Source organism: Stomoxys calcitrans, chromosome 3 (genome assembly GCF_963082655.1).
Source record: "Stomoxys calcitrans chromosome 3, idStoCalc2.1, whole genome shotgun sequence".
NCBI lineage: Eukaryota > Metazoa > Arthropoda > Insecta > Diptera > Muscidae > Stomoxys > Stomoxys calcitrans.
This window is the reverse complement of record NC_081554.1, coordinates 190,930,357-191,001,614: the sequence shown is the minus strand read 5'-3', so window position 1 is coordinate 191,001,614 and position 71,258 is coordinate 190,930,357. Positions and strand designations below refer to the sequence as shown.

At 39.3% G+C, this 71,258-nt stretch overlaps 6 protein-coding genes across 6 annotated transcripts; 3 read left to right on the top strand and 3 right to left on the bottom strand.

The window, feature by feature from the left end:
- Positions 1–13,108: 13,108 nt before the first annotated feature.
- On the top strand, positions 13,109–15,696 carry LOC106080507 (long-chain-fatty-acid--CoA ligase heimdall). The gene is made up of 6 exons (XM_013241899.2): positions 13,109–13,804; positions 13,870–14,270; positions 14,338–14,632; positions 14,694–14,984; positions 15,205–15,502; positions 15,568–15,696. The coding sequence occupies exons 1-6, from the start codon at positions 13,133–13,135 to the stop codon at positions 15,642–15,644; spliced, it is 2,034 nt and encodes a 677-aa protein (XP_013097353.2). The 5' UTR covers positions 13,109–13,132; the 3' UTR covers positions 15,645–15,696.
- Positions 15,697–20,663: 4,967 nt separating this feature from the next.
- On the top strand, positions 20,664–53,720 carry LOC106080492 (long-chain-fatty-acid--CoA ligase heimdall). The gene is made up of 7 exons (XM_013241873.2): positions 20,664–20,848; positions 51,124–51,857; positions 51,916–52,316; positions 52,392–52,686; positions 52,741–53,031; positions 53,086–53,383; positions 53,463–53,720. The coding sequence occupies exons 2-7, from the start codon at positions 51,189–51,191 to the stop codon at positions 53,537–53,539; spliced, it is 2,031 nt and encodes a 676-aa protein (XP_013097327.2). The 5' UTR covers positions 20,664–20,848; positions 51,124–51,188; the 3' UTR covers positions 53,540–53,720.
- Positions 25,494–28,166, bottom strand: LOC106080494 (long-chain-fatty-acid--CoA ligase heimdall). The gene is made up of 5 exons (XM_059365225.1): positions 27,341–28,166; positions 26,495–26,783; positions 26,148–26,438; positions 25,644–25,941; positions 25,494–25,581 (listed from the first exon to the last, which is right to left on the bottom strand). Exons 1-5 carry the CDS (start codon positions 27,391–27,393, stop codon positions 25,505–25,507), a joined length of 1,008 nt encoding a protein of 335 aa, XP_059221208.1. The 5' UTR covers positions 27,394–28,166; the 3' UTR covers positions 25,494–25,504.
- On the bottom strand, positions 37,967–40,575 carry LOC131995916 (long-chain-fatty-acid--CoA ligase heimdall-like). The gene is made up of 3 exons (XM_059365226.1): positions 40,542–40,575; positions 38,133–38,430; positions 37,967–38,072 (listed from the first exon to the last, which is right to left on the bottom strand). Exons 2-3 carry the CDS (start codon positions 38,326–38,328, stop codon positions 37,987–37,989), a joined length of 282 nt encoding a protein of 93 aa, XP_059221209.1. The 5' UTR covers positions 38,329–38,430; positions 40,542–40,575; the 3' UTR covers positions 37,967–37,986.
- On the bottom strand, positions 41,319–45,038 carry LOC106080491 (long-chain-fatty-acid--CoA ligase heimdall). Its single transcript, XM_059365752.1, has 6 exons — positions 44,972–45,038; positions 42,630–43,324; positions 42,176–42,576; positions 41,826–42,120; positions 41,477–41,767; positions 41,319–41,327 (listed from the first exon to the last, which is right to left on the bottom strand). The coding sequence occupies exons 2-6, from the start codon at positions 43,296–43,298 to the stop codon at positions 41,319–41,321; spliced, it is 1,665 nt and encodes a 554-aa protein (XP_059221735.1). The 5' UTR covers positions 43,299–43,324; positions 44,972–45,038.
- A 7,046-nt stretch (positions 53,721–60,766) lies between the features above and the next one.
- On the top strand, positions 60,767–68,780 carry LOC106080443 (long-chain-fatty-acid--CoA ligase heimdall). The gene is made up of 5 exons (XM_013241836.2): positions 60,767–61,466; positions 61,525–61,925; positions 67,695–67,989; positions 68,055–68,345; positions 68,406–68,780. The coding sequence occupies exons 1-5, from the start codon at positions 60,786–60,788 to the stop codon at positions 68,778–68,780; spliced, it is 2,043 nt and encodes a 680-aa protein (XP_013097290.2). The 5' UTR covers positions 60,767–60,785.
- The last annotated feature ends 2,478 nt before the right edge of the window (positions 68,781–71,258 follow it).

Here is a 71,258-nt window from a genome sequence, read left to right as displayed (position 1 = left end):
ATTATGTCTTTCAAAGTGATTAAGCCCAATGTTCTATAAACCATGATATTCTTAATTCTTTAACTGAAGTTTGGACCCAGTAAAGTGAACCACTTTGAAAATCTGTGCAATATATATGGCGACATTATTTAGAATTATTCATCGCCAAAGGAAGTCGCTTTGAAAGCCATAACCGTTCTAATGTGACATGGGCGATAAAGAGGTAATTAAGGGGTTTTCTACCAATAAAGCTATAAGATATCGCTACGGAAACAAAAACTTTTAAAAGTCATTAAAGTTTAATAAATAAAAAAAACTAGAATTCTAATTAGCATGTAGTTTAATTGAAAACAAAGTTACAAATGAAAAGATTGCAATCAAGAAAAAGAGGTACGACAAAAATTCAAAGTCTACAATTTTATCAAGAAATAAAAATATAAAAATTCAAATTAAATAAAATATAAAAAATTCAAATAAGATTAGATGTACTAAAAATATATAAAAAATAATACTAAAAACAGATTAAAAGCGTTAAGTTCGGCCGGGCCGAACTTTGTGTACCCACCACCTCGGGTATATATGTGAACCACCTTTCGTCATAACCATGTAAAAAATGCATAATTTATGCCCCCATAGCATCTAAATAAATCGAAATGGACCGAATTCGGCATGGACATCGAGTGGTAACATAAATCACTGTGTCAAATTTTATCGAATTTGGATTATAAATGCGCCTTTTATAGGGCCAAGACTTTAAATCAAGGGATCGGTCTATATGCCAGCTATATCCAAATCAGAACCGATCTGGGCCAAATTGAAAAGGAATGTCGAAGGGCTTAACATAACTCACTGTCCCAAATTTCGGCGACATCGGACAATAAATGCGCCTTTTATGGGCCCAAAACCTAAAATCGAGAGATCGTTCTAGATGGCAGCTATATTCAAATCAGAACCGATCTGGGCCAAATTGAAGTGGGATGTCAAAGGGCCCTACATAACTCACTGTCTCAAATTTTGGCAAAATCGGACAATAAATGCACCTTTTATGGGCGCAAGACCTTAAATCGAGAGATCGGTCTATATAATAGCTGTATCCAATTCTAAACCGATGTGGAAGTCGAAGTGCCTAACACAACTCACTGTCCCAAGGTTGCGTAAAATCTCTTCATTTATTTTAAAGAACTATCTGTAGCACTGAATGAGTACCCAAAACTACTCAAATGCTTGAAGACACATTGGGAAATCATGAATCTCCAATCAACATTGCTCGTAGCAGCCAATGTTATGCAAGACTTATAAAGGGTGATGTTTCAGTGGAAACACTGATTTAAACAGCTCATGCACGTTTCGTGTTTTGTTTCACTGTCAAACATCTTCAGTTTGGTCTATAATTTAACCATGATTCGTCTTTCATACGAACAATACTTGCAAATTATTGAATTTTATTATCAAAATGCGTGCTTCATCGCGCGCTTCTTGTGTTTAGTGACGAAGCTCATTTTTGGCTCAATGGGTACGTAACGAGGCAGAATTGTCGATCTTGGAGTGAAGATCAGCCAAAAGCAAGAGCTATCAATGCATCCAAAAAAAAGTCACAGTTTGGTGCGGTTTATGGGCTGGTGGCATCATTGGACCGTAATTCTTCAAAGAAAATGCGAATCGTAAAGTAACTGTGAATGGTGAAAGCTAATGTGAGGTGATATCCAAATTTTTATACCCACCACCTAAGGAAGGGGGGTATATTAATTTTGTCATTCCGTCGAAATTTTCCGACCCTATAAAGTATATATATTCTTGATCAGCGTAAAAATCTAAGGCGATCTAGCCACGTCCGTCCGTCTGTACATCTGTGTGTTGAAATCACGCTACAGTCTTTAAAAATAGAGATATTGAGTTGAAATTTTACACAGATTCTTTTTTTTGTCCATAAGCAGATTAAGTTCGAAGATGGGCTATATCGGACTATATCTTGATATAGCCCCTATATATACCGATCCGCCGATTTATGGTCTTAGGTTCATAAAAGCCACATTTATTATCTGATTTTGCAGAAATTTGTGTCAGTGAGTTGTGCTTGGCCCTACGACATCCTTCTTCAACTTGGCTCAGATCGGTGCAGATTTGGATAAAGCTGCCATATAGACCGTTCCGACGATTTAGGGTCATTGGCCCATAAAAGCTACATTTATTATCCGATTTTGCTGAAATTTGGGACAGTGAGTTGTGTTGGGCCCTAGGTCAGCCCTCTTCAATTTTGACAAATGCCATTCATGGTGGAGGGTATATGATTCGGCCCGGCTGAATTTAGCACGCTTTCACTTGTTTGTTATACCCTCCACCATAGGATGGGGGTATATTAATTTCGTCATTCTGTTTGTAACTACTCGAAATATTCGTCTGAGACCCCATAAAGTATATATATTCTTGATCGTCGCGACATTTTATGTCGATCTAGTCATGTCCGTCCGTTCGTCCGTCCGTCCGTCTGTCTGTCGAAAGCACGCTGACTTCCGAAGGAGTAAAGCTAGCCGCTTGAAATTTTGCAAAAATACTTCTTATTAGTGTAGGTCGGTTTGTATTGTAAATGGGCCATATCGGTCCATGTTTTGATATAGCTGCCATATAAACCGATCTTGGGTCTAGACTTCTTGAGCCTCTAGAGTGCGCAATTCTTATCCGATTGGAATGAAATTTTGCACGACGTGTTTTGTTATGATATTCAACAACTGTGCCAAGTGTGGTTCAAATCGGTCCATAATCTGATATAGCTGTCATATAAACCGTACTTGGGTCTTGACTTCTTGAGTCTCTAGAGGGCGCAATTCTTATCTGATTTGAACGCATTTTTGCACGAAGTGTTTTGTTATGATATCCAGCTGTGTCAAGTATGATTCACATCGGGTTATAACCTGATATAGCTTCCATATAAACCGATCTGGGATCTTGTCTTCTTGAGCCTCTAGAGGACGCATTTATTTTCCGATTTGCCTGAAATGTTGTACGACGGATTCTCTCATGACCATCAACATACATATTTATTATGGTCTGAATCGGTCTATAGCCCGATACAGCTCCCATATAAATCGATCTCTCTGTTTTATTCTTATTCGAATTGGCTGACATTTTACACAGGTCTCCAACATATAATTTAATTGTGGTCCAAATCGGACCATATCTTGATATCGCTCTAATAGCAGATCAAATCTTTCCTTACATCCTTTTTTTTACCTAAGAAGATATGCCGGGAAAAGGACTCGACAAATGCGATCCATGGTGGAGGGTATATAAGATTCGGCCCGGCCAAACTTAGCACGATTTTACTTGTTTTTTATCACATCTGCGCGAAAAAAAGTTCCAAATATGGCCACAATTAGATGTAGCCATAACTTGTTCTCAAATTTGGTGAAGTTTGAGATAAGTACAACTCAATTCATTCTTAACCATTTACATTCGCAGTGTAATATTGACTTTCATATGAACTTTTTGATGGGAAAGATATAACTTAAGGTTGATTTATACCTTGGCTGAAGTTGTCGATAAAACGTCACATTAATAGAATTCTGATTTGTTTGCAGAGTTGAATTTTTCAACGCCAGGCTCGAAACCAAAGATCATTCTGGTTTGATCATTACTTTATCACGTTTGTACGACACTGGTGGTGCCGGATTGAAAAGACTTTCAATTAAAAACCATTTGTTGTCACCAATGACAATGAACATGGAAATTGCCAAAGAAATATGCGTTACAATTCATTCGTTTTTTTCCTACTACCATATCTGGAATAGAATTGGCTTAGAGTTTTTTTGCTCTCTACCTAAGGATGGTTGAGATGCAACAAAAAACCTTTAATGGCCTTACAAGTCCAAAGTCTTCTAAAAGTATAGGGATCGCCCAGTAAGTATAGGGATAGCCCATTAATTTCATTTGTGAGTTAATGTACCTCTTACACATATTTCACATTATTTTAATACCTTTTTTAACATGAACTATCTGTCATTATCTAATTATCAACCTTTTATGGCAATAAAAGCAATGAACGGGTTTTGTATAAATAGACTTTATAGCTTACGCATTGATTTAGTATCGCGTTTAATCCGACAGCGTGAAACGTCAACGTAGCTCAGAATTTTATACTCAAATTGGAACTTCAGAAACGGAACTAATCTTCAAAAGGAAATATTTAAGACAAGTACGTTTTGTGGTTTTTAAAAACATAGAACTGGAATCCCAGTAGAGTTTGAGAACTTACAACGAGTTGTAAAAAAATCCAAAAAAAAAAGATTTTATGATTTGAAAAAAAAAAAATCAAAAACAAAAATTAAATGCAGTGGTATAATCCTAGATTTACTGATTGAAAATGTTGGACCTTAAAAGGCGAATTTATTGCTCGAATTCGACAAAATTTTAAGCAGTTGGTAGTCTTGGATCTTTCGATGACATTGCTCATAATGGATGCTGAGAGTGTAAATACCGATCTTCCTGATTTGGAAAAAAAAAACTAAAAACTAAGTGCAGTGCTATTAAATTGTAGCCGTTAAGTGGAGTGCATGTGTTTTTAATTCGCTCCTCAAAGAAAAAAATATACGATTCTCGGAATTGGAACCACCTATGACGAAAAAATGTTAAAACCTTTCTGGAGTAGGTTAGAATGAACTCCATAGTCCCAACAGCTGCAGTGGTGGCGTCAGAACGTAACATGTTGTTCTCCCCCCCAATAGGTGTAGGTGCCTTGGCACTTGCAGTCGAGGGTGATGCTTCAACCACACAACTAGTCGTCCGACTTCTTAATGAGGAAGAAACTGCTAAACCAGATATATGCACAGTTCGTCCCCAGCCTTTAAGTAAAGGTGGTGTTTCCGATTCGGCATCAGACAGCGACGGTGTCAATGAAACAGTCATCGCAGCCGAATCGAAAGATGAGCCCAGCGGCATGACGGTAGAAGTGAGCGATGGCTTTGCACAATTCGTCCCCAGCCTCTAAGTAAAGGTGGTGTTTCCGACTCGGATCAGACAGCGACGGTGTCAATAAAACAGTCATATCAGCCGAATCGAGAGATGACGGCAGCGGGATGGCGGCAGAAGTGAGCGATGGTTTTGCTAAGCTCACAAGAAGACCGAGAAAGCAATCCGGGGCAAGACGAAGGAGACAGAGGAGTATGTACCGGCAAAGCAATCGGGCGAAAGTGCAGTATGCTTAAAAGGGATAGAACTGACTTTCCAAGCACTTCTACGGAAGCTGGAAAGAGATTCAGATATCCCGAAGAACTTAACATTGCTAAAATGCTGAAGAATAAAAAGAGCTCCCCGTTTTCAAGTACTCTGGGATAACCAAGCCAGCCATCCCGCAATGGAAACTCCGGACAGTGTCCTTCAGAGGTAGACAAAGTTGAAACAGCATCAAAGAAAGCGCGCACGGCCCCTGAGTCTTCATGGAGGACTGTGACTTCCAAAAGGAGGCCACAGCTATCAAGCTGTGGGGGTACATGGTTGCTGAGAATGGTACGGAGCTGTCCTCTTACGCCAGAGTGGCAAGGAAGCTCAACAAAGATGAGCTGACTTATGCAGTCATCAGTATCGGCAGTGCATTCGGTAGGGTTCCACTAGATCATCGGTCCCAAGTGGAGAATCTGGTTAATGATGGGATTTTCCAACATGTGTGGAACTCTGTAGAGACAAATAATGAGCTGCGAGTATAGAGCGGACATCTTTAGGCTGCGTTTTGCTTCGGCGGAATGTATTGATACCATCGAACAGCTCGTAAGAGGTATCCACGCTCCCAGGGAGGGCGCAAAGTTCGACCTGGTGAGAAATATGAACATCCCCCAGCTCACAAAGGCGACGGTCTGCATCAAGGGATGGGGTAGTAAATTTGCGACGGAACGCATGTTGGGATTCTTGGGCAAGCAAAACGAAGGTCTGGTCGCAGAGAAGTGGGAGTTCTTTCACAGGGAGGAGAAGGAGGAAGGAACTCTCCTTGTGACTGGCATTGATAAAGTCTCCGTGACAAGTTTGGCTTGGACTAAAGTCATGACGCACTACGGGAGCAAAGCTGTTTTTTTTTCAAGATTGATAAGACTAGGATAGGCAGAAATTTTCATTCTGCGACATCAGGCAGATGATTCAACACCACCCAACGACAACGAGACAATCACGGCATCTCTCAATATTGGAAAGACTAGGAGAAACAATGATCCTAATACTAAACTATCAGGCAGTACCGTGGCTAGAGACCCAAGACAGATTCGGAATACTGGGATAGGTAAAGTTCCTAATATTGAAACATTAGGCAGCGCAGCGGCAGGAGACTCAATGCAAGCCCAAATTTGCGACGGAACGCATGTTGGATTCTTGGGCAAGCAAAACGAAGGTTCGGTCGCAGAGAAGTGGGAGGTCTTGCACAGGGAGGAGAAGGAGGAAGGAACTCTCCTTGTGGCTGGCATTGATGAAGTCTCCGTGACAAGTTTGGCTAAGACTAAAGGCATGCCGCACTACGGGAGCAAAGCTGTCTTTTTCAAGATTTGGAAGACTAGAATAGGCAGAAATCCTACTATTGAGACATTAAGCCATGCAGTGGCAGGTGACTTTAAACCGCCCAACGAACAGGGGACTGGTGATGAGACAATCACCGCCTCTTTCAATATTGGAAAAACTAGGATGAGCAAAACCAAGCGTTGGTCGCAGAGAAGTAGGAGGTCTTCCACAGGGAGGAGAAAGAGGAAGGAACTCTCCTTGTGGCTGGCATTGATGAAGTCTTCATGACGAGCTTGGCTTAGACTAAAGCCATGGCGCACTACGGGAGCAAGGCTGTCTTTTTCAAGATTTGGAAGACTAGAATAGGCAGAAATCCTCATATTGAGACATCAAACAATGCAGTGGCATGTGAGTTAAAACCGCCCAACGAACGGGGGACGGGTGATGAGACAATCACCGCATCTTTCAATATTGGAAAGAAAACCAAGGTTTGGCCGTAGAGCATTGGGTGGTCTTCCACAGGGAGGAAAAGGAGGAAGGAACTCTCCTTGTCGCTGGCATTGATGAAGTCTCCATGACGAGTTTGGCAAAGACTAAAGCCATTGCGAAAGGCAGTCTTTTCCAAAATTGGGAAGACTAGGATAGGCAGTAATCCTCATATTGACAAATCAAGCTACTCAGTGGCAGGTGACTTTAAACCGCCCAACAAACAGGGGACTGGTGATGAGACAATCACCGCCTCTTTCAATATTGGAAAAACTAGGATAAGCAAACCAAGCTTTGGTTGCAGAGATGTGGGAGGTCTTCCACAGGTAGGAGAAGGACGAAGGAACTCTCCTTGTGACTGGCATTGATGAAGTTTCCATGACGAGTTTGGCTAAGACTAAAGGCGTGGCTCACTTCGGGAGCAAGGCTGTCTTTTTCAAGATTGGGAAGTCTAGGATAAGCAGAAATGCTCATATTGAGACATCAAGCCATACAGTGGCAGGTGATTTAATACCGCCCTACAAGCAGAGGACTGGCGATGAGACAATAACCGCCTTTCTCAATATTGGAAAGACTAGGACAAGCTAAGATCCTAATACTAAAATATCATACAGTGCAGTGGCAAGAGACCCAACACAACCCAACAAACAGGGATCCGACGATGGACCCATTCCAACTTTATTAAGATTCGGAAGACTAGGATAGGCAAAGTACCTAATACGATGACATCAGGCAGTGCTGGGACAGGAAAGGAAAGCAATGCGGAACACAAACCATGCCATCCTCAAAGAAGGCATTAATCTCCTTCTTACACTGTAAGACTGTTCTTGACCTGGTTGTTACAGCACTTATTTTCGTAAAGATGTTCACAGTCGACGTTCTCGTTTATACCACACCACCACCACCTTGATCGCACGGATCTCTGCCTGCAGGACCGTTTCATGGTCAGGCAGTTTAAAACAGATCTACCGGTATAAAATCTTTGACCTTTAAAAGACGAATTTATTGCTCAAATTCCACCAAATTTGAAGCAGTTGGTAGTCTTGAATCTTTCGATGCCCTGGTCCATAATGAATGTAGCGAGTATAACTACCGATCTTTCTGATTCCATTTGCACTTCGATTCCATTCATCACTTTGAGATATGTTTTGGTTAGATTAGGTTGAAGAGAGGGTGCAGATGCCACTATGGACATACACCTAAGCCATTAATCGGCTTGTTGTGCGCTCTACATACAAAAAAAAGTAACCTCGAAGAAGAAAATCGATGTTAGGCATTCCGTGCTACTTATAAAATCTTTGAGATATGCTTCCCTATACATCTCAGGCTGTCCCTAGTTCAGCCTAGAAGCGTTTTTCCCTTGTGTTTGTTATTTTCTTCCTATTTTGGGTTTTTCCCTTTTTCCCATCACGTTTATCGGTATAACCTACTTTGAGCATACTGTTAGTCAGCTGGGAAAAATTTATTTTTCTTGAAATCACTCACGTGCTGCTGCTGCATGCAAATCTAACCTCGTAATTATATATGAGTGGCATTAAATCTATAATATTTGATACTAATTGTATTGAAACAATTCAAATTGGCGGTTTGGGAAAAACAGCTTTAGCCAATCGATTAATAAAACAGAACGTGACTATCAATAATAATTAACATGGTATAACCTTTCACAACATCTGTTTGTCACATTTTTTGTCTAATTCCATGTGATTACACTCATTTTACTCATATTCAGTCTACATAGGTTAGGTGGATATAAATGCATATTTTCTTTGGCATCTTTTTCGAGTGCAAAGTTTTTTTCACACAGCAAAAACGCATTTTATCACTTATAGATAGCTCGACAATGAAATTTGTCTATAAATTGTGCTAATAGCTGGTAGCTGGATTACAATAATTAATTATTTTTCTTAATATTATTTAAATTGGAGAGAGAAGGTCTGGAAGGCGGATATATAAGAATTGTTCGCAGTTTAGCAGATTTAGTTGCGCTTTAAAGGTGGCAGTGTAAAAAGTCAATGTGCAGCTCAAACTTTAATACTCTGTTGCAACTGCACTGAAATAAACGAAAGACTTAAGACACAAGCGTCTTATGTGATCATCATAATAAAACATCATAACAAATCTAAAATCTCTTGCCAACTAAATGGTTGATAAAGCAAAGTGCTTTTCGAATATAAAACATCATCAGACTTTAAAATTCTAACTTGCAACGAGGTCAGGTAAAAACAAGTAAAACGGCATAAAGTTCGGCCGGGCCGAACTTTGGATACCCACCACCTCCGGTATATATGTAAACCTCATTTCGCCACAATCCGGTGAAAATTGGATAACTTAAGCACCCAAATTCGGCACGGGCATTGTGTGGTCATATGTAAGACCACATCTTACATCTTACAATTTTGTGGAACAAACTATTGGTATTTTTGGCAGGTATAATATAAACGGATCTGATCCATATTAAGGTCGGATATCGGGAGGCTGAGAAAACTCACTGTTTAAAATTTCAGCAAAATCGGCTTATAAATAAAGTTTTTATCTGCTTCAGTCCCCTTATCGGCAGATCGGTCTATATAGTAGCTATATGCAAACATGGTACGATTTGGCCTGTTCAAGAACTTAACCAGCATGCATCAAAAAGACGTATCTGTGCCAAATTTCAGCTCAATATATCAATTTTTGAAGGTTCAAGAGTGATTACAACAGACGATAGGACAGACGGATAGACACACGGACATCGCTAAATCGTCTTAGAATTTTACGACGATCCGAAATAAATACACTTTTTAGTGTCAGAAATTGATATTTCGATGTGTTGCAAACGGAATGACTAAATGAATATACCCCCTATCCTTCGGTTATGGGTATAACAAGTAAGGATGGACTAAAATTGGACAAAGCCGACCTTTTGATAGCCTACACCACATTATAATTTTGGCCTTAAAAGTGAAAACTGAAAAATTTCTATGAAATTCATTATTCATCAGAAGATTTATAATAGAAACCTTCATGACAAATTTTGTGAAATTCCGTTAACAAATTACTTAATTATTGAGTATTATTCAAAATAGGACGAAAATAAATATGGGAACTATATCCAAATCAAAAGCGATTTCTATTAAATTCAATAGCAATACCGAGAGTCATAAGGGAATCCATTATGCCAATTTTCGAGCGAAACGTTTTACAAATGACCAAATTATTACAATACTAGTCTAAATCGGACAAACATATATATGAGGGTTATATCTAAATCTGAACCGATTTCTGTGAAATAACCCAATAATGTCGAGGCTTACAAGGTTTACAAATGACGATATAATTTGAATTTTACTTAAAATCGGACGAAAATAGGCACTCCCTTTTGAGCTATAAATAAATCTAAACGGATTTCTATGAAATTCATTAATAATGTCGAGACTTATAAGATAATCCCTCGTGCAAGATTTCGTGAGAATCAGTTTACAATTAACGATAAAATTACATTTTAGTCCAAATCGGACGAACACATATATGGGAGCTATATCGAAATCTGAACCGATTTTTTCCAATTTTAATAGGCTACGTCTCTAGGCCCAAGAAAATGCTTTCGCCAAACTGGAAGACGATCGGATGAAAATTGCGACCTGTACTTTGTATACAAATTGACATGGACAGACTGCCAGAAGGACAGACAGACGGACAGACAGACAGATGGACAGACAGACGGACAGACAGACTGATTGACAGACAGACGGACAGATAGACGGACAGACAGACTGATAGACAGACAGATAAGCGGACAGAGAGACAGACGGACAGACAGACTGATAGACAGACGGACAGACAGACGGACAGACAGACGGACAGACAGACGAACAGACAGACGGACAGACAGACGGACAGACAGACGGACAGACAGACGGACAGACAGACGGACAGACAGACGGACAGACAGACAGACAGACGGACAGACAGACGGACAGACAGACGGACAGACAGACGGACAGACAGACGGACAGACAGACGGACAGACAGACGGACAGACAGACGGACAGACAGACGGACAGACAGACGGACAGACAGACAGAAGGACAGACAGACAGAAGGACAGACAGACAGAAGGACAGACAGACGGACAGACAGATAAAACGACAGACAGACGGACGGACAGACAGACAGATGGATGGACAGACAAAAAAACGGACGGACAGACAGAGAGACAGAAAGACAGACTGACGGACAGATGGATGGACAGACAGACAGACGGGAAAACTGACGTACAGACGGACGGAAAAACAGACGGACAGACAGACGGACATACAGACGGACAGACAAAGAGACGGACAGACAGAGAGACGGACAGACAGACGGACACACAGACGGATACACAGACGTACAGACAGAGAGACGGACAGACAGACGGACAGACAGACAGATGGACAGACAGGCGGACAGACAGACGGACAGATAGACGGACAGACAGACCGACAGACAGACAGACAGACGGACAGACAGACGGACAGACAGACGGACAGACAGACGGACACACAGACGGACAGACAGACGGACAGACAGACGGACAGACAAACGGACAGACAGAGGGAAAGACAGACAGACGGAAAAACGGACGGACAGACAGACAGACGGACAGACAGATAAAACGACAGACAAACGGACGGACAGACAGACAGACAGACAGCGCTTAATTTTCACCACGGGGTCATTATGGACCATCTGTGAAAATTTCAAGAAAATCGGTTCAGCCGTTTCTGAGTCTATAAGGAACACACAAACATACAAACAGACACAAATTGATTTTTAGGTATAAGAAGAAAATGTGCGATAAAAATATTTCTCATGAAGCTTTCGATCTAAAATTTGCATTATAGTCTTCTAGGGGATAAAAAACACTATTTGAGGTATAGCTCCCATATAGCTGTACCGCCCGATTTCACCTATTTTGAAGGGTTTTACAGTATTTTCCAGCAAATGTCGCTGTAATTCAGCATTTTGAACATCTCAGAGACACAGCTCCCATATTGCGATACCGCCCAATTTCACCTATTTTTTACGTTTTGACCGTATTTTTTAAAGAAATGTTGCTTTAATTTGGCATTCTGGCTTTTTAGAAAGTAATGGTCTATGTTTTGATATTTCCAAAAGGTAAATATGTACATTAGCATGACCGGGTTCGAATCCTGGCGAGACCATCAGAAAAAAACATTTTTCAGCGGTAGTTTTCCCTCCTAATGCTGGCGACATTTGTGAGGTACTATGCCATGTAAAAACTTCACCCTAAAGAGGTGTCGCACTGCCGCATGCCGTTCGGACTCGGCTATAAAAAGGAGGCCCCTTATCATTCAGCACAAACTTGAATCGGGCAGCTCTCATTGATATGTGAGAAGTTTGCCACAGTTCATTAATGGAATTACATTAGCCATATATAAACCGTTCTTGGATATTGAATTCTTGAGCCATTAGAGGGCCCAATTCTCATCCGATTTGGCAGAAGTTTTGCATGAAGTGTTTTGTTATGACTTCCAATTACTGCGCTAAGTGAGGTTCAAATCGGTCCATAAACTGATATAGCTGCCATATAAACCGACCTTGGATCTTGATTTCTTCCGCCACTAGAGGGCGCAGCTCTCATCCGATTTGGCTGAAATTTTGTACAAAGTGTTATGTTACGACTTACTGTGCTAAGTATGGTTTAAATCGGTACATAACTTGATATAGCTGCCTGGTTCATATGGCAGGTTTATGATCTAGGTTTTTGACTTTTTTAACCTCTAGAGGGCGCAATTTTTATCCAATTTGGCTTTAATTTAGTACAAGGGCTTCTCCCATGACCTTCAATATATGTGTCTGATATAGCTCACATATAAACCGATATCCCGATTATGCTTTTTGAGTCTCTACAAGGCGCAATTCTTATCCGAATGGACTGGAATATTATCCAATGACTTCTGCTATGGTCTTTAACATTCAATTCATTTATGGTCCGAATCGGAATATAACTTGATATAGCTCCAGTAGCCTAAAAATTCTTATCCATTATACTTTGTTTGCCTACAAAGAGATACCGGGAAAAAAAACTCGACAAATGCAATCCATATAGGGTATATAAGATTCGGCCCAGCCAAACGTAGCACGCTCTTAATTGATTTTTTTTTTAATTTTTTATTTCCAGCCCTAACTTTACACTCTCTTACAAAAAATGGCTCCTTTGAAATCAGCCAATTCCACCACATCGTGTTCTCTACTAGAACCCGTGAAACTAATGGCCTCGCAGGAAAGTTTATGCGATATCAAGCCTCTAACTATACCGGAGTATTTTCGTGAATGCTGTCAAAAATTTCAAGACTATCCGGCGTTAAGTATTGAAACCAACGACCTTGAAGATGGAAAGAACTCATGGCGCACAGTAACCTATGGAGAGTATGAAAGACATGTAGAGAAAGCCGCATTGGCTTTGCTTTATCTGGGGGTGGGACAACGTACTTCGGTGTCTGTCTTGGCAAACAACTGCCCCGAATGGTTTTATATTCAATTGGGGGCCTTGCGCATAAATGCTGTTGTATCTGGAATTTATACCACCAATTCAGCGGAGGCTGTCTACCATGTACTCTCAACTTCAAAGACTTCTGTAGTGGTGGTGGACGATAGCCTGCAATTGGCCAAAGTGCGTGAGATCAGAGCACGTTTGCCAAATTTGCGAGCTGTGGTGCAATTGTTTGGACCCTTTGATTTCAAGGAAACAGAACAATGTGATGGCTATTATCGTTGGCACGATTTGCTGGAGCTAAATTTTAACAATGAACAAAAGGCAGAATTGCTGCTGCGTGAACGCAATGTGGCGCCCAACGAGTGTGCATTGCTGGTATACACGGTAAGTAAAGCATGCTGCCATTTGGTGTTTGACTTTAAGTTGTTTTTGTGTTTCTTCGTTTTTAGTCCGGCACAGTGGGCCTGCCCAAGGGTGTCATGGCTTCACATGATGCTATACTCTTCTGCCTGCAAGTTTTATTGAAGTCTCAGAGAAACCTACATCACTGTAAAGAATCGACGATATCCTATTTACCCCTCAGCCACATTGCTGCTCAATTCTTTGATGTGTTCATGAGCATGGGTCTGGGGGCCAATGTTTATTTTGGCGATAAGAATGCCTTAAAAGGTACCTTGGGCAAAACTTTGGTAAAGGCCAAGCCCTCATGGTTCTTTGGAGTTCCCCGAGTATTTGAGAAGCTTAACGAACAAATACTGCAAATGGAGGCCAATCTATCCAATATGGAGAAAAGTATAAGGACCACAGCTAGAACGGTAATGATGCAGTACCATTTGGATAAAATGGCAGGGTAAGAAAAACAGAAAATTGAAAAAAATAATGGAAAATGAATTTTGTTACTGTTTTGACCATTTCAGCAAACCCAGTTCCTATCTAAGATATTGGTGGGTCTCAAAGTTCACTGGTCGCATAAAAGAGTCCCTAGGCTTGGAGCGCATCAAATTGTGTATGACTGCCAGTGCTCCCTTGTCGCTGGAATTGAAGCATTTCTTCTTGGGCTTAGATTTGCCAATAACAGAGGTCTTTGGCCTATCCGAGACTTGCGGAGCGGTCTTATACAATTTTGATTTGACCAACCTAGAGACTTGCGGCAAACCCCTCAAAGGTATAGAAGTGAAACTTCTCAATGCCAATGAACAGGGAGATGGTGAGGTAAGAATCACCATTTCATAGATTACAACCACAGAAATTCCAATAATCGCTTCTTATATAGCTTTGCATCAGAGGTCGTTGCAATTTAATGGGCTATGTCAATGAACCGGAAAAAACTGAGAAGGCCATAAGCAGAGATGGTTGGTTTCTAACCGGCGACATGGCCTCCATAGACCACGATGGTAATGTCTACATTAATGGCCGGCTTAAGGAAATAATTATTACAGCTGGAGGAGAAAATATACCCCCAATTTATATTGAAAATATAATTAAAAAGGAGTTGCCATGTATTAGCAATGACCTGGTTGTGGGTGATCGGAGGAAATATTTAACAGTGCTATTAACATTTAAGGTGAGTAGGGGTAGGGGGTAACTTGAATTCAGAACAATAATGAGCACTAAAATGAGAACTTGGGAGTGAGTTTCAAAAAACTCCGGACTGGACAACAACTATACCAAAGACTTAAATCAATCCCATTATAAAATTTTGAGAGTCTGACCGGGCATTGTTACTTGTTTTCAAACGAAAACCCATTTCTGATCACAAATTATTTTTGTAATTTTTTCCCCAGACTGAAATCCATCCCACCACTGGCTACCCCTTGGACAATCTACTTCCCGAGACCAAAGAATGGTTGGAACAACTAGATTTGCATTATACCCAACTCTCCGATTTACTTGGCGTTAAACTGCCCGAAAATCTCAAAGAATTTGATGCCTGCAGCGTTGAAGTAAAATTGGAGGAGAAAGTTCAACAGGCTTTGAAGCAGGGCATAGCCAGATATAATCAACAGGCTATATCAAATGCTCAGAAAGTTCAATATTTTACAGTGTTGCCACATGATTTTACTTTTGCAACCGAAGAACTAGGTGAGATATTGCGGGAGAACAATAAAAAAATATTTAATAACAATTTTATTTTTCCTTCATTGCAGGACCCACTCTGAAGACGCGACGAAATGTTATCATTGAAAAATATGCCAAATTAATTGATAAAATGTATGTTTATTGATAAATGGTTGATGTCCGTTATTTAAGTTTTGTATATAAAATTTATAGGATTAATAAAATTAAGTAAAACAAACAAAAGTGTGCTAAGTTCGGCCGGGCCGAATCTTATATACCCTCCACCATACTATAACAGTTGTTTGAAGTCATACCAAAGCAACATATGCAAAATTTATTGCATTCTTACTACAAATCGGACAAAGATATATATGAGAGCTATATCTAAATCAAAATTTCTACAATTTCAATAGGCTTCTATAGGCCGAAAACATGTTCGTACCAAATTTGAAGACGATCGGATGAAAACTGCAACCTGTAGTTTGTATACAAATAAACAGGGACAGACGGACAGACAGATGGACATAGCTACATCAAATCAGAAACAGATTCTTAGTCGATCGGTATACACGCCAATGGTTCTATATCTCTTCCTTCTGCACTAAGTTTCAATACCCTGTACCACAGTAGTGGTGTAGGGTATAAAAATGCAAATTTTGCCCATGAACATTTCACTAAGGAACAGAGGCTAAATTCGCACATATCAATGAGTGCAGTCCAATCCAAATTTAAGCTCAAGGATAGGGGCGTCCTTTTTATAGCCGAGTCCGAACGGCATGCCGCAGTGCGACACCTCTTCGGAGAGAAATTTTTACATCACATTGTACCCCACAAATGTTGCCAGCATTAGGAGGAAAAACAACCACTGAAAAAGGTTTTTTTTTCTGATGGTCTCGCCAGGATTCGAACCCGGTCATTCGGCGTCATAGGCTGACATGCTTACGTACATATTTACCTTTTGGAAATATCAAAACATAGACCATTACTTTCTAAAAAGCCAGAATGCCATATTAAAGCGACATTTGTTAGAAAATATGGTCAAAACGTCAAAAATAGGTGAAATCGGGCGGTATCGCAATATGGCAGCTGTGTCTCTGAGATGTCCAAAATGGTGAATTACAGCGAGATTTGCTGGAAAATACTGTAAAACCCTTCAAAATAGGTGAAATCGGGCGGTACAGCTATATGGGAGCTATACCTCAAATAGTGTTTTTTATCCCCTAGAAGCCTATAATGCATATTGCAGATCGAAAGCTTCATGAGAAATATTTTTGTCGCACATCTTCCTCTTATATTTAAAAATCAATTTGTTTTTGTTTGTATGTTTGTGTGTTCCTTATAGACTCAGAAACGGCTGAACCGATTTTCTTGAAATTTTCGTTGTGAAAATAGGGTACTACATTTTTTGATATTTGAAGGGGGGGCGGACCCTCCCCTTACCCTAATTTTCAGAAACACCAGATCTCGGAGATGGGTGATGCGATTTATGCGAAATTTTGTGTGCTTACCCTAAAAATAAAAATTTGGTATCCAAATTTCGGATGGGGTACCTAGGGGGGCCGCCCCACCCTAAAACCTACCAAACGTATACTTACCCCAATCACGACAATATGGGATTCAAATGAAAGGTATTTAAGAGTAGAAAACGTATCTGATATCCAATTGTCGGACCAAGTGTTTGGGGGACCACCCCAACCCCCAAAACACCCCTAAATCGGCCATATTTATCGACCATGGCAATATGGGACTCAAATGAAAGGTATTTGCGAGTAGAATACGAATCTAATATCCCAATGTGGGACCACGTTTCTGGGGGTCCACCCCTTCCCCAAAACACCCCCCAAAGAGGACTTATTTACTGACCATGATAACATCGGTCTTAAATAAAAGTTATTTGAGTGTAGAATACGAATCTGGTATCCAACTCTTGGACCAAGTATTTGGGAGGCCGTTCCTCCGAAAAACCTCACCCCAAGAGGACAAATTTACGACCATAGCAATATGGGGCTCAAATGAAAGGAGTATAGCACGAATTTGATATCAATTTTAGGGAAAATGTCTATGTTGCCACTCCAGACTCATAACACCACCCATATAGGAAGTATTTGCTGACCATTGCAATATGGGGCTCAAATAAGGGGTGTTTTAAAGCCAAACACGAATCTGACGTATGCTTTCATGGCCAAGTCAAAGAGTGGCCGCTCCATCCCCCAAACCGGTCATGTTTGCCGACTATGAAAATATGGGGCTGAAATTAAAGTTATTTGGTAGTATACCACGAATCTGATATCAACTTTCGGGACCAACTGTCTAAGGGACGTCCCACCGATATAACAACCCCCAAATAGGACGTAATTGCTCACCAAGACAATTTGGGTCTTCAAGGCAGTGGAGCTCGATATTGATAGTTTTTGGGGCCCATACCTCAAACCGGACATATTTGCTGACTTTTGCAATAAGGGGTTTAAATGAAAGGTATTTCGAATTTTCAAATGAATGAATAGAGAACGATGCTGATATATTTTCAGGGCTTAGTGTTTGGGGGAACACCCCATTCCCCAAAACTTCCCTAAATCGGGCATATTTACCGACCATGTCAATATGGGGCTCATATGAAGGTATTGGGGGGTAGAGCAAGAATTGATACCCACTTTCGGGACCAATTTTCTGGGGGTCTACCCCTTTCCCAGAATACCTCACAAACAGCAATTTTTTACTGACCATCGCAATATGGGGCTCAAATAAAGATATTTGGGAGAAGAATACGAATTTGACATCCAAATGTAGGACCATATATTTACGACATCACCCCTTCCATAAAACAGCCCCCAAAGGGTAAAAATGTTTCGACCATGCCAATATGTGGCTCAAGTGAAAGGTTTTTTCGACCATGCCAATTTTGGGGCCACGCCTCATCGTGTAAACTCCCCTAAACCAATAGCAATATGGGGTCTAAATAAATGGTATTTGAAAGAAGACCACGATGCTGATATTTTTCAGGGCCAAGTGTCTGGGGGACCACCCCACCACCTAAAACACCCCTAAATCACATATCATGAGAATATCGGTCTGAAATAGTGAAACTTAGTGAAACTTAAATTCGTAGACCAAAAAGGATCATATGGGATTCAGACTGTAAGTCAAGCGATATACTATTTTCGTAGCATGGTATTTCACTAAAAGATCTTTAATTGTCGAAAATAAATATTCCAAGGAAACTTTTGTTCCATATGAAGTAAAAGAAGGCGCAGCGGAGCGGGCCCGGGTCAGCTAGTTCCCATATAAGCCAGACCACAGTGGGATGTGCCAACAAGACTCGGCGCCGTCACATAACGCACCTGTAAACTAAAAAAAGTGAAAGTAAAAAGGCTTTAAGTTTGTCCGAGCCAAACTATGGATATCCACCACCTCGGATATATATGGAAACCACCTATCGTCATAATCCGGTTAAAATTGCATAATTTATGCCCCCATAGCTGCTATATCGAAATATGATGCGATTTGGACCAAATTCGGTCCAATTTTGTAGATCAAAATATTGTTTTTTTGGTAGCTATATCCAAATATATACCGATCTAAAGCATATACGACACGGATGTTGAAAATCCTAACATAAGTCACTGTGTCAAATTTCAGCGAAATCGAATTATAAATGAGTCTTTTATGGGCCCTAGACCTTTAATCGAGAGATCGGTCTATATGGCTGCTATATCCAAATCTAAACCGATCTGATCCAAATTGAAGAGGGATGACAAAGGGCCAAATACAACTCACTGTACCAAAATTTCGGCGGAATCGGACAATAAATGCGTCTTTTATGGGCCCAAGACCTTGAGATTCGGCCTATATTGCAGCAATATTCAAATCTGGACCGATTTGGGCCAAATTGAAGACAAATGTCGTAGACCCTAACACAACTCACTGTCTCAAATTTTGCCGACATCGGACAATAAATGCGCCTTTAATGGGTCCAAAACCATAAATCGAGAGATCAGTCTATATGGCAGCTATATCCAAATCTGAAACGATCGGAGCCAAATTGAAGAAGGATATCGACTGGCATAATACAACTCCCTGTCCCAAATTTTGGAGAAATTGGACAATAAATGCGCCTTGTATAGGTCCAAAACCTTAAATCGAGAGATCGGTCTATATGGCAGCTATATCCAAATTAGGACCGATCTTGGCCAAATTGCAAAAAGATGTCCAGGGGCCTAACAAAACTCCCTGTCCCAAGTTTCGGTGAAATCTGACAATAATGCGCCTTTTGTGGGACCAAGACCTTAAATCGAGAGATCGGTTTCTATGGCAGCTATAGGCAAATCTGTACCGATCTGAGCCAAATTGAAGAAGAATGTCGAAGGGCCTTACAAAACTCACTGTCCCAAAATTTGGCAAAATCGGATAATAAATGTGGCTTTTATGGGCCTAAGACCATAAAACGGCGGATCGGATCGATGTAGCCTATCTTCGAACTTAACCTACCTATGGACAAAAAAATTATCTGTGATTTGACAAAATTAATATACCCCCATCCTTCGGTGGTGGGTATGAAAATCATATTCCGCACTTCATTTGGGCCACAATTCTTGTCCAATTCGCCAGATGCCAATCCGACGATCTTTCCTCTTTGGACCACTTTCGAGAGCAAGGTAAGGACTAAAATATATGCCCGTATGGATGCGTTGAAAGAATCCATTGTAAAGGACTAAATGGGCCAAAATACCGGCAGATTACGTTCGTGCAGCTGGCAATTAGTTTCTTTAACGACTCGGAACAAAAGTTATTGTAAAACGTATTCATATCGAGCAAAAGGGAATGGTTGAAAACCTAAAGTTATTTCCACACATTTTTGTACTTTGAAGCAATAACAAAAATTTGTAAAAAAAAATTGGTCGCTTGAATTGCAAACACTTCCTGTCAGCTACCCGGTTAATCTAATTAATACGCATCTTTATACCCACCACCGAAGGATGGGAGTATATTAATTTTGTCATTCCATTTGCACACATCGAAATATCCAATTCCAATCCTATAAAGTACAGATATGTAGGAACGTGTCTAGCGACTCGCACCTATCGAGAACATAGGATGCGCGCCACGGACATAGACAGACTCGTGTAAATGAGTAATCAGTAGTGAAAAGAGCGAGAATTGAGCTCTGCAGTCAGTCGTTCGCTGTGTGTCGTCTAAAAAGCATCTAAGTAAATCTCGCTTGCTTGAATTTGTGCATTATCAATAAACTGCATTAATTGGTTGGGCAGTGCGATATTGAAGGAGTGTTTCACTAAAACCCACTCTCCTACAAATTGGGGGCTCGTCCGTGATGAATTTTGTTCGCCCTTAACGAATTTGGTGTTTGAATGTGAAGTAAATTGCAAAGAACATTAACAGAAAACTAAAGTTTTAAAGACGGTACTGCAAGTGTTGCGACGTAAAGAAACACCTGGATTGTGACATTTTTTGTTGATAAGAGAAACAAGTAAAAGCGTGCTAAGTTCGGCCGGGCCGAATCTTATATACCCTCCACCATGGATCGTATTTGTCGAGTTCTTTTCCCGGTATCTCTTCTTAGGCAAAACAGGATATAAGAAAAGATTTGATCTGCTATTAGAGCGATATCAAGATATGGTCCGGTTTGGACCACAATTAAATTATATGTTGGAGACCTGTGTAAAATGTCAGCCAATTCGAATAAGAATTGCTCCCTTTGGGGGCTCAAGATGTAAAATAGATAGATCGATTTATATTTGAGCTATAGACCGATTTAGACCATAATAAACTCGTATGTTGGTGGTCATGAGAGAATCCGTCGTACAAAATTTCAGTCAAATTAGATAATAATTGCGACCTCTGGAAGCTCAAGAAGTCACGATCCCCGATCGGTTTATATGACAGCTATATCAGGTTATAAACCGATTTGAGCCTTATTTGACACAGTTGTTTAAAGAAAGAATAAAATACGTTTTTCAAAATTTCAGCCAATTCGGATAGGAATTGCGCCCTGTAGAAGCTCAAGAAGTCAAGTCCCCAGGTCGGTTTATATGACAACTATATCAGCGTATAGACCGATTTAAACCATACTTGGCACAGTTGTTGGATATCATAACAAAATACTTCTTGCCAAAATTCATTCAAATCGGATAAGAATTGCGCCCTCTAAAGGCTCAAGATGTCAAGACCCAAGATCGGTTTAGATGACAGCTATATCAGGTTATGAACCGATTTGAACCATGCTTGGCACAGTTGTTGGATATCATAACAAAACACGTCGGGCAAAATTTCATTCCAATCGGATAAATATTGCGCACTCTAGAGGCTCAAGAAGTCAAGACCCAAGATCGGTTTATATGGCAGCTTTATCAAAACATGAACTGATAAGAAGTATTTGTGCAAAATTTCAAGTGGCTAGCTTTACTCCTTCGGGAGTTAGCGTGCTTTCGACAAACAGACGGACGAACGGACGGAAATGGCTAAATCGACATAAAATGTCGTGACGATCAAGAATATATTGGGTTGCCCAAAAAGTAATTGCGGATTTTTTTAAAAGAAAGTAAATGCATATTTAATAAAACTTAGAATGAACTTTAATCAAATATACTTTTTTTACACTTTTTTCTAAAGCAAGCTAAAAGTAACAGCTGATAACTGGCAGAAGAAAGAATGCAATTAAAGAGTCACAAGCTGTGAAAAAATTTGTCAACGCCGACTATATGAAAAATCCGCAATTACTTTTTGGGAAACCAATATATACTTTATGGGGTTTCAGACGAATATTTCGAGTAGTTACAAACAGAATGACGAAATTAGTATATCCCCCATCCTATGGTGGAGGGTATAGAAACACCTTTATTGTGACATTTTTTGTTGATAAGAGAAAAAATATAAACATTGTGAAATTCCTTGCTGAGAAAGAGAAGCCAACGGCTAAGTGAACCGAGAGTATTTTGGTGGTTGCAAAAGACCAATCGTGAAGTCAAGTGCATATGAACTTAGCCACAGCATAGAATTGTCTTGGTGTGTGTGTGCAGTTTTGTGAAATGCGGTAGCAACAGACAATAAAAAAAAAAAAAAAAAACAAGGAGAGACGCTCATATTTTTTCCCCGAACATTTTTTTTATACCCACCACCATAGGAAAGAAGGTATACTTATCTCGTCATTCCGTTTGCAACACCTCGAAATATTCGTCTAAGACCCCATAAAGTATATATTTTATATTTTCTTGATCGTCTCGACGTTCCGAGTCGATCTAGCGATGTCCGTCCGTCTGTCGAAATCACGATAGCTGTTGAACGCATAAGGCTAGCCACTTGAAATTGTGCACAGATACCGAATATTGATGTAGGTCGTTGGGGTTTGCAAATGGGTCATATCGGTTCAGATTTAGATATAGATCCCATTTAAACCGATCTCCCGATTTTACTTCTTGAGGCCCTGGAAGCCACAATATTTGTCCAATTTGGCTGAAATTCAAATCGGTCTATAACCTGATATAGCTACCATGAAAACCGATCTCCCGATTTCACTTTTTCAGCCCCTGGAAGCCGCAATTTTAATTCGATTTGGCTGAAATATTGCACATAGCATTTTGGTACGACCTCTAACAACTGTGTCAAGTACGATGCAAATTGGTTTACAACTTGGTATAGCTCCCATTCAAACCGATATCCCGTTTTGACTTCTTAAGGCCTTTGAAGCCAAAATCCGATTATGACCTAATCCGATTTGACCTAAATTTTGCACATGGTGTTCTCTTATGACCTCCAATCATTGTGTTAAGTGCGGTCCAAATCGGTCTGTAACCCGATATAGCTTCCACATAAACCGATCTCCCGATTTAACTTCTTCGGCCCCTAGAAGCCTCAATTTTCAACTGATTTGGCTGAAATTTTGCACATAGCATTCTGTTCTTATCTCCAACATCTGTGTCAAGCACGGTCCAAATCGATCTATAACCTGGTATAGCTCCCATATAAACCGATTTCCCGATTTGATTCTTGAGCCCTTGGAAGCCTCAATTTTCATCCGATTTGGCCTTATTTTTGCACAGTGTGTTCTCTTATGACCTCAAAGAACTGTGTTGAGTGCAATCCAAATCGGTCTATAACCTGATATAGCTCCCATATAAACCGATCTCTCGATAGGACTTCTTGAGCCCTTACAAGTCGCAATTTATGTCTGATTTGGCTGAAATTTTACAGGTGAGGTTCCGTTATGACTTCCATCAACTGTACAAAGTACGGTCCAATTTGACCTATACCATGATAAAACTTCCATATAAACCGATTTGATTTCTTGAGTCTTTACAAGACCCATTTTTTCCGATTTGGCGGTGTTCTGTTACGATTTTCAACAACTAAGCCAAGTACGGTTCAAATCAGTCTATAACCTGATATAGCTCCCATATAAAAAGGTTTCTCGCTTATCCTTGTTCGGTTACTAGAAGCTTTAATTTTTGCTGGATTATTTTGTATAAATTTATAGCAGAATCCAAGGTGGTGGGTTCCTAAGATTCGGTCCGGCCGAACATGGTACACTTTTACTTTATTTTTTTAAATTTTGATGATTGAGGACCAATACGTTGATTTGTCTTGTTGCTAGAAAGCTTTTGATTTGTGTTATTTGTGACTCTCGATTTTTTGATAAAGATGTTGATGCAATCCAGCAATTGCTTTGTTTTCTAAATTTTTGCTTGCCTCTGATTAGAGTGTTTTGTATTTGTGCGAGGCACACTCGATGAGTTTCAGCAATAGACGTTAAAGAGATAATATTTGAATGTGATATTTTGATGATAATTTGGAATATTTATACCCTGCACCACCACTGTGGTACAAAAGAAGGTTATGCTGTCTGTTTGGTGGGATTGGAAAGGTGTGGTATATTTTGAGCTGCTTCCAAGGAACCAAACGATTAATTCGGATGTTTACTGTCAACAATTGGACAAATATACAATATAGCCATCAAGGAGAAGCGACCAGAATTGGTCAATCGTAAAGGTGTCATATTCCACTAGGACAACGCTAGACCGCACACATCTTTGGTAACTCGCCAAAAACTAAGTGAACTTGGCTGGGAACTTTTGATGCATCCACCATATAGCCCTGACCTTGCACCATCAGACTACCATTTATTTCGATCTTTGCAGAACTCCTTAAATGGTAAAACTTTTGGCAATGATGAGGCTATAAAATCGCACTTGGTTCAGTTTTTTGCAGATATAGGCCTGAAGTTCTATTAGCGTGGAATACTAAATTTGCCAGGAAGATGGCAAAAGGTTATCGAACAAAATGGCTATTATATATTTGATTAAAGTTCATTCTAAGTTTTATTAAAAATGCATTTACTTTCTTTTAAAAAATCCGCAATTACTTTTAAGGCAACCCAATAATAAAAGCTTTATGTATTACCCCATTTCGCTGAAATTTGAAACAGTGAGTAGGTTAAGACCTTCCAACATCCAACATAAATAAGGTTCTGATCGGACTATATTAAGATATAGCTGCCATATAAACCGATCTGCCGATAAGGGACACTGAAGCCTATTAAAGCTTTATTTATTACCGGATTCCGCTGAAATTTAAAACAGTGAGTTTTTCTGAACTTCAGTCTATCCGACCATGGTATGGTTCAAAATGATTTATAATTGGATATATCTGCCAAAAAGACCAATATTTTGTTCTACAAAATTGATTAGTGACATATATATTAGACCATTCAATGTCCGTGCCGAATTTGGATGCTTAAGTTGTGTAATTGGACCGGATTGTGACGAAATGGGGTTTACATATATACCCGAGGTGGTGGGTATCAAAAGTTCGGCTCGGGCGAACTAAACGCCTTTTTACTTGTTCTTTTTTTATCAAATTCGTACTTCACTCAAATACTTTCATTTATGACCCATATTGCAACGGCGGGTATATGTTCACGCTTCAGGAGATTTTAGGTGGGGCGTTCCCCTATTTGACTTGACTCCAAATAAAAAAATTTTTGTTTTTGATAAAGTTGTCTTTAATACACGATTGGTTTCATTTCTTATACATCTTATCAATTATGGGGGCATATTTCTTCTCAATAAATTGCCGACGGCTTTTAAGGGTAGGACCTGTGGGGGAAAGGATATTAACTTTTAAGAAAGTTCATAAATATTTCCTATGTTCCACCTACCTATTTCGCCAGTGGGTATTGAGAAGTCATGTGGTAGCACTGAAAAATATTGTACCCTTTGAGCATTGGAAATGGCCAACTGATTTGCTCTTTTTACACCCATTTCCAAAGCTTTCTCCAGTTTTTCATCAATCTTAACTTGAACACCATTTGGATCAAAGTCCCTGAGATTTTCAGGTAAATGAATATGCAACATTTCCGATAGGCTAGAGTAATGCAAGCCTAATGAAGCTAACCAATCGAGGGTTTCGGGAAGCAGAGTATCTAAGGGAAGACCAGTATCAAGATCGGTGAGGGTCTGAACGAAGAGATTTTTATAGATAGTTGAGTTGGTACAATCAAAGACTAGCAATAAACAGTTTCGGGATGGAATTAGAGTTCTAGGATAGTAGTCGAAGAATTTGCTTGAAGTCGGAATACGGTCCAAGTGTAAGCAAACTTGGTCTCCGGGTAAATTATCCCAGTGGGATCCCAAAACTCTCACTCCCCTCCCCTGATACTTACCTTAAAAGTCAGTAAGGCTGTTATATATTTTCTACGATCTCCAATTGCTATGGCATTACTGAGACAGGGTAACTCTTTTTTTATAAGAGCTTCTATGTAATTTGGAGGCATATTTTCTCCACCTGCTGTGATAATCAACTCCTTAATGCGTCCCGTTATAACTAAATTTCCGTTGGCATCCAATAGGCCCAAATCACCAGTGTGTATCCAACCATCTTTGGTGAGAGTTTCCCTAGTCTTCTCTGGATCTTTTAGATAACCCATGAAATTCATGCGGCCCCTCATTAGAACCTGAAATGTTAAGTTCTCAATGAGTACATACACTAAAGTTGTTATTGTTCTCTTACCTCTCCTTGTTCAGAATCATTGATTTTGCGAATTTTAACTTCTATATCTCCTATGGGTTTGCCTGCTGCATTCGATAGGTTGCGCTGGAAATTGTAAAACACTATGCCACTTGACTCGGATAGGCCAAAGCATTCATTTAAAGGTGTGGCTATGCATGAGAAGAAGAGTTTTAGTTCTCGGGATACTGGAGCACCGCCAATGAAACAACTCTTGACACGATCCAGACCCAGGTTTATTTTGCATTGTTTAACCAAATAGGAGTAGAGACAGTAACTGAGAGTAGGTTTGCTGAAATGAGGAAAAACAAACTTTTCTAGGAGGAGGGTTATATTGCAACAGGTTTTTTCGATAAATCCTTTTCCTCTCCTTCCTTCTTTTCTTATTTTTATACCCCTCCACCATGGGATGGGGGTATACCTAATTTCGTCATTCGGTTTGTAACACCTCGAAATATGCGTCTGGGACCCCATGAAGTATATATGTTCTTCCGTCCGTCCGTCTGTCTGCTGAAGGAGTAAAGCTAGCCGCTTGAAATATTGCATAAATATTTTTTATTAGTGTAGGTCGGTTGGGATTGTGAACCATATAAACCCATCTTGGGTCTTGACTTCTTGAGCCTCTATAGGGCGCAATTCTCGTCCGATTTGACTGAAATTTTGCACGTGGTGTTTCGGCACCACTTGCAACAACTTCCCTATGTATGGTTTAAATCGGTCCAGGTTTTGATATAGCTGCCATATAAACCGATCTTGGGTCTTGACTTCTTGAGCCTCTAGAGTGCGCAATTCTTATCCGATTTGGCTGTTTTTTGACTGCACAATTTACATCTTGTACTACCTTCTTACCCCTTTGCATCACTCAGATAATGTTGCATCATTGCTGTTCTGGCCATTTCCATTGCTGTCTTAGTCACCCTCCAATATTTGCCTCGATATCCATTAATTTTTCTTGTAGTTTCTCAAAAACCCTTGGCATTCCCAATAGCAATGTGGGTCGTACTTCTCTTATAAGCTTTGGCCAGGAATCCTCTTAAGGCATCACCATCGCCAAAAAAGACTTGACCTCCAATGGCCATGGGCATGAAGATATCAAAAATTGGGCGGCAATGTGATTCAGTGGTAGATAAGAGAGAATGATCTCATTTCCAGGTTTGAGATTGGGTATGACCTTACTGGCAGCCTGCGCTGCATACAAAATGGCATCATGAGAGATCATAACGCCCTTAGGCATGCCAGTGGGTGCCAGACTAAAAGAAAACAACTAAAAATCAATCGCTTAACCTATAACAAAAGGCTTACCGTAAATATTAGTAAAGCACACTCGTTGGGCGCCAGTGACTTTTCTCTCAAATGCAGCTCGCCTTGCAAATCTTGGCCATAATGCATTTCAACTAAATCAGACCAACGATAGTAGCCGTTTTTCTTATCCTCCTCCCCAAAATCGTAAGGCCCTCTTAGTTGAATCACCGCATGTAAATTGGGCAATTGTGACCTTATAGCTCTAATCTTCTCCATTTGTTTTTGATCTTCCACTACCACCACGGAGGCATCCGATGTTTTCAGAACATGCAGAACAGTTTCAGCTGAATTTGTGGTATAAATACCAGCGGAGATGGCATTGATGCGTATGGCGCCCAAGTGAATAAAAAACCATTCAGGACAATTGCTGGCCAATAAACCCACCGAAGTTTTAGGTTAACCTCCAGATGGAGTAGTGCTAAAGCAGCTTGTTTACATGTTTGGCATAATCCTTGTAGGAAATGGTAGTCCAGTGGGGTATGTTTTCTGTAGAAGTTTCCTCACGGGGTGTCTTGGGGATGTTTTAAATGCCAAGGCAGGTAAATTTTGGTATTGCTGACAACACTGTTTAAAAAATTGAGGTATGGTTTGGGGTTTGATTTCAAACAAACATTGGGGGGAGGCCAATATCTTAACTGGATAATGCAAGCAACAGGAATAGTAGTCTGTGGTAGGTCTCAAAGTGGTCATGTTGTAGTGATATTTGCTAAATTTTATTTTAAAAAAAGGTTTTAAAAAGAATTTAATGTTGTTTTTAGAGAAAATTTATCTAAAAATGTTGGCTCTTCTGAAATTTTGTCTTTAAAGAAAATTTATTTATTATCCCCAATAAACCTATCCCCGGATTTGACTTGAGAACCTAGAAGCCTTAATTTCATACGATTTGGCTGAAATTTGAAACAAATACTTCTGGTTTGACTTTCATCATCCATGCCAAGTACGATCCTAGTCGGTCGGTTCAACTCTCTCCTCAGCAATCTTTGTGGGCTGTGATGAGAGAAAGAGAGCACTTGCTCAACCTTAAGGCTTCACTAGCGCCTTCAATAATCCACAGAAGTTCGACGAGAATTCCCGTTTTTGCTCTCCTAGTCTCCTTCTTGAACAAGCCCACTACTTTTAAATACTAAATTTCTCATTAACATTCCATTCCATCCCATCTTCCCATCTGTTCCCCAGCCCACTACTTCACGATATACATGCTAGCCAGGGCTGCCAAATAAATTTGGAAGAAAATCAGCACTTTTCGAGGCGATCAAGAAGTCGAAACAGGGGATCGGTTTTATGAGGGCTATATCTGTTTATAGACCGATTCCGATCAGGTGTTTCATTTTAGCTTCCAACAAGTGTATCAAGCATGGTCCAAATCGGTTCATTACCGGATGTAACTCTTACATAAACCGATCTCGGATCTTGGCTTCTTGAGCCGCTAGAGGGCGCAATTATTTTTCCATGTAGTGTTGTGTTATCACTGCCAAGTACGGTCAAAATCGGTCTATAACCTGATATAGCTTCCATAAAATCCGATCTCCCGATTTGGCTTCTTGAGTACTTACAATCCAGAATTTTTGTACGATTTGGATGCATGCTGACTGTCTGTTGAAATCACGCTACAAGCTTTAAAAATGAAGATAATTAGCTAAAATTTTGCAGAGATTATTTTTGTCCATAGGAAGCTTAAGTTCGAAGATAGGTTATATTGGACTATATCTTGATATAGCCCTCAGTATACCAATCTTCCGATTTAAGGTTTTAGGTGATTAAAATTGGAAAAAATCGGTTCAGATTTGGATATAGCTCCCATATATATGTTCGTCCGATTTGCAGTAAATACAGCAATAAAATGGTCATCTGTTAACCGATTTTCTCGAAATTTAGGTGGAAGGATTTTCTTATGACTCTCCATATTACTGGTGAATTTCATATGGTCTGAATCGATCTATAGCCTGATATGGCTCTCATTATACCGATCTCCCGATGATGCTTTAATTTAGGCCCTTGGGCCCATAAAAGGCACATTTACTGCCCGATTTCGCTGAAATTTAGCATGAGGACCTATGGCCGCCATGTATACCGATCTCCCAATTTTAGTCCTTGTACTCATAAAAACGGCGTTATTTCGCTGAAATGTTATACCGTGATATATGTTAGGCCCTACGACATCCGCATTCAATATGGCCTCCACCGGTATATATTTGGATATAGCTGCCATATATAGCGATGTTCCGTTTTAAGGTCCTAGGCCCATAAAAGGCGCACTTACAATCCAATGTCGCTGAAATTTGGCGTAGTGAGCTATGTTAGGCTTTTCGACATCCGTGCTTCCTATGGTTCAGATCGGTCTATGTTATGTTTTCACAACTTGAATAACGAACAAGTAAAAAGGCGTTAAGTTCGGCCGGGCCGTTCGTTGGGATACCCACCACCTCGGGTATATATGTAAAGCCCCTTTCATCAAAATTCGGTAAAAATTCATAACTTATGTCCCATATCAGTTATATCAAAATATGTTCCGATTTGGACCAAATACCAATAAGTACAGTAGCTATATCTAAAAATAAACCGATCTGAACCGTATACGACACGGATGTCGAAAAGCCTAACATAATACTGTGTCAAATTTCTGTGAAATCGGATTATAAATGGGGCCAAGACTTTAAATCGAGATATCGGTCTACATGGCAGCTATATCCAAATCTGGACCGATTTGGGCCAAGTTGCATAAAAATGTCGAAGAGCCTAACTCAAATCACTGTCCCAAATTTCAGCGAAATCGGATTATAAATGCGTCTTTTATGGGCTTAAGACCCTAAATCGGAGGATCGGTCTATATGGCAGCTATATCCAAATCTGGACCGATCTGGGCAAAATTGACGAAGGATGTCGATGGACCTAACACAATTCACTGTCCCGAATTTCATCAAAATCGGATAATAAATATGGCTTTTGTGGGCCTAAGACCCTAAATCGGAGGATCTGTCTATATGGCAGCTATATCGAAATCTGAACCGATCTAGGCAAAATTGAAGAAGGACGCCGAAGAGCCTAACTAAACTCACTGTCTCAAATTTCAGCGACATCGGACAATAAATGCGTCTTTTATGGCCCCAAAACCTAGATATCGGTCTATATGGCAGCTATATCCCAATCTGGACCGATCTGTGCGATATTGCAAAAGTATGTCTAGGGGCTTAACTTAACTAACTGTCCCGAATTTCAGCGACATTGGACAAAAAATGAGTATTTTATGGGCCCAAAACCTTAAATCAAGAAATCGGTCTATATGGCAGCTATATCCAAATCTGAACCGATCTGGGCCAAATTGAAGAAAGATGTCGAAGGGCCTAAGGCAACTCACTGTCCCAAACTTCAGCAAAATCGGATAATAAATTATGGGCTTAAGACTCTAAATCGAAGGATCGGTCTATATGGCAGCTATATCCAAATCTGGACCGATCTGGGCAAAATTGACGAAGGATGTCGATGGGCCTAACACAATTTATTGTCGCAAATTTCATCAAAATCGGATAATAAATATAGCTTTTGTGGGCCTAAGACCCTAAATCGGAGGATCAGTCTATATAGCAGCTGTATTCAAATCTGAACCGATCTGGTCCAAATTAACAAAGGAACTCGAAGGGCTTAACAAAACTCCCTGTCCCAAATTTCAGCGAAATCGGATTATAAATGTGGCTTTTATGGGCCTTAGACCCTAAATCGGAGGATCGGTCATATGGGGGCTATATCAAGATATAGTCCGATATAGCCCATCTTCGAACTTAACCTGCTTATAGACAAAAAAAAGATTCTGTGCAAAATATCTCAGCTCAATATCTCTATTTTTAAAGACTGTAGCGTGATTTCAACAGACAGACGGACGTCCATGTCTAGATCGTCTTAGATTTTTACGCTGATCAAGAATATACAATGTCGGAAATGGATATTTCGATGTGTTGCAAACGGAATAACAAAATGAATACCCCCATCCTTCGGTGGTGGGTATAATTATATATATTAGATCACTCGACGATCGTGCCGCATTTGGTCCAAATCATTTTTATATATATAGCTGCAATGGGTTCATATATGATGCATTTTTCTCCGGATTATGATGAAAGGTCGTTAACATATTTACCCGAGGTGGTGGGTATCCAAAATTCGGCCCGGCCAAACTTAATGCCTTTTTACTTGCTTTTTTTGCAAAAATTACATCGTGGACCCAAATACTTGCGGGGCCCATAAAATGTGCTTGGCTGTGAGCAAGCGTCTCGTTTTGTCTGTTATCGAGTAGTGTTGTCCCCAAATGGTCATATTTCCATTACTTAGAATATTGAACAATGTGTTGTAATCCAATGTGAATTCATGTGAATTTTGATTATTTAATATTTTAAGTATTATATTGAACAACAATTTCCGAGTTTAATAAAACAGAGATTATTAAGCGAATTGTTTAATCTGTAATAACGACGTTTTATTTTGATTTGTATATCGCACTCATTACTTTTTGTTTGTTTAATTATTCTAAAATCCACTTTGAATACTTCTCCACTTGTTTAACTGCCAACAGGATCACTTGTAATTATGTTCCTAAAGGCCACAGTTTTTCAACTAAACAGAGACTGCGCATTAAGTCAGCATTTATAGACAGAAAAAAGTGCGTCGAAGTAAATTTTGTTTTGAAATTGTTGAGTTATACGAATGTCAATACTATTTGTGAACTTTAGAGTCCAGTAAATGCTAGTTGTCATTTACCCTTTGTGAGAGTTGTAAAATTTATTACCATATTTCCTGTACATATTATTCCCATTTTTTCTTCAGTAGATACAAATGTAATTGGACGGTATGTGTATGTAAATGGGTGTGACGTTTAAGTTTCTGAGAACTTACATTTTTTGTTGACCTCTGAAGAGTCTTACTATAGAATTTATGGTTGAATGTAATTCTTATGAAATATTTACAATAAATGAAACATTGAAGTTACATGATATCGCATTTGTTCAAATCGAAAATCGCTCTAGAGTGTATAATGGTTCCTTGAAATCTCGGCGAAATCGGACAACAAATGCGCCTTTTATGGGCCCAAAAACTTAAATCAAGATCTGGGCCAAATAAAAGAAGGATGTCGAAGGGCCTAACACAACTCACTGTTGCGAATTTCGGCGAAATCTGACAATAAATGCGCCTTTTATGGGCACAAGACCTTAAATCGAGAGATCGGTCTATATGGCAGCTATATTCAAATCTGGACCGATCTTAACCAAATTGAGGAAGGATGTCGAAGGGCCTAACACAACGTACTGTCCCAAATTTCACCAAAATCGGATAATAAATGTGGCTTTTATGGACTTAAGAACCGAAATCGGCGGATCGGTCTATATGGGGCTATATCAAGATATAGTCTGATATAGCCCATCTTCGAACTTAACCTGCTTATGTACAAAAAAATAAGAATCTGTGCAAAGTTTCAGCTCAATAACTCTATTTTTAAAGACTGTCATCTTAGATTTTTACTCTGATCAAGAATATATACACTTTATGGGGTCGGAAATGGATATTCGATGTGTTGCAAACGGAAGGACAAAATGAATATTCCCCCATCCTTCGATGGTGGGTATAACAATGTTGAACTTATCCAACTCTCCAGTGGGTAAGCAAGAATTATGTGGCAACACCGAAAAATGTGGAACTTTTTGGGCATTTGATAAGGCATAACGATTGGCACTTTTAATACCAGCTTTCCAAGGCTTTTTGAACTTTTTCTTTCAATTTAATTTCCTTGCTATTAGGTTCAAAATCTTTTAGTTCAGCTGGTAATTTACAGTGAATTTACAGCATTTCGAAGAAGCTTGATTATTGCAGATCCAAAAAACTAAGTCATTCTTTAGTTTCTGGTAATAGGATAGCCTTAGGGTAGCCAGTATTAGAATCAATAAGTGTTTAAAAAATGGACAACAAGAAGACTGGAATCCATCAGATTTATCTTAATTATCATCTATTTGATTTATTCTGGTTTGCCAACACTTTCCAGTCTTGCATACTGGTAATTTTAAACAACAATACCACTGAACTCGGATAAACCATAGGCATCAATTAAAGTCCAATCCTAGGTAGAAACATTTCAGTTCTTTGGCTACCGGAGCACGAGCAATATTCATAAATTCAATGCATTTTCAAAAATTTTTTGAATTTCCACAAGTTCTTAAAATTTTGATAAATTCTAACAATTTTGATGAATAAGTGTGGAAATTTTAATAAACTCTAAGAATCCTCATTAATTAAAGGAATTATCCTACATTCTATGAATTTTCATGTATTCAAAGAAGTTTCATGTATTCTAAGAATTTTCATTAATTATAAAAATTTGGATATATTCTAAAAATTGTTGATGGGGGAATTTTCTAAGAATTTTCATAAATTTCAAGAATTTTCATATATTCTTAGAGCTTTTATAAACAATGACAATTTTCATATATTCTAGGAATTTTCATTCATGCTAAGAATTTTCATTATTTATAAGAATTTTCATAATTTCTAAAATTTTGTATAAATTCTAAAAATGTATATTTGTTTTATGAATTCTCACACATTCTAAGAATAATTGCTATAAACTCAATGAATTTTCATAGATTCTAAGAATTTTCATAAATTCTATAAGTTTTCATCAATTCTATGAATTAAAAAAAAAAAATTCGCTTGCGTGTTTGTACAGCTTTTGCAATTTTGTCGTTTAAACTTTCCCAATTCGATCGCTTAATTTATTTTATTTTTTAAGCCGTTTTATCGGTCAGGCCATATAATTGCTTACGCGATTTTTCAGTCTCGCGATTTTATAGCGTATGCGATTTATCGCTTACACCACTTTATCGCTTACGCGATTTTACTGCTTACGCAATTTTATTGCTTAAGCGATTTTATTGCTTAAGCGATTTTATCGCTTACGCGATTTTATTGCTTACGCGATTTATTATTTTATTTTTTTATTATTTTATCGCTTTCGCGACTTTATCGCTTACGCGATTTTATCGCTTACGCGACTTTATCGCTTACGCAACTTTATCGTTTACGCCACTTTATCGCTTAAGCGACTTTATCGCTTACACGATTTTATCGCTTACACGAATTTATCGCTTGCGCGATTTTATCACTTACGCGATTTTCTCGCTTACGCGATTTTCTCGCTTTCGCGATTTTCTCGCTTACGCGATTTTCTCGCTTACACGATTTTCTCGCTTACGCGATTTTCTCGCTTACGCGATTTTCTTGCTTACGCGATTTTCTCGCTTACGTGATTTTCTTGCTTACGCGATTTTCTCGCTTAAGCGATTTTATCGCTTACGCGATTTTCTTGCTTACGCGATTTTCTCGCTTAAGCGATTTTATCGATTATGCGGCTTTCTCGCTTGCGCAATTTTCTCGCTTACTTGATTTTCTTGCTTACGCGATTTTCTCGCTTACGCGATTTTCTCACTTACGCGATTTTCTCACTTACGCGATTTTCTCGCTTTCGCGATTTTCTCGCTTTCGCGATTTTCTCGCTTACGCGATTTTCTCGCTTACGCGATTTTTTTGCTTACGCGATTTTCTCGCTTACGCGATTTTCTCGCTTACGTGATTTTCTTGCTTACGCGATTTTCTCGCTTACGAGATTTTCTCGCTTGCGCGGTTTTCTCGCTTGCGCGGTTTTCTCGCTTGCGCGATTTTCTCGCTTACTTGATTTTCTTGCTTACGCGATTTTCTCGCTTAAGCGATTTTCTCGCTTAAGCGATTTTCTCGCTTAAGCGATTTTCTCGCTTAAGCGATTTTCTCGCTTGCGCGATTTTCTCGCTTGCGCGATTTTCTCGCTTGCGCGATTTTATAGCTTAGGCGATTTCATTGCTTAAGCGATTTTATCGCTTAGGCGATTTTATTGCTTACGCTATTTTATCGCTTACTCGATTTTATAGCATACGCGATTATATCGTTAATCGATTACATCGCTTACACGATTATATCACTTAAAAGATCTTATCATTCACGCGATGAGACCGCTTGTCTGATTTTATCGCTAATCCAGTTATCTCTTTAGAGATTTTATTTGTTTATATGTAAGCTATATCAGATTATAGATCGTACTTGGCACACGTTTTGGAGGTCATAACAGAGTGCTATGTGCAAAATTGTATCTAAATCGGATGAAAATTGCGGATTCCAGGGGCTCATTTGCTATACTCAACGACCTACACCAATATTAAGTATTTGTGCATAATTTCATACATTATACATTACACGATTTATCTGCCTGCCACTACGTTCATCCCAAAGACTATAGTTATCCGGTTTTACTTAGTTGTAGTGTGTTCATATATAAACTCAAATAATAATAATTATTATTACATCTAATATTGTAGAACTTGCGGTTGGTCGCCATACCAGCACATTTGTTGTATTTGCAATAACTAGTTGCAAAAACTAAGTGACGTTATAAAATGTGTTAGAATTAAGCAGCATTAAATTTAATATCCATTTTATTAACCGGAGACACGTTCCCATGAGGTTAATTCTACCTTAATTGGAATATTAAAATATTAAATGGAGACAGAGTTAATGTTGATATAATGACTAAAAATGTTATGTTATTAATAAAAGTGTAATAATACGGCCCACCCTTAGTACACTTATAGGGCCAATGAATCTAGGTTATTAGTTGAGCAACCAATGATGTCGGGAAAGGCCAACCTGCAAGTAAAAGTTAGACAATTTAACCGTTAAATCTTAGTTAAAACTGACTATATATTAGTTAACTCCTTCTGCAGAGAAATCGGATGGTAATCCGCCCCATGCCACTATGAACAAACACTAAAGCCAATAATCGGCTTGTTGTGCGCTCTAAATACTAACAAAAATCCGGGATACTAACAAAATCCTAAATTGTTTTCCATGCCACGATGCTAAGTAGTTTCATGACTGGTATTAAGTCCCCACCTACGTGCCAGTATTTGTAAGATGCAAAAGCCGGGAACTGACAAAGGGAATTCTCCAACGTCTTACCATCTTCCACGCATGCCCTACACATTCTATCACTTGCCGCACCGATTTTACATAAGTTAGCCCGTTGTCCAGTGTCCCGTTATGATACCAATAGCTATACAGACCGCCTTCTTAATTCCTTTCAGTAATAGCCTCTTCTTCTTACGATCTGGATCCCCCATAGTAATTTCGCCGTTCTACCGAGTGTTTCGCTGTTCGTCGGGTTATTCAAGTTTATTGACGGCAGTCCTCTGGCCTTTCCCGCCAAATCGTCTGACCTTTCTTTCCCCCTTACTCCGTTATGGCCCGGCACCCAAACGATGCGTATTGTGCCCGGATCTCCGCCTGCAGGACCGTATTGTGGTCCGGCATTTTAAAACAGATCGCAGTCTCTGAGTTCTCAATATAGACCCCCAGGCCCATTCTGTCCTCTAGCTTTGATACATTCGTTTAACATGATCTTCTAGATGGCAAAACTAGGGTGTCATCAATCCAAGGCTGTGCAGCAGTGCCTCCCACTCGAACTCAAGATTCATCTCAGGTATCCGATTCAAAACCTCTTCCTGTCCTTTCAGTTTTCCTATCGTCGTATATAAGATTCGGCCCGGCCGAATTTGTCGCGCTTGTTCTAGTTAGTATTTAGAGCAACCACCAAGCCGATTACAGGAGAAGATTTATGTCCTTAGTGGCATGTGACCCAGAGGATTTTCATCGTTCTATTGACCTTTTCTAAATTGGGGGGTTCGCCGCCTACACCCTTTACTTGATCTGTGGCGCTTCAAAGGGCTTTGCATTCCCACGACCAATTCATCCCCCCGTTCCCCTTTACTCTGCTGTAGCCTGGCACTAAAACAATGTGCCAATCGTTCCATTCTGGGAGAAGGTGCTAAGCTCCTTCCTACAATTCAAAATATAGCTCCTAATTATATCGATCGCCCGAATTATTTATTATAGGGAAGATGTAGGGTATTATGTAGTATGCTCCTCCCGACTCTGGCCTTTCCTTACTGGTTTTAGTCTAAATTTAGAATATTGACCACTCTTATTACCTCCAACACCTACACAAATATAATTCCAGATTAGTCCTTAATGAATACAGACCGCTTTAGCTCCTAGAAAGCTAACTCATTTGCAAGACCAAGATTTATTGAAAAGAATACAAAGTTTGACCCGGTTTTAAATTTTTTTTATTAAACTTTTCGATTGCCATACATTTTATCAATGATTTTGGAATATTTCTCAAATATGACATTGCGCCTTGTCTTCATAGTAGGACCTACAATAGCAAAAAAGTTTAAGAAATACAACATAAATTTTCTTTACAAGGATTACCTACCTAATTCATTGGTTGCCATACTAAAATCATGTGGCAACACCTGAAAGTATTGTATTTTTTGTGCATTTGATATTGCTTTTTGGTTATATCTGTCAATTCCTTTCCGTAAGGCTTCTAAAATTTTGTCATCAAGTTGTACCTCAACGCTGTTGGGATCGAAATCGCAAAGATTTTGTGGCAATTTTATGTGAAGCATTTCGGAAAGATGAGTGTAACTAAAGCCCAGTGCTTGTAACCATGCTTTGGTTTCAGGGAGTAACGTATCCAAAGGATATCCAGTTACAGAGTTAATTTCGGTCTGTAAGTAAAGAAAGATAAGTGGTTACAGATAAAAAAAAAAATAATATAAGTAAAAGCGTGGTAAGTTCGGCCGGGCCGATGAAACGCATTTCTTTACCCGATATCTCTTTACAGGCAAACAAAGGACCATGGATAAGAATTTTTATGCTATTGGAGCTATATCAGGTTATGGACCGATTCCGACCGTACTTGGTTTTGGAAATTAAAGACCATAGTAGAAGTCATTGTGCAAACTGTCGGCCAAAATCGAATAAGAACGTCGTCCAAGGGCTTAAGTTATAAAATCGGAAGATCGGTTTATATGGGAGCTATAATAGGTTGTGGACCGATTCAGACCGTGTCTAGCACATATGTTTAAGGTCATACAAGAAGTCGTTGTATAAAATTTCAGCCAAATCTGATAATAATTGCTCCCTCTAGAGGCAAAAGATGTCAAGATCCGAGCACTGATTTCTTCGAAGTCGAAACGAAATGCTTCATGCAAAATTTCACCCAAGTGGGATAATAATTGCACCCTCTGGGGGCTCAAGAAGTATAATCGGGAGATCGGTTAATGTGGGAGCTATATCAGGTTATAAACCGATTTTGACCATACTTAGCACAGTTATTGGAAAACATTATTTAACACCTCATGCAAGACTTCAGATCGGATAAAAAAAACGCGGCTCAAGAGGCTCAAGAAGTCAAGATCCGAGATCGGCTTATAGCAAAACATGGACTAATATAGCCAATTGACGATCTCAACCGGCCTTTATATATATGAATTATTCGAGCAAAATTTCAAGCGCCTAGCTTTATTCCTTCGAATTTTAGCGAGGTTTCGACAGACGGACGGACATAAGGATGAACAGACGGAAGGACAGAATGTCAAGACGATGTATAAAGGGGGTTTTAAACAGGGACGCTACAAAAGTAAACCGATAGGGACAGCAAACGACGCCATATTTTTGCCGCTCTTTTAACATTTCTCTTCAGGAATGTTTGTCATTTCATGATGGAAAGTGGAAATTATTAAAATGTACTGCCGAAATTTGGAGTCAGTGGCCTCAACTTTAAGAGCACTACGATTAGGCTCATTTCTGCTTGAACGGTATGGTTAATAAGCAAAATATGCGTTATTTTTAGACGGCAATCCACACGTATTCCATGAGTCTTAACCCCAAAAAAATTTACGGGTTTGTGCGGTATATGGGTCGGCGGCGTCATTGGCCCGTACTTCTTTCATGATGATCAAGAAAGGCGGGTCGCTAGAAATGGGAATTGCTACCGTTTCATGATTACAGAATATTTTTGGATCCAATTGGATGATCTGACTTGGATCATGTGGATCCAACAGGATGGCATCACAAGCCACACAGCGAATGTCACAATTCACTTATTGGAAAGAAATTTTGGAGAACGAACCATGTTGGGTTATCTCACGAAATGGTCCAGTCGATTGGCCGCCTCATTCGTGCGATTTGATGCCTTCAGACTATTTCCTGTGGGGCTGTCAAGTCCTGTCAAGTGTATGGTCTATGCCAACAAGCCAGAGACGATTGAGGAACTTTGTACGAATATCGAAAGTGAAATTGCAGCAGTATCGGCCGATTTATGCTTGAAAATTTTTACAAAATTTTTTGACTAAATTTTCTTTGAAAAAAATTTTGAAAAACGTATTTTAAAAAAATCCTTGCTAAAAAAATTTTTTGACAAAGATTTTTTGAAAAAATTTTTTTAAAAAAAATTTTTGCTTAGCAGGAATGAATAAAATGATGAAATTGATTTAATAAAATTTCAAAATTTTGTTGAAAAAATTGTCTTTGCAAATATTTTTTGACAAAATTTTCTTTGAAAACATTTTTGTCAAAATTATGTTAGAAAAAAATTTTTGACAAAATTTTCTTTGAAAAAAAATTTTAAAAAAATCAATACAACTTCCAACAGATGCACAAAATCATGTGTAGTATGGAAGAAGTGTGATTTGCCACAGAAAGAATCTCTGTCTTTACACAAAAATACATGCATTGGGAAAAGTACAGCTTATAGACAGGGTTGGCGAGCGTGATTAATGTGGTAATTGGATCATAGATGCGTTTTCGCTATTAATACGATTCAAATACAACATACCAACGCACGGCCCTTGAAGCCATCACACCTAATATGGTTGAAAAGTTTTCTGACCAAAGACGAAACGCGTCCCATGGTGGTTGATGTGTTGCAATCTTTGGCTTTCCATTTGCATTTGCATCTCCGATCATTGAGCTCGTTTCGAAAGAGCTCAGAGAAAAAAAAAGGAAAAAGAGAAAAATTTTTTTTGGGAAAAATTTCTTTGAAAAAAATTTATAGAAAATTTTCAAAAAATATTCTTAGGAAAAAAAAATTTGACAAACATTTAAAATACTGTCTGATTTTTCTCAGATATGACTACATATATTGAAAAAATTTGATAAAATTTCAAAATTTGTTTTGACTAACATTTTTGACAAAATTTTCTTCGAAAATAATTTGTGGCAAAATTTTCTTTAAAAAAATATTTGGAAAATTTGTTTTGAAAAATGTTTGTCAATTTTTTTTTTTTTTTTGAAAAAAATTGCTGACAATATTTTCATTCGAAAAAAGTGAGTGAATAAAAATATGAAACAAATTTTACAAAATTAAAAAAAAATTTTACAATTTCTTGAAAAAATTTCATAAAAAATTTTGAAAAATTTTCTTAAAAAACTTTTTTTTTTAATTTAAATTTTTTTTCTTTGCAAATATTAAAAAACAATTTTCTTTGAAATAATTTTTTTTATATATTTTTTTTTTTTAAATTTTCTTAAAAAAATGTTCACTGAAAAATTTTTTTACAAAAATTTCTTTGAATAAAATTTTTGACTAAATTTTCTTGAAATAATTTTTTGACTACATTTTCTCAGGAATGAAGAAAAATATGAAATAAATTTAATAAAATTTCTTATCAAAATTTACTTTAAATGCACGTTTTTATTAAAATGTTGTGCCTGTGAAAATTTAATTTCGACTTGTTCACATTTGAATAAAAAATTGGAACTATTGCTCACCTTAAACGTTAGCAGCACTGTCAAGTATTTCCTTTGATCCCCAACAACCATGACATTACTGATACATGGCAACTCTTTCTTGATCAAATCTTCAATGCGAATTGGGGGTATGTTTTCACCACCATCAGTTATAATTATTTCCTTAATACGGCCTTTAATGTAAATATTGCCTTCGGCATCTATGGCAGCCAAGTCACCGGTAAGAAACCATCCATCTGGGGTAATGGCTTTAGCAGTTTTCTCCGCTTCGTTGACATAGCCCATAAAGACATTGCGACCTCTAACTAGAAGCTGTAAATAACTTTTTTAAAGAACTCATTTGATTAAATGTGGCCGAAGCCTGTCTTACCTCTCCTTCACCTTTGGCATTGGCATTATACAGTTTCACCTCTATTCCACTTATAGATTTGCCACATGTCCTTAGATTATAGATATCGAAATTATAGGACACTCCTGCCGAGGTCTCGGATAAGCCATAGGCCTCTAATATGGGCAAATTTAAGCTTAGAAAGAAAAGTTTTAGATCTTTGGGCATGGGGGCACTGGCAGCAAAACACATTTTTAAGTGATCCAAGCCCAAGTCTTGCTTCATGCGGTTTGTTATATTCTCGGCCAACCAATATTTCACTGGTGAAGTTGGCTTGCTGTAAGGGAGTTATTGTAAACTTTTATTCTTCTATTTTGGTTATCACATCTCACCCTGCCATTTTATCCAGATAGTGTTGCAACATCATCAATCTGGCCGTATTTCTAAGACCTTTCTCTATTTCTGAGCATTTTGACTCCAATTGCATTAATGTCTCCTGAATTTTTGCAAATACTCTGGGCACTCCAAAAAACCAAGTAGGCTTGGCTTTTACCATAGCATCCACCAAGGTTCCCTTCAGGGCATTCTTATCAGCAAAATACACCAAGGCTCCCTTGCCTATGCTCAAAAATATTTCGAAAAATTGTGGACCTATGTGACTTAAAGGCAAATATGATACCGTTGATTCTAGGCCCTGTTTCAGAGTGTTCAGCATCTTATCTGCTGTATAGGTGGCGAATAGCATGTTGTCATGGGAGAGCATAACACCCTTGGGCATGCCCACAGTGCCAGACTACAAAGGCAAGCAGGTTAAGGAAATGATAAAAACGCATATCCTCAACTTACTGTGTATATCAGCAATGCACACTCGTTGGGCGCCACATTCCGTTCACGCAGCTGAAGTTCAGCTCTTAGCTCCTTGCCAAACTTCAAGTTCATCAAATCCGGCCAACGATAACAGCCCACTTGCTGTTCTTTTTCATCAAAATCAAAGGGCCCATGCAATTGTACAACGGCTCGCAAGTGTGGTAAATGTGATCGTATTTCACGAACTTTTGCCATTTGATGACTATCATCCACCACTACCACTGAAGCGTTTGAGGAAGACAGTACATGCAACACAGCCTCTGCTGAATTTGTGGTATAAATGCCAGCTGCAATGGCATTAATGCAAAGCGCTCCGAATTGTATGTAAAACCATTCCGGCGAATTGAAAGCCAAGACACAAACTGAAGTTCTTTGTTCAACTCCTACATAGAGTAGAGCCAATGCAGCAAGTTCAACATTGATCTCATATTCCTTATAGGTTATAGTGTTCCACGTTTTGTTTCCTTGAGGACTTGCTTCGAATGCCAAAGCTGGACAATCTTTGAATTGTTGACAGTTTTGATGAAAAAATTGTGGTATGGTTTGAGTTTTGATTTCAGACAAACTCTCTTGGGTGGCCAAGAGTTTTACGGGCTCCCGTAAAGAGTGGGAAGTGAAGGATCTGGCTGTCTTTAAGGGCGCCATCATAGTGGAAAGTTAAAATCAGCCTGTAACTGAAAATATAACAGTTAATGAGAATCAATTTCAAGTTCTGCCGAGGTTAAATTTCTCAAAGAGAAACAAGTTTTAAATCTTTTTATACCCACCACCGAAGAATGGATGGTATATATATTCCTGATCAGCGTAAAAATCTAAGATGATCTAGCCATGTCCGTCCGTCTGTCTGTTGAAATCACGCTACAGTCTGTAAAAATTGAGATATTGAGCTGAAACTTTGCACAGATTTTTTTTTCCCATAAGTAGGTTAAGTTCGAAGATGGGCTATATCAGACTATATCTTGATATAGCCTCCATATAGACCGATCCGCCGATTTAGGGTCTTAGGCTCATAAAAGCCACATTTATTATCCGATTTTGCTGAAATTTGTGACAGTCTGTTGCATTAGGCCCTTCGTCATCTTTCTTCAATTTGGCCCAGATCGGTTCAAAATTGGATATGGCTATATATATATAATATAAAAGGTGCATTTATTGTCCGATTTTGCCGAAATTTGGGGCAGTGAGTTTTGTTAGGCCCTTCGAAATTCTTCGTTAATTTGGCTCAGATCGGTCCAGATTTGTATATAGCTGCCATATAGACCGATCTCCCGACTTAAGGTCTTGGGCCCATAAAAGGTGCATTTATTGTCCGATTTTGTCAAAATTTGAGGCAGTGCGTTGTGTTAGGCCCTTCGACATTCTTCTTTAATTTGGCCCATATCGGTGCATATTTGGATATAGCTGCCATATAGTCCGATCTCTCGATTTAAGGTCTTGCGCCCATAAAAGGCGCATTTATTGTCCGATTTTACCGAAATTTGGGACAGTGAGTTAGGTTAGGCCCTTCGACATCCTTCCTTAATTTGGCCTATAACGGTCCAGATTTGTATATAGATGCCATATAGACCAATCCTCCGATTTAGGGTCTTAGCGCCATAAAAGCCACATTTTTTATCCGATTTTGCTGAAATTTGGGACAGTAAGTGGCCTTAGAACCATCAACATCTTTCTTCAATTTGGCTCTAATCGGTTCAGATTTGGATATAGCCCCCATATAGACCGATGTATCGATTTAAGGTTTTGGGGCCATAAAAGGCGCATTTATTGACCGATGTCGCCGAAATTTGGGATAGTGGGTTGTGTAAGGCCCTTCGACATCCTTCTTCAATTTGGCCCAGATCGGTGCAGATTTGGAGATAGCTGCCATATAGACCGATCTATCGATTGAAGGTTTTGGACCCATAAAAGGCGCATTTATTGACCGATGTCGCCGAAATTTGGGATTGTGGGTTGTGTAAGGCCCTTCGACATCCTTCTTCAATTTGGCCCAGATCGGTGCAGATTTAGATATAGCTGCCATATAGACCGATCCTCCGATTTAGGGTCTTAGGCTCATAAAAAGCGCATTTATTGTCCCATGTCGCATAAATTTGGGATGGTGAGTTATGTTATGCTCTTCGGCATATTTCTACAATTTGGCCCAGATCGGTGCAGATTTGGATATAGCTTCGGTCCGGCCGAACTTAACGCCTTTTTACTTGTTTAATTATATCACTGCAATTTGACTTAAAGGGGAAAAAACTCTGTTGAATGTATCCATAATTCAACGCGTATGTGTCTTAAGTCTTTTTTTTTCAACTCACTTCGATTTTCGTTATTACCTGTTCACTTTAAACGCAATACTAAATCTTATCGTAATTGTCTATGCAATTTATATGCAACTAAGTCTATGAAATTTGTAACAGTTAAGTAAACTTTCAAAGGAAGCAAACTATTAGTAAAACATTGAATGATATTTAAATTATTAGAGGGTTTAAATGGCTTAACTCGCATTAAACTGCACTGGAGTAGCATGCGAAATTTAGCAACATTTTATTGATATGCAAAATGAGCATGCAATTCATGGAAAATCAGACAGATTGCAAAATCCACTTTAATATGAATATGGCTCATATCACTTAGATGCTTCTTTTTTACGATAATTTCAAAGTTTAACTTTTTTACGCCACACTCATTAATTTGTTTGTGCTCTACAATTTATGTTAGTTTTTAGGAAATAACCGGAAATTTGAAAATAGAATCGATTTGTCTAGTTAAAGGAAATGTAAAACAATGCTTCGGAACTGTTGTGAAGGAATTTGTTTATTTGATATACCCAGAGTACGGGGTTTTTATGCAAAATCGACATTTGCCCATCAATCAAGTGACAACTGAGGTGTTACTTTGGCACAGAGGCCACCTCGGTGCAGAGGTTAGCACGTCCGCATATCACTTCAAAACGCCTGAGTTGAATTGCAGCGTGAGCATCAACAAGTAAAAGCGTGCTAAGTTCGGTCGGGCCGAATCTTATATACCCTCCACCATGGATCGCATTTGTCAAGTTCATTGCCTGGTATTTCTTTATATGCAAAGAAAGAATAATTGATAAATCAGTATGGAAACGACTTTTGCCTTTCCTTACTGATTTATCAATAGTAAACCTCCTATCCTATAGTGGTGGTTATAATTATTCCTCAAATAATAAGTGTCATTAATGTGATAATTTACACCTTGATCTTGTGCAATTAATTGATTAAAATGAAAATTGACCAATTTGCTGTATAGCCATATAAACATAAATCTGTCATTGCCCCAGTTTAGTCTCGATTTAAGAGTAAAAGCCTACATTTCGATTGGAAACTTAGAACTTAAGGTAATTACAAATATCAATACATAAACAAAAGGAAGTTAAGCTAAGGCACAAAGTGCTAAAATATTCACGGGAAGTGTGATAGTTGAAAAATTGCGAAGCACATACGAGTACAATATTTTCTTTACCAAACTAACTAAAGTTTAGTTTTAACAAATAACTTAAAATGCTTGTATCTCCTTAAGTTGTAGATAACATGTGGATCAGATTGAGGTGTACAAAAAAAACTTAAAATGCTAATATCTCCTTAAAAAAATAACTAAAATTACAACTAAATCTCTTTTTCAAGAGTTATTAGTGGAAAAACTTCTGAAAAGTGAAAAAGTGGAAAGGTGGCCGTACTTAAAATCCTTGCTCGACTCAAACTCTTAATTGTGTTTTGGGCTACTTCAATTGTAGCCACTAAAAACTCTTCTAAGCGGACATTGCATTTTCGTAACTGTGGCTTAGTGAGAATATTGTTCCTATGGATTTAGTTTCCCCTAAATTCCCTTGTTTATATATTTTAAATTTGTAGTGCCTGAAAAAAAAACAATTATAAACATTTTATAAAAAATTATAAAAGGTGAATTGATGTGTCAGTTTTAACCGGGAAAATGACGAATTTTTGCAAACCGTTGAATTGGTGGATTTTTTTAACCGGGGAAATGACCCACTTTTTCATACCGCTGAAATTACCGATTTTTTGAACCAGTGAAATTATCAGTTTTTTAAACCGATGCAATGACCAGATTAAAATAATTAGTCTATAGGCATACCATGCCCATATGAAAATCACCGGTCTTATAGATAGTCAGATGACTGGCCATTGGTCACTGAAAACCGGCGAAATCGCCAGTTCAGCACTGGTCCCAAGTCCTGCAGGGCCCCGCAGGATGTTTGGGGTAAATTCACCCCTATTAATACAAGTTACAGGTCACATTACAAGTCACTTTAGTTCATTTCGTGGCTGGTTTGGCGTATTTTTCTTTTCACAGATTACACTGGTGAAGACATCGGCATAAAAGTCTCTATATTGCGGACATTTCGTTTTTTCATAAGTACGCATTATTATTTTTGTTGCTGTTCTTGTTGCACACAAATCGTGTTATAAAACAAGTACGAGCGTGCAAAGTTCGGCCGGGCCGAATCTTATATTCCCTCCACCATGGATCGCATTTGTCGAGTTCTATGCGCGATGTCTCTTTTTAGGCAAACAAAGAATATTGAATAAGAACTGTTATGCTATTGGAGCTAAAACAAGTTATAGTCCGATTCGGACCATAAATGAATGCTGACCATTGTAGATGTCGTTGTGTAATATTTCAGTTCATTCAGATAAGAAAAGCGCCTTGTATGGGCTCAAGAAGCAAAATCGGGGGATCGGTTTTTATGGGAGCTGTATCAAGTTATTGATCGATTCAGACCATATTAGACACCTTGAAAGTCATGAGAGAAACACCTCATGCAAAATTTCAGCCAAATCGGATGAGAATTGCGCCCTCTATTGGCTCCAGAAGTCAAGATCCAAGATCGGTTTATATGACAGCTTAGTCATACTTAACACAGTTGTTGGAAGTGATACCAAAACACTATGTGCAAATTTTCAGTCAAATCAGGTGAGAATTGCGCCCTCTAGAGGCTCAAGAAGTCAAGACCCAAGATCGGTTTATATGGCAGCTATATCAAAACATGGACCGATTTGAACCATACTTAGCGCAGTTGTTGGAATGCACTAAGTTCGGCCGTGCCGAACTTTGAAAAATGATCAGATTTAGACCAAACTCGGCACGGACGTCGAGTGGTTTAATAAATACAATTCACCGTTCAAGTTATTAAAACAGAATATCGGTCAATATAGCAGCTGTATCCAAATATAGACCGGATGTCGAAAATCCTAAAATAGGTCACTATGCCAAACTTTAGCCAAATCAGATAATAAATGAGGACTGAAGACCTTAAACCGGGAGATCGCTATATATATGGCAGCTATATCGAAATATAGACCGCGGATAAACGCGGATGCCGTAGCGCCTAGCACAGCTCCCTATATCACATTTCAGTGAAATCGGGTAAAAAACGCTGCTTTTGTGGTCCAAGGACTAAAAACGGGGGATCGGTATATGTGGCAGCTATATACCGATCTGAACCATATATATGGCATACACCGATCTAAACCATATACGGCAGGGAAGTCGAAAAGCCTTACATAAGACCTTGTTAAAATTTCAGCAAATTCGGATAATAGATGCGTCTCTAATGGGCTCAACACCATAGATCGGAAGATCTGTCTATATGGCAGCTATGTCGAAATGTAGACCGATGGGGATGTCGACAGGTCTAACACTGCATGTGCACTGTGCCAAATTTCAGCAAAATCGGGTAATAATATCGGCTAATATTTAGATGTATTGGGTTGCCCAAAAAGTAATTGCGGATTTTTTAAAAGAAAGTAAATGCATTTTTAATAAAACTTAGAATGAACTTTAATCAAATATACTTTTTTACACTTTTTTTCTAAAGCAAGCTAAAAGATACAGCTGAAAACTGACAGAAGAAAGAATGCAATTACAGAGTCACAAGCTGTGAAAAAATTTGTCAACGCCGACTATATGAAAAATCCGCAATTACTTTTTGGGCAACCCAATAGCTCCCATATGAACCGATCTCTCGATTTGACGTGTTCAGCCCATGAAAGCCGTAATTTTTATACAATTTGGATGAAATTTTGCACGGAGTGTTTTGTGTAAATCAGCTAACCTAATATAGCTCCCATATAAACCGATCTCCCTATTTTGCGTCTTGAGTCCCTGGCAACCGCAATTGTTATCCGACTTGAAATTTTACACTTACAATAATAGTGATATGACTTGAAATAACTGTGCCAAGTATGGTACAAATCGGTCCATAACTTGATATAACTCCCATATAAACCGAACACCCGAATATATGTCTACGGCCCCTAACTGCTCCAATTTGTGCCTGATTTGACAAAAATGTGGTAAGTATAACACACAAATATCTTCAAATAAGTTTGTTTGTGGAAATTTTGTACAAAATCCATGATGATGGGTTCCCTAGATTCGGCACAGCCGAACTTAGCACATTTTTATACCCTCCACCATAAGATGGGGGGTATACTAATTTCGTCATTTTGTTTGTAACTATTCGAAATATTCGTCTGAGACCCCATAAAGTATATATATTCTTGATCGTTGCGACATTTTATGTCGATCTAGCCATGTCCGTCCGTCTGTCCGTCCGTCCGTCTGTCTGTCGAAAGCACGCTAACTTCCGAAGGAGTAAAGCTAGCCGCTTGAAATTTTGCACAAATACTTCTTATTAGTGTAGGTCGGTTGGTATTGTAAATGGGCTATATCATTCCATGTTTTGATACAGCTGCCATATAAACCGATCTTGGGTCTTGACTTCTTGAGCCTCTAGTGTGCGCAATTCTTATCCGATTGGAATGAAATTTTGCACGACGTGTTTTGTTATGATATCCAATAACTGTGCCAAGTATGGTTTAAATCGGTCCATAACCTGATATAGCTGCCATATAAACCGATCTGGGATCTTCACTTCTTCAGCCTCTAGAGGTCGCAATTATTATCCGATTTGCCTGAAATTATGTACAACGGATCCTCTAAGGACCATCAACATACATGTTTATTATGATCGGAATCGGTCTATAGCCCGATACAGCTCCCATATAAATCGATCTCTCTATTTTACTTCTTGAGCCCCCAAAGGGCGCAATTCTTATTCGAATTGGCTGACATTTTACACAGGTCTCCAACATTTAATAATATAATAATAGCAGAGCAAATCTTTTCTTATATCCTTTTTTGCCTAAGAAGAGATGCCGGGAGAAGAACTCGGCAAATGCGATCCATGGTGGGGGTATGTAAGATTCGGCCCGGCCAAACTTAGCACGCTTTTACTTGTTACTCCTTTTCTCCAGCTTTTACATTTTCGAGGCTACTTATTTTGAAATTGAGCCAGTGTGTTGTTCAAGCTTTTTGTGCAGCCAACTTCCCTCTGAGTGTACGTCACCTCTTTGCGTGATAATCCACGTCTTCCCCTAGCTTCACCATGGCTATTCCACGATCATTACATGATCATCACCGGGAATCTTTAATTTTACTAAATTAACTTCAAATTCTTGTATCACTTCAAATGAAGAGCAACTTATTTAAATATCTGTTTAATATGTAACTATCAGGCACGGTGGGCTGCACTGCATCCTTATGTGTCTGCGCTCCTTTTAACATGGTTCAAATTTGAAAATAATTTATATTCGTATTTAACTGTCAAATAGCTTTCCTTAAAATTCCAGATTGTCCCGTTTGGTAAACATGTCCATTTGGGATGGAGCGGACCCAAAATTTTTATATGTGTCTCTCAAATAAATTTCGTTTAAGTCCTATATTACGTAATTTTCATTTGATGCATAATTTTGGGGTTGGACGACCCGCTTGGGAATATAACCCAAATTTTTACATTAGTTAAGTATTCTACTCTCAAATACCTGTTATTGAAACCCATATTGTCTCGATCTGCCAACATGTACGTTTGGGGGTGGTTTTTGGGATAGAGTGGCCCTCGCAACTTGACCCACAATTTTTATATAAGTTTCGCATTCTACTTCCAATTATCTTTCATCAAGTTCGTACTCTACTCTTTAATACCTTCCACATGATGCCCATATTGTCTCAATCGGTAAACATATCCGTTTTGCTGGATTTTAGGGCAGGGCGTCCCCCTAAAGTTTTATACCAGTTATGTGTTTTTGGGTTGCCATAATTGTGCATACACAATTTCGTTTAAATCGACGTAACCATCTCCGAAATCTGGCGTTTTTGAAAATTGGGCTTAAGGGAAGGGTCTACCCCCCTGGCGGATGTCACAAAATGAACTATCCTATTTTCACAGGTCGGTCAAACTCTACCATCTACGCTTACCATCATGATTGAGTGCAGTTTTATTTATGTGATAAATTGCTTAAGTCTTGTTTGGACATTCTCTTACGCTCTCTGTAAGTTATTAAGTAGTTTATGGTTAGTCATTTTTGTTTTGACGCTCACTGTATATTTATAGAATAGGAATGATTTACTCTGCTATTTGGTTTTTTTCTCTTTGCAGTTTCTCTCCTACTGTCATCACTTCTTTGTCACCACCTTTGTAAAAAAAAAAAAAACTTCATTAGGATGTCCCAGCCTAAAACCGCCACCAGTTACACTTCCTGTTCCTTACATGATCCAGTCAAAATTCGAGCATCTAAAGAAAGTGTGGAAGAGCTTCCAGTTAAAACTATACCACAAGTCTTTCATGAATGTTGCGAAAAGTACAAAAATCTAACAGCGATTGCGTATCAAGAGACCCCGGGTGAAAATGAAGCTCCTTGGAAGACTATAACTTACGAGGAGTATGAGAAAAATGTGAAACAAACTGCTCTGGCTTTACTATATTTGGGTGTAGAGCCTCGTACATCGGTGGGAATTTTGGCTTTTAATTGTCCCGAATGGTTTTATGTACAGTTGGCAGCTCTTAGCATAAATGCGGTATCAGCTGGCATATATACCACAAATATTGCGGAGTCTGTTTACCATGTACTCGAAACTTCTGATGCCTCAGTGTTGGTAGTAGAGGACAGCCATCAGATGTCCAAAGTTCGGGAAATAAAGTCTAACTTGCCTTTTTTAAAAGCTGTGGTACAGTTAAAAGGTCCCTTTGAGTTTGATAAAAGTGCCCGGCGGCCAGGCTACTATCGTTGGCCAGATTTAATGGAGATGGATTTTGATGCAACTTTGAGGGAAGAATTGAAGTTACGTGAACTGCAAGTGGCGCCCAACGAGTGTGCTGTGTTGATATTCACGGTAAGTTAATTGAAAAAATTACTTTTTTTTGTAAAATTCTTTTGTTGGCATTTTCCAGTCTGGTACTGTTGGCATGCCCAAAGGTGTTATGCTCTCCCATGATAATATTCTTTGTGCTGCTCATACTGTTAGCAAATCCTTTTCAAATATTACTCCTGGCCATGAGACTATTGTCTCCTATTTGCCTTTGAATCATGTGGCCGCCCAGATTTTCGACATCAATATGAGCATGCGCAATGGAGCCACTGTTTATTTCGCCGATAGAAATGCTTTGAAAGGTACTTTGGAAAAAACATTTATGGCGGCTAGACCTACTATGACTATAGTAGTGCCTAGGATTTATGAGAAGATACAGGAGAAATACATGCAACTCGATGACAATAGAACAGGATTGGTAAGACTAATAACAAATATGGCCAGGAACACAATGTTGCAATACCATTTGGATAAAATGGAAGGGTGAGTAGGCAACTCCAATCAAGAAATCTAGTAACCTGGCAAACACGGGGCTACGAAATTATATATTTTCTTCAGTAAACCAACTCCTCTCTGGAAACTCTATTTGGCTTCTGCCATTATTAATCGAATCAAAACATCTTTGGGCTTGGAGCGCAATAAAGAATGTCTGGTGGGAGGAGCTCCCGCCTCCACAGAAGTAAAACGTTTCTGCCTTAGCCTGGATCTACCTTGGACAGATGCCTATGGTATGTCTGAATGTAGTGGAGCCTTAGTCTATTCCATAAATAGAACCAATCTGCAAACAGTAGGCAAACCTTTGGAGGGAGTGGAGATAGAAATACACCAGCCCAATGAAGCGGGTGAAGGAGAGGCAAGTAACTTAAAAATATCATTGAAACCCTAATAGAAAGATCTACCCTTTCAGATCCTTATAAGAAGTCGCTGCAATTTTATGGGATACTTAAAGGAACCACAAAAAACTAGCGAAACTCTTAGAGCAGATGGCTCTATTTTTACCGGAGATATCGGCTATTTGGATGACCAAAGTAATTTATATATAACAGGACGCATAAAGGAATTGATAATAACCTCGGGAGGTGAAAATATGCCACCGGTTTACATTGAGACCCTCATTAAACAAGAGTTGCCCTGTATAAGCAATGTGCTGGCCGTTGGGGATCGAAGGAAATATGTTACAGTTCTCATGACATTTAAGGTAAGTAAAACAATTTCATATACCACTCTGTTTCTAAAAGCTTTTTCCTCTTAGACCCATATAGATACCTCAACGGGTTATCCTTTGGATAAGCTATTACCCGAAACTATTGAATGGTTGGCAACACTGGACTTGTATTATACCCATCTTTCAGATATGCTTCATATCAAATTGCCTCAACATTTAAAGGACTTTGATCCCAATAGCGTTGTGGTACGATTAGATTGTAAAATCCGCAAGGCCTTGGCAGATGGCATTAAGCGATATAATAATCGTGCCATTTCCAATGCTCAAAAAGTGCAATATTTTAGAATACTACCGCATGATTTTTCAATAGCCACCGGAGAATTGGGTAAGTGAAGGAATTCATATACAAAAAAAAAGCTGAGGTGATCAACAAAATATTCTAATGTGTCTTTTATCTCTCACAGGACCAACAATGAAAATCCGCCGTAACATAGTTCTTTCGAAATATGCTAAGACCATAGACACAATGTACGATAATTAGTGCGATAAGTAATACAACAAGTTGTACGATAAATAGCAATACAGTACATTGTACAATATATACTACAACATTTTAACAATAATCAATACTATAAATTGTACGATAAATAATACGTTGTACCGTAAGTTTCGTGATGACTAATACGTAAAAGTACTGTAAAAATAAGTTTGAATAAACAAAGAATATCAAATAAAACTGTTTAAGAATGACCAGAGCCGCGATTCGATAAAGGTTCCAAGCTAATGCTACCTTTTATTTGAGCTTTATATTGTAATGGTCGATATATAAGTCATGTTTTGGTAGAGTGTTAAGTTCGTGTCATTAATGCGCAGAGGTAAACAAGTCCAATTCCTATATTGTAGCGGTTATATATGTCCGTTTTAGGGTGCATACTGGAAGTGAGATGAACAACCTATCATTTGCCTCTTAAAGTAAGTATAAGCTTCGTGCTTCACTCTCAAATACCTTTTTTATGAGGCTCATATTTCCACAGTCTTTAATTAGTCCTGTTTCATTTGAGCCCTATATTGTCATGATAGGTCTATATATCCATTTGATGGGGAGAGACATTTCAATCAAATATAGATGTAAAATTCTTGCTCTACTCCGAAATACCTTTCATTTAAGCAAATAATTGCCCTGGTCCTCAAAAATATGTACTGTTTGAAGGGCGTTTTGGGGCTGGGGCTTAGGCTGGCACTACGCCACTTTGCCCTAAAAAAGGTATGAAATTCGTTATTTACTCCCGAAAACCTTTCAAGTTGCGCCCCAGGTTGATATGTTCGGGAAATAAGTTCAGTTAAGGGGGTGCTTTGGGGCTGTCCCCTTTTCTACTCTCAAATACCTTTCATTGAGTCCTATATTGTCATAATAGGTTAAATAACGTATTTGAGGTGTTTTAAAGAGGATAAATGCCACCTATTAGATACTTTAACATTAATTTTAATGTCCTTTTCCTAATCTTCTCCCAAATTACTTTCGTACCATATAGCCATGGTCGGTTAATATGATCGTGTAGGGGGTTTTTGGAGGTGGGGATACCTCACATTACATGGACTTCATTTCTTTGCCATATTCGTAATCTACTCCCGAATACCTTTCATTTGAGCTCCATATTGAAATGAACGTCCAATATTTCTGTTTGGGGGAGTTTTGGGTTTGGGGCGGCCCGATGGGTGCTTAGACTCAAATTCGGAGACCATATTCATATTCTACTCTAGAATATCTTTCATTTGATACCCATATTGTTCCGATAGGTCAACTTTTTATTTTGGGTGGTGTTTTTGGGGTAAGGGGAAGGGTGCGCCCCCCTTTCGATATCGAAAAAGTATATAGCCTATGTTCCTTTCCAGACCAATGTACACAATCTGTGAAAATTTCGAGAAAATCGATTCATCCGTTTTTGAGTTTATACGGACCACACAAACAAATAGAGTCCCATTTAGCCATGATTGGCTTATATGCCAATTTGGGGTATTTTTGGGGATGTGGGGTGAGCGTCTATACTTCGATCTGATTTTTAATGCCAGATTCGTTATCTACTCCTGAATACCTTTCATTTGAGCCCCATATTGATATGAACGTTCAATTTTTCTGCTAACCCCAAAGGGTTAGGACTACTTTCTGGGTACTTGGATATAAATTTTTATTTCTTTTTTCAATGCCTTTCATTTTTTTTGGCATATCAAAAAATTATATAGCCTATGTTTTCCTCCAAACCGACGTACACAATCTGTTAAAATTTCAAGGTAATCGGTTCAGCCAAACACAAATTGATTTTTATATATAAGATATACTTTAATAGTTACAATTCAAGATGGTGTTCTAAACATTTCGGTACGCCGTATTGGTTGGCGTCAGTTAGTGAGTCGCTTTTAGCCTGTGGGTGCCTGTTCTAGGGAATTGAGCCACTCGGCTGGGTAGATTCGGTATTCGGACAAGTCGCAATTGTAAAACTTTCTAGAGATTAAGGATTCCGCTAGTATTCGTATTTTCTGGCATTCGAATTGTATTTCGAATTGGTATTCTATTGTCTTACGGCAGTGCGCTTATTCAAGGGGCTTAGATTTGGTTTATACGCACACCATTGGTTTCACCGCAGGAATCTGCAAAGAGAAGAACAGAGTTAGGGAGAGAGTGGTGTGGAATGTAGTGTGGATGCGAACGGATCACCTTTGAATGCGAACGGATCGCCTTTGAATGCGAGCAAGTTAGTGTAAGAATGCAGACAAATCGCTAGGGAGGCGAACGAATCAGCGTTAGGATGCGAACGTATCAGCGGTGGGATGCAGACGAGTCACATTAGGATGCGAACGAATCAGTGTTAGGATGCGAACGAGTCGCGAATTGTCTGGTATTCGATTGTCTTCCGGCAGTGCTCTTATTCGACGGGCTTAGATTTGGTTAGTTAGGGAGAGGGGGTGTGGAATGTAGTGTGGTTGCGAACGGATCGCCTTTGGATGCAAACAAGTCAGTGGATGCAGACAAATCGCTTTGGATGCGAACGAATCAGCGTTGGAATACAGACGAGTCACATTAGGATGCGAACGAATCAGTATTAGGATGCGATCGAGACGCGTTAGGATGCGGACAAGTCGCGTGAGAATGCAGACAAGTCGCGTTATTATGCGAACGAATCAGTCTTATGATGCCAACATGTTAGCATAAGGATGCGGACAAGTCGCGTAGGATGCGAACGAGTCGCGTTAGGATGCGAACGAATCAGCGTTAGGATGCGAACAAGTCAGCGTTAGAATGCAGACAAGTCGCGTTATAATGTGAACGAATTAGCTTTAGGATGCGAACAAGCCAGCGTTAGGATGCAGACGAGTAGCGTTACGATGCAGATAAGTCGTTTTAGGATGAGAACGAGTCAGCATTAGGATACGAGTAGCTTAGGATGCGAACGAATCGGCGTTAGGAAGCGAACATGGCAGTGTTAGGATGCGAACGAATAACATTACGATGCAAACAAGTCAGCATTAGGATAAGAACGAGTAGCGTTAGGATGAGAACGAATCTTCGTTAGGATGCGAACGTGCGCGTAAGGATGCGAGCAAGTCAACTTTAGGACGCAGACGAGATCCGTTAGTATACGAACGAATCAGCGGTAGGATGCGAACAAGTCAACGTTAGTATGCGAACATCGTTAGGATGCAGTCCAGTCGCATAATAATGCGAACGAATTAGGATGCGAACGTGCGCGTAAGGATGCGAGCAAGTCAGCTTTAGGACGCAAACGAGACCCGTTAGTATACGAACGAATCAGCGGTAGGATGCGAACAAGTCAGCGTTAGTATGCGAACATCGTTAGGATGCAGTCCAGTCGCATAATAATGCGAACGAATTAACGTTAGGATGCGAACATGTCAGCATAACGATGCGTACAAGTCGTGTTATAATGCGTACGAATCAATGTTAGGATGCGAATTTGCATTAGGATGCGGACGAGTAGCGTTAGGATGCAAACGGATACCGTTAGTTGGTGATGAAATCCTTGGGATTCGAGGCTTTCTGACTGCGGACTATGTCAAACGTCTTTCTTTTCTATCTGCTCAATGACTCTTGAACAGTCTTTGAAGGTTGTGGCATTTAGTAGCAATTGCTACATAAACCAAGTGAGAATAATATAAAGCACTTTTCCGTTAAAATAGACGTCGAATAAGGATAAATAATGGGAGCGCCTGTGCCAAAAAGCAAAATGCCCATGAATGTTCATGGGCAAATATGCCCATGATTTTATGTGTCTGAAACACATAAAATCTGCATTTATTATCCGATTTCGCTGAAGTTTGAAACAGTGAGTTCTATTAAGATGACCGACATCTGACCCTAATATGTTTCAGATAAAGCTGCTATATAGACCGATCATTCAATTAAGGGTTTTCATCCGATAAATAGTGGATTTACTGCTTGATTTCGCTGAAAATGTGCCTTGCATAAGAGTTCTCGGCGCCTGAATCAAATATGATCCAGACCAGCGCCTATTTAGATATAACTATCGATGGTGATTTTTTCGAACTGCGTTTTCCTGGGCTATGTACCGACTAGGCGGCGGGAAGTTAGGGTGTTTTTATCCCGAAAGCGGAAAAACCGAGGCATTCTCTACCCAAGGACCACAGGTCGACAAGCCTTTATTTTGAAAACTTTAAAGAGACAAATTGACACATGTATTGCGGAACACCTCAATACTTCACCCGTATGCGACTAGCAGAATGCGTACACTAAGGATCGGTCGTTTGAAAGTGCCCTTAATGGTGTCTTCAATTTGGCGACCTTCTTGGACATGGAAGGGGCTTTTAATAACGTGAAGATGAAATATATAAAGGGTGATTTTATAGCTATTATCTCTTTGGCAACACTGGTTTAAACAACTCACGCACGTTTCGTGTTCCATTTCTCTGTCAAATATCGTCAGTTTGGTCTCTAATTTAACCATGGATCGTCTTACAAACGAACACCGCTTGGAAATCATTGTATTTTATTATCAAAATGCGTGCTCTGTTCAGAAAATTCACTGCGTGACTTTTATCATCCATCGACGAAGCTTATTTTTGACTCAATAGGTACGTAAATAAACAGAATTGTCGATTTTGGCGTGAAGATCAGGTAGAAGCATTGCAAGAGCTACCAATGCATCCGGAAAAAGTCACAGTTTGGTGTGGTTTATGGGCTGGTGGCATCATTGGACCGTACTTCTTCAAAGACGATGTGCCTTCACAAAACAGTGCACTTTCGTGGTCACTGCACCGTAAAAGCTTCGTAAACACTAACCGCTATAACCCCGTCAACAGTGTCACTACATCGTATATCAGCAGTTGTGCCTTCACAAAACAGTGCACTTTCGTGGTCACTCCACCATAAAAACTTCGTAAACACTAACCACTATAACCCCCTCAACAGTGTCCTTTCGAGATTACTTCATCGTATATCAGCAGTTGTGCCTTCACAAAACAGTGTACTTTCGTGGTCACTACACCGTTAAAGCTTCGTAAAACCATATTTTCGCCCTTATAGCATCTCAAACAGTGTACTTTCGCCACGTATTCTCTGTCAACAGCGTACTTTCGTAGTCGCTGCACCGTATTGTCGCCGATTTGCATTAGCAAGACTGCGTACTTACGTGGTCACTGCACCATAACAACCCGAGACATCTTCCGTACTTCCGCACTGTGACTCGACAACCAAAGTAACCTGACCAGTGTTGCCACTCAAGAAAATTATTTCCTAACCAAACCTATTAAATGTTCTACAACCCAAAAATATGGTTTTTATACCCATCAACGAAGAGTTGGCAGTTTTCATCATCATCAAATTATACATTTTCGACCCTAAAATGTATACATGCTAAATTGTCGCTACAGTCACATACGATCTAGATATGTCTGTCCGTCTGTTTGTTGAAATCACTCTACAGCCTAAAGTTCAAAAATGGCCTATATCTTAATAAAACACTCTTTTAACCGATATCTCCATAAGAAAAGTTGTATTTTTGTTCTGATTTCAAGGAACAACTCCGCCAAGTTTGGATAATGAGATCCTCCGATTTAAAAGTTTGAAAGACAAAAAAATGCTTCTTTACTACCCATTTTCGCCGTGATCTGGTCATATTTGTATACAGCTGCAGATCCCCCCTTTTCCGATTGAACGCTCAAAAGCCGCTCTTTCTTACCCAGAATTTAACAAATCTGGAAGAGATCCTTTAACGCTCGTACCAGTTACATTCAGTATCAGAACTTAAGCCCTTGTTGCTGAACCATATGAAATTTGAAGCAGTAAGACCCCTTATAACAGTATTTTGACCCTCGACATCCATAGTTTTACTCTGCACTCTGAAGGAATACACAAAAAGCACAAGAAGTGTACAGTACCTACCAAAAATTGAGGTCAGCCTACCAAGCGAACGAAAACTTACCAATTATGGTAAAAACCTCCCAAAAACGGCAACACTGAACCTGACTGCCTCTCCGTATAACTCTGACGATCCCCGCCACGCTATAGCCTCACTTGGGAGTGCTGTTCCAGGCCTCTGCTCAAACCAAGTCACTGGCAGATAAGCCCGGATAGTGTTGATCCTCTGTAAAGTACCACATTTTCAATTTCGCCCTCTTGTACAACCCAGCCATCGATTTGCTATCAAACATTGGACATTAGCCACAGCCCTGAGAGTGCAGTTCCCGGCCCGCATCGTCTGACTCTGTCGAAGCCAATGACTGTCGCCTAACCGAGTTCCAGCCGCGATCTGAACGTTTATGTACGAGGAAGTACCGTTCTAGGTCTTACTCACCTGTGTCTGTCGTGCAATCCATCTCGGATGTTGGAGTACGGTTCCAGGTCTCCACCTTCAACACCCAGCCACTGCCCGCTTTCGCTGCCTTCTCGAGCGCCGTTTCAGACTTTGTGATAAGCATTCTTCCTAAGATACTAACCTCTTTGTGAAAAGTGAAACATATTACGTGTTCTCTACTCTAGTCATTGCAAATATAAATTTTTTGTGACGGACCCCTTCCCCGCGAGTTTTACCCTAGCACACGAGGGGAAACCTGTCGTTACAACTGTATTGTGCTGGACTTTTCTATGAATGTACTGTAGTGTAGAAGTGTATGCAGAAGAACACAGGTACTCAGGTATTTAAAAAATGTTGGAGACCATCGTGGCCCTGAGGTCCGTTGCAGAGTCAAAAAGAGATATTGGGCTATTTTGTTACCAGAATGATTGGGTGGATAAATACGACTCTTGTCTTACAAGAAAAACTGCGTTGGATGCCAGTTGTTGTTGAAACTGTAACTCGACTTCAAATCCCGGAAAATTCTCGCTCACTCATTGATAAACCTTCTACTCGATATTCTTATCATAAATCAAATGGACTTTACATCACCAGGAATAGGTTGTGGCTCTAAGTTGAGTCCATGCACTTGGTCATACAGAAATTCCAGGTCTCTTATCATTTTCTTTGTGCTAAGTCACTTGAGGTCAAAACTCTTCAATAAGCCCTCGATGGAGGATGAATGAACTTGAGTGTTATGGCTCGATGTATGAGACTGGAGCTGTTATCAATATGGAACAAACGATAACGATGTCGTATTTGTGTATAATTTGGTCAATGGTCGTTCCGCTGCTTTTGAAACATCTTTGGATTTAGGTATGCAAGAAGGTCTTTTACAACATCTCTCAAATGGAAAACATCATTTGTTAAAAAATCTTCAAGTAAGACAAGTGCACAAATTTATAACAAACAATCACAAAAATGTCTTCGCCTAAGCCTGCCACTAGTTATACATCCAGCTCCTTAAATGATCCTGTCATGTTGAGGGCTAACGAAGAATGCATGGCCGAATTCAAACCCAAGACCATACCGGAATTTTTCCATGAGTGTTGTGAGAAATATAAAAACTTGCCAGCATTGACCTTTCCCACAAAAAACGTAGATAATGTCCACGCAGAGGAAGACATTTGGGAAACGGTCAGCTTTGAGGATTATGAAAGCAATGTCGAACAAGTCGCCTTGGCCTTGCTCTATTTGGGTGTTCAGCCACGTACCTCGGTGGGCATTATAGCCATGAATTGTCCTGAATGGTTTTACATACAGTTAGCTGCCACTCGCATCAATGCCGTATCGGCTGGCATCTATACCACCAATTCTGCCGAAACGGTTTTTCATATACTCGAAACTTCAGATGCCACCGTAGTGGTGGTGGATGACAGTTATCAAATGGCCAAGGTAAGCTCCATTCGTTCCAGTTTGCCTCAAGTGCGTGCTGTGGTACAGTTAAACGGGCCCTTTGGCTTTGATGAGAAGGCTCAAAAGGATGGTTACTATCGCTGGTGTGATCTCATGGCCATGAAATTTAGCACTACACTGCGCGAAGAGTTGCAAATGCGAGAGCTAGAGGTGGCGCCCAACGATTGTGCTTTGCTTATATTTACGGTAAGTGGTGAAAATGATTAAAAATCTTCGATTTCTATTTCAAACTTTTGTATCCCAGTCCGGCACTGTGGGCATGCCCAAAGGCGTTATGCTCTCCCATGACAATATTTTATATTGCGCCCAAGCCATCAGCAGATCCTTACCAGGCATGATGCCTGGTCAGGAGACATTTGTCTCCTATTTACCCCTGAATCATGTAGCTGGCCAAGTGTTTGACATATTTATGGGCTTGGTTAATGGTGCCAATGTTAATTTTGCCGATCGAAATGCCTTGAAGGGTACCTTGGGTAAAACACTTGCCAAAGTCAGACCTACTGTATTTATTGGTGTTCCCAGAGTTTTTGAAAAAATGCATGAGAAGCTAATGCAGGTGAACGCTGAGTCTTCCCGAGTTGTGAGATGCTTTACTTATAAGGCTCGTATGACTATGCTGCAGTATCATTTGGATAAGATGGTAGGGTAAGTATTAAGAACAGCTAAACATATTGGGTTGCCCAAAAAGTAATTGCGGATTTTTTAAAAGAAAGTAAATGCATTTTTAATAAAACTTAGAATGAACTTCAATCAAATATACTTTTTTACACTTTTTTTCTAAAGCAAGCTAAAAGTAACAGCTGATAACTGACAGAAGAAAAAATGCAATTACAGAGTCACAAGCTGTGAAAAAATTTGTCAACGCCAACTATATGAAAAATCCGCAATTACTTTTTGGGCAACCCAATAGCTTTGGATATTTGAGTAGGTTCTGATATTGGGAGAATTAACCTGGAGTCAGAGTTGAGTAAACTTACCTCGATTCAGGCTTAAAATGATACAGAAAAGTCTGAAAGCATTTCTACAGAATAAAAACATTTACCGGGACATAGAGCAAATTTGCCTCTACTCTGACTACGGGAAAATTCGTCGACTTTAACCCCGACGTCCCGCTTTATGATTCATTCAAATGAACATCTTAAGAGATTTATCCACTAAGAGTGGGGTGTAAAGCTTAGAGGTTAGAATCGGGCGGTGATTCTAAAGTGAAGGCATTGTGTCATCGAGGTGAGGTATGCTCCAGGAGACCTGAGTGGTTTTTGACTGTGTCAAAAAAGAAAGATTTGGCTCTACAGGGCTCGGTATTCCTGAGACTTCAGAACTGCAGCAAGGTGAGGTGAGTGGTTTTTCCTCCACCAAGAAGGAAAGATTTTTCCTTCCGTGGCTCAAGGTGCAATCATGAAGTTGACCGGAATCGGCACTCCGGAGACTTCAGACCGAAGTTTATTCTAAGGGCAGACCCTAGTCGGTATTCCCGGCATCACGGAAAATTGTTTATACTTATTCACAGCCAAAGTCTATACTTATTCACAGCCAGAGGGGGGAAAAAGAAAATTTCTTTTTTTTTTTCTTCTTACAGTTTTAGGGTTCTTTTTCGGTCACTTAGGGGAAAAAATTGAAATCTTTGATGCCAGGCTTCCATTTAGTGCTTCCATTTGGGAAGCCTAGATCGGTACTCACATGCCAATGGGGCTTTTGGCTACGGTGCTTCCTGCGAAGACCTGGGTCGGTACTCTAAAATCTTGTTATGGGAGATATTTTTGTTTTAAGTGGAGATCTAGGTTGATACTTCGGGGTCAATGGAAAAGGTCTTACTCCAACGTGTGCGGTGTGATATGGGCAGAACATTTTGCATTTAGCGAAAGTGAATGAACATTAAGGAAAAGAGGGATAATTCTCTCATATCAAGCAGTACAGTCCGATTAAAATGATAAGGGGCCTCCTTTTTTATGCCGAGTCCGAACGAAGTGCCGCGACACCGCTTGGTGGAGAAGATTTAACATGGCGCGATACCTTACAATTGCAGCCAGAATTTGTATGGGTATAACCACCGCTGACAAATTTTCTGTCGTTCACGCCGGGATGTGAACCCAGACGTTCGGCGACATTGGCGGCCATGCAAACCTCTGCGCCACGGTGGTCTACGTTGTACATTGAGACACTCTTGACTTGAACGCTTGACTTGAGTGACATTTATTTTGAGTTGAAACCTGGGTTTACATATCTGGGTCCATAAGAGAAGTCTTAATCCAACCTCAGCGGTGTGATATCGGCGGAAATGTTTCCCTTTAGAGAAGAAATATGAACACTGAGACTCCTTTATCCATCTGATTTTTGACGAAATTTTTATTTACAAAGAAAGAAAGATAGACAAATGTTGTTTGTGGGATCCATTTTTAGGATGTTTTCGGTACGTCGACTCGGAACGTCTTCAACGTAGTGCTGTATCCCTTGGGAAACCCGGTACTCAGATGTCAATGGGGAAAGATTTTGAGCTACGGCTATACGAAAATTGGAGGCCACCGTAGCGCAGAGATTAGCATGTCCACCTATCACGCTGAATACCTGGGTTCGAATCCTGGCGAGACCATCATAAAAAATGTCCCCTTCTTATGCTGGTGACATTTTTAAGGTACTATGCCATGTAAAAACTTCTCCTGAAAAGAGGTGTCACACGGCGCACGCCGTTCGGACTCGGCTATACAAAAGAGGCCCCTTACATTGAGCTTAAACTTGAATCGGACTGCTATCATTGATATGTGAGAAGTTTGCCCCTATTCATTAATGGAATGTTCATGGGCAAATTTTCATTTGCCTACAAAAAGAGAGAGAACTGGATCGACACTCTAGAGTCTTCTCTCCAGAGTAAGATTTGTTTTGAATTAAAACTTAGGTTTACATTTCTCCATGAAAAAGGTCTTAAGCCAACACCGCTGGTGTGACCTCGGCGGAGACCCGGGTTGATACTTCACCGACTTAGGGGTATATGTACACTGAGAATCTCTTTTGCCTCCCGAGCTGTCTCCACTAGAATTGACATTTACATAATCAGAGAGGATGAGAAAAGCCTGTTGTTAGATATAAAATTCCAACCGCTCCCGGCTCCAGTTAAGTTCCTTAGCGTCCTACTACGCTAGTTCTGTGGAAACCTGGATTGGTACCTCGGTGACGATTAGCAAATTCTTTCCTCTCCAGCGTCTGAGGTACGTTCAGGGTGGAGACATTGAATGCTATTACGTGGTCTATGCATTGGGTCTAATTTCAAGAGACTTGGGTTCGTAATCCTGGGACAAAGGGAAAAGTCTTGTTAGTACACTACCTTTTTTTTAAAGGAAGACCAGAGTTTGAACTCCGATTTCTAAGTGGATGTTACTTTAATGCATCAGGAAAATACCTTTGTTGGAACTGGATATCTTCATGGAACAATGCGGTTATAGTTTTAAGGTTTTTCGGTAACTTGGGTTTGTGTATTTGGATATTTTAGACAGGTTGCGTTTGGCTGCCAGTAGTTCACATGGTGCAATATGCTTTGGGCAGCCCTAGGTCAGCACTAAGATATGAATGAGGAAAGGCTTTACTCTCCGGCGCCTGAGAAGCGATCGCGCATACCGAATCCTGGCGTCCACAGGATTCGATATGCTCCTGAGTCTGTATTTCTGTGTCTTAAGAAAACCCGTTATACGCTGTGTCTGAGGCGATTTGAGCGAAGAGTTTGGTTGGCACAACGGAGTCTTCAATGTAAGGCTTGTTCTGAGGAGAGACCTCGGTCGGTACTGTTGGATCGATTGGAAAAAGCCTAGTCGTTAATTTAACCTCTTCGGGGAAAGTATGCTCTAGAAGAAAATCTGGGATTGACTCCGCATTGGATAATTGTAAGCACCACACGGTCGGGAACTTTGAAGTCCGATCTGTAATCACGAGAACCTGAGCTGCGAGCTAGCAGGCGCGTCCACAGCTTGTGGACAGTGGAATGCTGCATACGGAGTAGCTGCAATCGTAGTCGCAGACAATTAGCGGTATCGAGCAGAGAATGTCACCGGCACCGCAACGCAGTGATCGACCGCGGTGATCGGAACGAGCTTGCTACATATAGAAGCTAAACGAGGATTGCCACCTCCACATATAGACATGTGGCTACAACAACAACAACCTGGATTAAAACTCCTTTGGGTTCATGGAAGGTATGCCCCAATGTCATACCTGCGTCTTTACTTCGGTATGGATGAGAAAATGCTTTTCTATCCCACTGAGGCAGTGATTTAGTTCGCTGCTCGGGGGTATTCATGGTGAAGTTCGTTTCGAGTAGAAACCATGGTCGATACTCTTGAGTTCATTGGGACTATTTCGGCGAGAGTCCAATTTTAAAGGAAAGGTATGCTCCTGAGGTCATAAGTCATAAATTTAAGGCCTTCGTGAAAGGAAAAGTTTTTTGTTACGTTAGAATTTTATTCGGTGAATTCAGGAAACTTATTTTGGTTTTTAATCGGTCCTAGGTCAGGGTCGGTACTCCTGAGTTCATTGGGACAATTGCGTTGGTAGTTCAAATTTAAGGGAAAGGTATGCTGAGGAGGAAGATTTAAGTCAAAAGTCCAAGGGTTTAGTGGAAGGAAAAGGTTTTTGTGAGGTTAGAATTTTGTACAGTGAATCCGGGATGCTTATTTTGGTTTTTTTTAACCAGCCTGAGGCCGTTGTATACCAATGTCTTTGGGGAAGTTGTATATTAAAAATTCATAGACTTTCTAGTTGCCTAGAAGGGATATGGCTAGCGAGGGAAGTAAGAAGGTTTGAATCTTTGAGTCTGACAGTCAATACTTCGTGCCGATAAGAAAAACCTTTAGGCCTGAAACCTGTTTAGAGCGGAGACTTTGTTTAGAACTCCTGTGTTATTCCGAAATGGTTCTAGATCGATATTCCAGGGTCCATGGCAAAGTCTTATCGGTACTCCAATAGTTCCGTGGAAGATATGCTTCAGAGTAAAACCTGGATTAGAGCTCCTATATTTTCGAGGAAGGTATGCCTCGTTGGAGAATCGGGGTCTGAACTTCTGTAGATGAATAAAGGCTTTGTAGCCCGCCGTAAGACGGATGTTTACTGTGGTAACCTGGTTCTGTACTTCGAGGTCTTCGTGGTGAAGTTCATTTTGAGAAGTAACCAGAAGTACTGACTTCTGATTCCATGGATACTGTGTTGTATCCATAGTATGGATAAATGTTACCCCAATGTCTTTGGGAAAGGTATTCTCTCAGGAACACCTAGTTGGACTCTCAAATAGTGGTCAATAGCATTTGGTCGATCTGGTATTTATATGGATTTACTTGTGGCGTTCTTGGTTATCTTAAAGGTTCAGAGAATCGTTGTAAATACCTTCTTACCGTTGTTACACCCTCTTTTTCAACCTTCCCAGCGCCCTACGTTGGGTCTGCTGCATCGGATTTTATATGTCTAAATGAGATGATGTTACCAAAATGGCACAGCGGCTCTAAAATGGTTGCTACTGATTCATCTGTGGGATTTTTATATAGCCTCCACCATTAGATGGGGTATACTCACTTCCTCATTCCGTTTGTAACACATCGAAATATTGGTCTAAGACCCCAAAAAGTTTATGATCTGAATCGGTTATAAACCTGATATATCACCCATATAAACCGATATCCCGATTGCACTTCTTGGGTCCCTAGAGATCGAAGTTCTTGTCTGATTTGGCTGAAATTTTGCACAACAACTTCTCTCACGATCATTGACATACGTACTGAATATGGATCGAATTTGAATCGATTCAGAACCTGATATAGCTCCCATATAAACTGATCACCCGATTTTACTTTTTGGCTGAAATTTTGCGCAATGGTCTACCAACCTTTGCCCGGTATGTCTTTATAGACTTGACAAATGACATCCATGATGCAGGGTATATAAAATTCGGCCCGGCAGTACTTAGCTCGCTTTTGCTTGTTTCTAATTCGGAAGCCACCGTAGCGCAGAGGTTAGCATGTCCGCCTTTGACGCTGTGCGTCGGGTTCGAATCCTGGCGAGACCATGAGAAAAAGTTTACAGCGGTGGTTTTCCCCTCCCAATGCTGGCAACACTTGTGAGGTACTATGCCATGTAAAACTTCTCTCCAAAGAGAAGTGTTGCACTGCGGCACGCCGTTCGGACTCGGCTATAAAAAGGAGGACCCTTATCATTGAGCTTAAACTTGAATCGGACTGCACTCATTGATATGTGAGGAGTTTGCCCCTGTGCCTTAGTGGAATGTTTATGGGCAAAATTTGCAATTTGCAATTTTGCAAATGGGAAGTACTATGACCAAAGTGACACAGGGGGACTAAAACGGTTGTTACTGATTCGTAAGTGCGATTTTTTAGTTCCCCAATTTATATTAAAACCCTTTCATTCTTATTACCATTGCAGCAATCCCACTTCCTTCATGAAACACTGGTTGGCTTCCATAATAACAAACCGCATTAAGCTAGCTATGGGCTTGGATCGTAGTAAAGTTACCATAATTGGTGGAGCTCCAGTTTCAGAGGAATTGAAACTTTTCTTTCTAAGCTTGGATATACCCTTGACAGATGTCTATGGGCTGTCCGAGAGTAGTGGTGGCTTGGTTTTCTCTTTGAAAAAGCCCAACTTGCTAACCGTGGGTCAGCCCATAAAGGGAGTGGAAGTGAAAATTCAAGAGCCCAATGAGAAGGGGGAGGGAGAGGTAAGAAACGAAATTATTTCCATTTTCACGACAGTGCTTGTTAAGTCCATGTTATAATCTTTCAGATTCTATTACGCTGTCGCTCTAACTTTATGGGCTATTTAAAAGAACCCGAAAAGACCAAAGAAACTATAACAGAGGATGGTTATGTTATGACAGGAGATTCCGGCTATTTGGATGAAGAAGGCAATGTGTATGTCAGTGGACGCATTAAGGAGCTGATCATAACAGCAGGTGGAGAAAATATGCCACCTGCTTATATAGAGAATCTTATTAAAAAGGAATTGCCTTGTATCAGCAATGCTGTGGCCATAGGAGATCATCGCAAATATGTGACAGCACTTTTAACATTCAAGGTTAGCATTTTTTATTAGATAAACATTCTCTTATGTGTTGTTTTTTAATCTTTTCTTAAGACTGAAATCGATGCTGACACTGGCTATCCTATGGATACACTTTTGCCCGAAGCCCTTGATTGGCTGGCTTCACTGGACTTGCATTACACCAAACTTTCAGAAATGCTTCACATAGAGTGGCCTGAAAATTTCAATGATTTCAATCCCAATAGTGTGGAAATACAACTCGATGATAAAATTCAAAAAGCTTTGGAAGCTGGCATCAAGAGTTCGAATCAGCATGCCATCTCCAAAGCCCAACAGGTGCAATATTTTGCTGTATTGCCCCATGACTTTTCAATAGCCACCGGTGAATTGGGTCCCACTTTGAAAATTCGTCGTAACATTGTACACTCGAAATATGCCAAGATTATTGATGAAATGTATAATAATTGAAAGATTGAAAGAAGATTAAATTTAGCATGTAAGCACGCGAAAAAGGAAAGACAAATCGATTAACAGAATAAAAAAAAAAAAACAAACATAAATTTTTAATTTGTTCGTGTTTTACCCTATTTTTTAGCACCTTGAACTATAAACAAAGGCCCGAAATATGTTCCATGTCGATATAGAGATATGTGTAAGTCTGTCTTTCTGTCCTGGCATGTATTTACCTAATAGAGCACCACACACTAAGATTTAGACAAATCAGAAAAATGCCTTCCATAGGCCTCCAGAAGACAAATTTGAATGTTCATGGGATTGTATGGGAGGTCTATCAGATTATGAATCCATATGGACCATACTGGGCAAGGTTTTTGCAAGTCATAACAGAACAGGCTAAATTTCGGCTAAATCGTATGAAAATCATCCGCTCCATGGGCGGATTAAGTCTTTCAGGGTGATTGGTAGCTTTAACAGACTATGGACCAATTTGGATTTTCTGTTAAAATAACTTCAGAACCTCCTAGAGATTGATGCGCCGACTAAATCCAAAACAAGTAATGGCGTGCTAAGTTCGGCCGGGCCGAATCTTATATACCCTCCACCATGCATCGCTTTTGCCGAGTTCGCGGTAGCTCTTTTAAGGCAAACAAAGAATAATGAATAGGAACTGTTATGCTATTGGAGAAGTCAATGTGTAATATTTCACTTCATACGTATAAGAATTGCGCCATCTAGAGGCTCAAGAAGCAAATTCGGGCGATCGGTTTATATGGGAGCTGTATCAAGCTATAGATCGATTTAGACCATTTTGGACATGTATATTGAAGGTCATGGGAGAAGCCGTTGTACCAAACTTCAGCCAAATCGGATGAAAATTGCGCCCTCTAGAGGCCAAAGATTTCAAGATCCCAGATCGGCTTATACTGCAGCTATATCAGGTAATTGATTCGATTTTCGCCATGCCTAGCACAGTTGTTGGAAGTTATAAACAAAACACTTCATGCAAAATTTCAGGCAAATCAAATGGGAATTGCGCCCTCTAGCGGCTCAAGAAATCAAGTTACCGACCGATTTGAACTATACTTACCTCAGTAGTTAAGGTCATAACAAAATACCCTCTGCCAAAGTTCATTCAAATCAGAAAAGAATTGCGCCCTCTCGTGGCTCAAGAAGATAAGATCTCAGATCGGTTTATATGACAGCTACATCAGGTTATGATCCGATTTGCGCCATACCTAGCACAGTTGTTGGAACTCATAACAAAACACTTCATGCAAAATTTCAGTCAAATCGGATAAGATTGTGCCCTCTAGTGGTTCCAAAAGTTATGATCCCAGATCGGTTTATATGACTAGCTGTCATATCAGGTTATTTGAAATTTTCTCTAAAGACAACATTTCAGTGAAATATTCTCTACAGACAACATTTCAGTGAAATATTCTCTAAAGATAAATTTCAGTGAAATTTTCTCTAAAGACAAAATTTCAGTGAAATTTTCTCTAAAGACAAAATTTTAGTGAAATATTCTCTAAAAACAAAATTTCAGCGAAATTTTCTCTAAAGACAACATTTCAGTGAAATTTTCTCTAAAGACAACATTTCAGTGAAATTTTCTCTAAAGACAACATTTCAGTGAAATAATCTCTAAAGACCAAATCTCAGTGAAATTTTCTCTAAAGACAAAATTTCAGTGAAATAATCTCTAAAGACCAAATCTCAGTGAAATTTTCTCTAAAGACAAAATTTCAGTGAAATTTTCCCTAAACCAAAATTTCAGTGAAATTTTCCCTAAAGACAAAATTTCAGTGAAATTTTCTCTAAAGACAAAATTTCAGTGAAATTTTCTCTAAAGACAAAATTTCAGTGAAATTTTCTCTAAGGACAAAATTTCAGTGAAATTTTCTCTAAACACAAAATTTCTGTGTATTTTTCTCTAAAGGCAAATTCCAGTGAAATTTTCTCTAAAGACACAATTTCAATAAAATTTTCTCTAAAAACAAAATTTCGATGAAATTTTCCCTAAAGACAAAATTTGAGTGAAATTTTCTCTAAAAACAAAATTTCAGTGAAATTTTCTCTAAAAGACAAAATTTCAGTAAAATTTACTCTAAAGACAAAATTTCAGTGAAATTTTCTCTAAAGGCAAAATATCAGTGAAATTTTCCATTTTCTCTTAAGACAAAATTTCAGTGAAATTTTTTCTAAATACAAAATTTCAGTGAAATTTTCCCTTAAGACAAAATTTCAATGAAATTTTCCCTTAAGACAAAATTTTAGTGAAATTTTCTCTAAAGAAAAAATTTCAGTGAAATTTTCTCTAAAAGACAAAATTTCAGTGAAATTTTCTCTAAAGGCAAAATTTCAGTGAAATTTTCTCTAAAGGCAAAATTTCAGTGAAATTTTCTCTAAAGGCAAAATTTCAGTGAAATTTTCTCTAAAGACAAAATTTCAGTGAAATTTTCTCTAAAGACAAAATTTCAGTGAAAT

Excerpts from the sequence above, each read along its gene's own strand:
- LOC106080507 (XM_013241899.2), top strand. The coding sequence starts at position 13,133 with ATGGCTCCTTTGAAATCAGCCAATTCCACCACATCGTGTTCTCTACTA. Across the intron at positions 13,805-13,869 it reads GTGCATTGCTGGTATACACG|TCCGGCACAGTGGGCCTGCC; the intron begins GTAAGTAAAGCA and ends CTTCGTTTTTAG. Across the intron at positions 14,985-15,204 it reads CAGTGCTATTAACATTTAAG|ACTGAAATCCATCCCACCAC; the intron begins GTGAGTAGGGGT and ends TTTTTTCCCCAG.
- LOC106080492 (XM_013241873.2), top strand. The coding sequence starts at position 51,189 with ATGTCCCAGCCTAAAACCGCCACCAGTTACACTTCCTGTTCCTTACAT. Across the intron at positions 51,858-51,915 it reads GTGCTGTGTTGATATTCACG|TCTGGTACTGTTGGCATGCC; the intron begins GTAAGTTAATTG and ends GGCATTTTCCAG. Across the intron at positions 53,384-53,462 it reads AATAGCCACCGGAGAATTGG|GACCAACAATGAAAATCCGC; the intron begins GTAAGTGAAGGA and ends TATCTCTCACAG.
- LOC106080443 (XM_013241836.2), top strand. The coding sequence starts at position 60,786 with ATGTCTTCGCCTAAGCCTGCCACTAGTTATACATCCAGCTCCTTAAAT. Across the intron at positions 61,926-67,694 it reads CATTTGGATAAGATGGTAGG|CAATCCCACTTCCTTCATGA; the intron begins GTAAGTATTAAG and ends TTACCATTGCAG. Across the intron at positions 68,346-68,405 it reads CAGCACTTTTAACATTCAAG|ACTGAAATCGATGCTGACAC; the intron begins GTTAGCATTTTT and ends TCTTTTCTTAAG.
- LOC106080491 (XM_059365752.1), bottom strand. The coding sequence starts at position 43,298 with ATGATGGCGCCCTTAAAGACAGCCAGATCCTTCACTTCCCACTCTTTA. Across the intron at positions 42,121-42,175 it reads TATCTGGATAAAATGGCAGG|CAAGCCAACTTCACCAGTGA; the intron begins GTGAGATGTGAT and ends ACTCCCTTACAG. Across the intron at positions 41,768-41,825 it reads ATGCCAAAGGTGAAGGAGAG|CTTCTAGTTAGAGGTCGCAA; the intron begins GTAAGACAGGCT and ends AGTTATTTACAG.
- LOC106080494 (XM_059365225.1), bottom strand. The coding sequence starts at position 27,393 with ATGGAAATGGCCAGAACAGCAATGATGCAACATTATCTGAGTGATGCA. Across the intron at positions 26,784-27,340 it reads TATCTGAGTGATGCAAAGGG|CAAACCTACTCTCAGTTACT; the intron begins GTAAGAAGGTAG and ends TCCTCATTTCAG. Across the intron at positions 25,942-26,147 it reads CAGCCTTACTGACTTTTAAG|ACCCTCACCGATCTTGATAC; the intron begins GTAAGTATCAGG and ends CTCTTCGTTCAG.
- LOC131995916 (XM_059365226.1), bottom strand. The coding sequence starts at position 38,328 with ATGCTTCACATAAAATTGCCACAAAATCTTTGCGATTTCGATCCCAAC. Across the intron at positions 38,073-38,132 it reads TATGGCAACCAATGAATTAG|GTCCTACTATGAAGACAAGG; the intron begins GTAGGTAATCCT and ends TTGCTATTGTAG.